Below are 69,881 nucleotides of genomic sequence, written 5' to 3'. Positions count from 1 at the left end.
AGGAGAGCAAGCTCAACAAAGGCTGAGGCAGCAGACGGTGTAGTACTGCAGAAGGAGTGGGCCCCTTCCCCCTTGGAGTTCTAAAGCCTCATGATGAGAGGAATCTAGCAAGAGTGGAGGAACAGATTGTCCTGCTGCCCCCCCCCTTGATTGAAGGCCGTGCTGCATCTTAAATCCAGCTCAACAGAAATGCACATTCTATTGTGAATAAACTGTGTCTCCCCTTTTATTCCAACTTGTGTCTTGTTATTTTAACTCAACGTGGTTCCCAACCAATCCAAGTTCTAGAACCTTTTAAACTTTTAAGCTTTTATTCTTAATTGTGTGGTGTGACAAACATAAATACAAACTTGTCAAAACAGCAAATGAAAACGTTAGATGTTGCTGTTGCCTATGGTGATGTTACGTGATAGGCTATGGGTAGGCCTTGGCACACACACACACACACACACACACACACACACACACACACACACACACACACACACACACACACACACACACACACACACACACACACACACAGACACACACACACACACACACACAGACACACAGACACACACACACACACACACACACACATACACACACACACACACACACACACACACACACACGTACACGTGTGACAACCCACCACACCTTCTTTGATTTATAGTTGGTAATGTACAAAAATTGTTATGGAATTCAAATCACATCAGTTCAGTCTGTGGACACCACAAGACTCATATTTTAGATTGGAAGACTGGATCAATCGATCATCTAACTCTCTATTAGAAAGTAAGTAGCCTATGCATTTTTACCCAAGTACTTCAGACTGTGGTAAAACATTACAGTTACCCATTTCTTTTGTTGAGCAGTTACATACAAACAGCAGCCAAGTTCAAATGACAGTATTTGACTTTTTGGTTATAATATATATATTTTGATACTTGGAGAAGTGGGATTATATAATGTAAAAGTAGACTGACTGTCGGCCATAATTTCACAGAAGCAAGAGAGAGCAAGAGATGGCAGCAATGGGTGGTGTGGACGTCCCCCTCAGCTCTCCGTACCCAGGTTAACCACCTCCTCGAGAAATGCACATCAAAAACTCCAGTCATGACTAACATGATAACCTCTCCCATGTTTCAAAAACGCTTTTTCACGGCAGAACTGTGGGCGTTTGCCCTCTGTGCCTGAAAGCAGCTGCCTGGGTGGTCATGGGACATGTTTGCTGTATTTCCGGTGCAAGAACACAACCAAGACATCAGCAGAGAAAAGATGTCTCTGAAGTCGTCAGACTTTGATGATGTGCACTTGCCGCTTATCACAAATGGTGCCCACTCATTCCCCCCCAACTCTTCATCCTATTTGTCTTGCCTCTCTTTTATGTGTCTGTCTGCCTTTCATATGCTGTCACTCAGTCTTTGTCTGAAACCCTATATCACTGCGGCTCTTCTCGCTGCCTGTCACACAGTCTCCCCTACATGGTTATCTTTGTCTTGGCCAAGCCTGCGTGTTGGCTCCAACGTGTCCATTTGTGTGTCTGCTGACGTTCACCTTCACACATGTCTCGTTTGCAGAGGACAAATGGAGACTCACAGCCTGACGTCAGAGACCTGCAGGAAGGAAATGAAGAGGCTGACGGAGACTTTCTGAAGGATGAAATGAACTCACTCACTGCCTCTGCATGTGGAGTGTTTACTCTGAGAGAAAACATAATAAACCAGCTTTCTTCTTTTGACGTGAACATAACAGGTTCACAACTAAAGTGCAGCATTGCAGTCAACATGACATCTGACCTTTCACATCCATAATTGATGAACATTATTTGTGCCATTGCTGCAACGACCAGCTCCCATTGTCCAGCACGTGGAAACATGAGCCTGCGAGACAGTGAACCTCTGGTCCTGATCGCACACCAAACAGAATAGGAAGGAAAGAAGACACAGCGAGGAGGAGATTTGTGACCTGTATGAATAAAATCATTTTGAGTGAGCAATTTCTCGAAGAATTAGTGAGATAGTTGCCATGAGTTCATCCTCGGAGCAACAATGAGTTCATCAAAAGGTTGAGAAGAGCATTAGTGTAGAAACTTCCAAAATATTTACAAAATGTAAAGGACAATCATTTAAAAGATTAACTTTTGGCTGTTTTTGATGCATATAATACAGTTTTTTAATCAATAAAAAAGCTGCACGCTCAAACCACAGAGGATCATGTAACTTCATATGCAACAAATTCTCCCAAAGTTTATTGTGATATAGAACATTGCAGCAAAGTTCACACTGAAAAATATGCAAAAATGAAGAAGAAACAGCTCTGTTAATCATCACTGAGCAGCCTCGTGCATGTAGGTGTTTGTGCAAACTCTGGAACAAAAGCAGCTCTTGCCACGTGAGGAAAATAAAAGCCTATGTAGCTAATTGTAACTGGAATATGGACAAAGTAACTCATGTGCTAGCTTTGAACCAATTATTCATGCATTTAACTCACTTTCAGGGCAGCGAAGGATGTATAATTAATTGAAGAGGGCAACAAGTTGAACATAGAGTCTTTACGTATAGGCTAATTGAACCTAAAGAATCAGGTGATAAGATGCTGCAGCTACAAACATACACAAAAAAGACTTAAATTTATGAATGGAAAATCTGCCTTCTGTTGTTGCCTCTCTCCTCACTGGTGTGTTGGCTACAGACGGAAATGTCTGAATGAGTGTTGGTGAGCATCAGTGTGTGCACTAATCATGGGACCACAGCCAGGCGCGGTACATCCGGTCTTGAGTCAGAAATAAAAGAGGAGAGCGGGGTGAAGACAGGGCACATCTGTCTGACGGTCTGTCCGCTCCTCTGAAGGTTTACGCACATGGCTAAAAATACACTGCAACAGAATGCAAAGGCAGATTGGGCTGGAAAAGAGATACTAGAGATTTGATGTGCGACACAGTGAATGAAAGATTTAATCATATGGCAACAAAAACATGAGTAAAACTGACTACACTGTCAAGATGAAGTGTGCGTCTTGAGTTTGCTGTTAACAAAAGAACAAAAGAACAGTGATTAAATGGGCGCTTATGAGTCAGTCACACCGCCTCGTTCTGGGATGTTGTATAGCCCATATTTGTTGGCATACACGCAACATGTGACGTCCTTTAGATCAGTTGTTTAAGTGCCCAAAAATGTGACTGCCACATCCTCTGTGGACACGAGGATTTGCGGTTCCTATTCCGGTAACGCCATATTTGCTCCAGACTTTGGAGTTCTCAAACAGATGGGTCTCTTGCTCTGCAGGGGTTTTCTCTCACTTTCCCCTTGTTTGTCTTGGATGCTGTCTTTCAGCCTTCTCCCACAATCATCTGTACCATTGTTTGCACAGGACATTGTAGAGATTTCACATTGGAAGTAGGCTACCAGAAGGGGGATTGATCCCAAGTGTACTTTGGGGTTTGGCTGGATGGGATGACATGAGACATGAGATGTCTGACCTCACAAATCTGTCAGATGTCTAAACACATATCCTGTGTAACAAAAGTTGTTTCTTTACTCTGAATACATCTTAAATGTGTTAGATAAATGGAGCATTTTATAGCATCAAATAAATTGAGATGCTATAATTTGTAAACATAAAAAAAACACACAATAGGCTACACTACTAGTCTGTTATCACGTTTTTCCACATCAGTCTGTGGATGTGATCAGCTGACCTGGCTTTATCTATCAGCAATCCCAAAAGATTTTTTAAGGAACTGTTACACTGAACAAGAATTAAATTGCTAGATTCTGGTAATTGGTAACAGCAAATTTTACTATGTGGCCTACAAGAAAGAAAAAATGGCTTGTTCCAGGCTGTACTCCTGGCTGCAACACAATATTTACAATATTCAGATTAACTTCAAATAAACATAACACATTATTCTTTCTTCCTCTTCTTCTTCTTCTTCTTCTTCTTCTTCTTCTTCTTCTTCTTCTTCTTCTTCTTCTTCTTCTTCTTTATTTAACCTTTAATTATCACATTAGGCTATTGAATTGAGAGTTTGGTTTTAGTCCGTCACATTTAAAACCCCTCCCCTAAACACACATTGGTACAGCCCACGTCCCACACGCGCGAAAGTTCTGTTGCAGCAATGGCGTCGAAAGCAGGTCAGTCTGAGCTGTGCATGTTCACTGTAAACACAAACAAGCCATGGACACTTGTTAGTGTATAGTTCAACAGCGTAGGCTAGATGCATAACGAATATGTGATGTGTTGTCTTTCCAGTTGATAAACGGGTTCTGTGAGCTGTCTCTTTTGTCATAGCGGCCTTCATGTCGTATTTTGGTCAGACTGCTGCCATGGGCTTAACATCAATTTAGCATCAGGGCTAATAGATTAACTGTTGGCATCGTGGTTTACAGATCCAAATGACCAAACCACGGCCTGGTGTCATGATGAAACATTCAGCACTGGAGACATGACTTCTTGCACGCGTTTGATAGTTTTGTGTGAGCTGAAATGAATGACTGTCTGTCGTCGTCTTCTACAAAATTCACTTAAATCCGTGCGTGATGTTGAAAGTTTTATCTATTTATTTATCCAGGTCGTCGAGGCACTAAGCGTAAAGCGGAGGTTGCGGTGGAGGAGGAGAAGCCGACCGTGGAGGAGGAGGAGGAGGAGAGTGGAGACGGAGAGACCGACCTGCAGGGCCAGAGGGTGGTCATTGAGCACTGGTGAATAACACACCACATCTTATGATGGAACAAGTACTCAGATTATTAACTTTAGTTCAACACTTAATCACAAATCAAAGTTATACATTCTCCATTTTTAAATCTGAGATTTTCCTCTTCTTTTGCAGTTATATAATTTATTATTCAACATACTTGAAAATGTATAAGCAGCCTTCCAATGTAGATAGCCAGGCTGATGCATTGCACACAGTTGTGTAGTTTGTGCTATCATCATAATGCATCATACTTAAAACAAGATTATATATTTTGTATGATAAATCTTTACTTTATAGGCTTTTGTGCAGCTTACAGGTTCAAACCTGCAGGGAGATGTGCTTTATTACAGCGAGTCCCCACTGTTTGAACTTTGAATATTCAAAATAGATGTGATACACTTGAGGTAGTTGATGACATGCAGCGTCCTTTGTAATGGAAAACAGGGAATATAGTTCATCTGCATAACATGTAACAGTTTCCCACCCAACCTCAGTCACATCTGAATGAATGTTTGAATTTTGATTACAATGTCACAGCCCTAATTGGTACCATAGTTCCTCTGACAGAACTGTGCAAGTACAAAAAGTGTAAACGACCTCACAACTACTTTAACACACTACTTGTATATGATAATCGTATGTAGACGCACGCCTCCTGGATAACATTAATACCCTGTCTTGATACCACCTGTTGGTTGATCTGCTATTTCTGGCAGTAAGAGCTGACGAGTGTATGGGCGTAATGCCGAGGAGGTCAAGTCTGCCCTCCTGGCTGCCCACCCTGAACTGACTGTGGTCCTCAACCCTGAGAAACCCCGCAGGAACAGCTTCGAGATCACTCTGCTGGACGGAGGCAAAGGTGAGGAGGACAAAAGGGGGAAATCCAAGAATAAGTCGGCCATGTGGTGTCCCTTAGGGAATGCTTGACGTCATTCTCAACCAAATGCCACTGTCGTCATGCTTGAAATTTTACCCATTTCTAGTGGCAGTTATCCAAATGAAACATTTTTCCCAACACTAACTGGCCATGCACCTCTAGTTTTATTTGCCATGGTTATGAATTATCCGCCTCTGAGAAGGATGAGTTCATTTGCCTTTCATAGCATTGAAAAATGTCAATTTACAGTGTATCTATCTGGAATCAATGCTACAGTTACTCAGGACTACAGCAGGCTTTGTTTTGGATAACTGTTAAATGGTAACTGTTCACAACGTTGTGACCCGTGTTATCTGTTATAACCCTGATTAAACTGGGGCATGGTGGGTTGAATGAACAGTCAGGACACAGAGTATTTCAGAGGGAAAGGTATATGAACTCAAACTACAGAATTAGCCAAATATGAATTAAACACATTCTCCGACCTTTCTGCATAATCCCAACAATACAAATTTGTTTTTCATCCAAAAGTTTATAAGGTTTCACACCCCTTATAAATCCCAGACGTTAACCAAAGAAGTGAAGAAAGACACTTTGCCAGAACTTGTACTTGGCCAGAGTCGGTGTTTCTTGTGGCTCATAAATCCCTCCTTGAACAGTAAACAGAGAGCTATGTTTACCAGTGGAAGCAGCGGAAGACAAAGTGCTAACAAACGATACCCCCTGGTCTAATTAGATGCAATGTTTGCCCAATATTTCCTATTTTAATATGCAGTGAATGATGTTGTTACATCATATTCTCCTCACTTTTAGTTTTTGAGACATTCAGCACATCTTAAAATGTCTTACAGGCTTTTGATTTCCCTGCTCCCTCTTGTAACACAAGTTTAATATCTGCGCTGTTCCTATGAATGACACTATCCTTTTATGTCTCGTCCCTAAAGAAACGACTCTCTGGACTGGAATAAAGAAGGGTCCGCCTCGTAAGCTGAAGTTTCCTCAGCCTGATGTTGTAGTTACTGCCCTACAGGAGGCAATGAAGACCGAGTAGACGCCCAGTGAAGGTGTGTTTCAAAGATGTCTGACACACAACACACACACATATTTTGCCGCCCTTACACTTTGTTTAAATTATCTGTAATACAGATAGAAATGCAGTCAAATTAAATTAAAGAGCTTTATAGTGGAGGTATTAAATTAATTCTCATTTTATTTATTTATTTTAAATTGTCTCAATATAAACTTATATATAGCATGCAAAAGTTTGGGCACCCCTGGTCAAAATTTCTGTTAATGTAATCATTTAAGCAAGTGGAAGATGAAATGATCTCCAAAAGACATAAAGTTACAGATGACACATTCCCTTTACATTTTAAACAATATATATATATTTTTTTCATCTTTTACGTTTTCAAAATGACAGAAAAGGAAAAGGGCCCGCTGCAAACATTTGGGCACCCTGCATAGTTAGTACCTAGTTAGCACCCACTTTGGAAATCACAGTGTGCAAATAGTAAATAGCTGATACCTTGGTCTACCTTGTAGAAAACAAAAATGATATACTGATATTGCTTAAAATATTGCAAAAGAGTGTTTCATGTTTAACTTTATGCCTTTTGGAGATCAGTTAATCTTCCACTTGCTTAACTGTTCACATTAGCAGAGATTTTGGCCATGGGTGCCCAGACTTTTGCATGCTGCTGTAGCTGGAAATGCTAAAATGACAGTCTCAAACATAAAAGAGTAAGCAGTTGTTGCTTCTGAGTATTTGTCTTGATTCACTGTTCCTTCATGCATATTTCAGTTTTTCCCCCAGGCCCATGTCATGTGCCATAACCTAAACTAAGATTTCCTTTCATATCTTAGCACTTTGAGTCACCAGCCTAGAGGAGCTGTTCACTGTTTGTTAGTCAAGCTTACAACACAGTTGGCCTTCAGCTATATCTAACAACATGCTTTATACTTTGACTTGCAAACTGATTGGTGTGGACCCCTCCTCTATAGTTAAACTTCCATAGTTGGCAAGTTGAATGTTAATTTTGCATATGACAAATAACATTATGGATTTTACTTAATTAAGTCAGAAATTCTATCCTCACCCCCTTACATACTGTGCCAACTGCTGCTGGGTAAGACTGATAGCCTCATTGGTAACTCAGGCTCTTTAGGATTATCTTTGTTTTTATTAAACAGTGCTTTGTTGGTAGTATTTATATGAGATTAACACATGTGATCTTGCCTTGGATGCAGCCAAGAGTTCAGAAGATGTGGCTGTGGGAGCAGAATGATGAAGAGCGACCAACGAGATGCACTCAGTCCCTCCTCTGATGATCCAAGCTCCAACAGCTCATCCTCTGGACACAGGGTGACACCTAGTGGAGACTCGACAACGTGTTTCTCAAACGCACAATTTTGCTGTTTGTTGTTCCCTCGGTCATTACTACTGTACTTTTAGGTCTGTTTTTGGTAAATAAAATCTTTCTTTTTTTTAATTGCTGTGTTTTCTGCTCTCGCATTTTAAACATTTCTTTCTTTTTTTTTTTTTCAATTTCTTTTTATTGAGCATCAATAATATTGTACATAGATAAACATACAGGAGGATCACAATGCTCCTATTTATATAATATAATAACCCCCCCCCCCTCCCCATGAACATGTTGGGACACCAGTCCAGAAAAAAGAATAAAAAAAAAAAATAAAAAAAATAAAAAAGAAATTTAAAAAAAAGCACATACATGAGTTCGCCAACACTGAGGCTGTGCACAAAACAAGAAGACAAGGTTCACATGGATTTGATCACAGTCACAAATACAAGATGGATGTTAAGTGGTCATTAAGTGGGTACAGTTTTAAGTTTACCTAAATGCTTCAACACCGGATCCCAGACAGCAAAGAACTTGTCCCTAGACCCCCTGAGAGTATATTTTATCTTCTCTAATTGTATGAATTGTGTCAGGTCACTAAACCATACAGACACTTTGGGTGGATTTTTTGATTTCCAATGTAATAATATTCTTCTACGTGCAAGCAGCGTCGTAAAAGCAATTATGTTTCTATAACTTTTCCTTAATGTTGTATGTCTTCTATCTGTGGTACCAAATATGGCCATAACTGCGTTGGGTTGAAGATCAATATTCAATGCTTCTGACAACGTTTTAAAGATGGTAGACCAGTAGGTTGCCACGGCTGGACATGACCAAAACATATGTGTTAAATCAGCAGGAGTGTTTCGACACCTGTCGCAGCTTGCATCTGTGTTTGGGTATATTTTAGCCAGTCTTGCTTTGGAGTAGTGGGTGCGATGTAGAATCTTGAATTGTATGATGCTTAATTTGGCACAGGAGGTACTGTCGTTTACTCTTAAAAGAGCGCTCTCCCATATCTCCTCTTCCAAGTCTTCCCCCAGCTCATCCACCCAATCCGCTCTAATCTTTGCCAGTGTCGTGTTTTTAAAAGAGGTTATACAATCACTAATTCTTGAGATAAGTCCTTTAGTCTTGAATGTGGATTTTAACAGATTGTCTAAACCAGAAGGTGATGCTATGTATGGAAAGTTGGGATCATGATGTTGAAGGAAGTGGCGGACTTGGAAATATCGAAATAAGCTAGACCGGGGGAGGCCAAATTTGTGCGACAAGTCATCAAAGCTTGCAAAAATAGAATCTATGTACATATCCTTAAAATTATGAATGCCTCGTCTCTGCCAGAGAATAAATTCAGAGTCTAACCTGGCTGGGGGGAAAAGGTGATTATTGTGTATGGGACTTAGATGGAGAAGGTTTTTAAACCCAAAGTTCCGTCTGAGTTGAGCCCATATTTTGAGGGTGTTTATGATGATAGGATTATTAGTGTATTGTAAGAAAGAGAGGGGTAGGCTGGAGGTGACCAGGGCTTTAAGAGAGGTGGAGATGCAAGATGCAGCTTCAAGTAGGCACCAGTCTGCGTCAGGAGTATGGAGCCAATACATGATTTTTTGAACATTTGAGGCCCAATAATAATGACAAAAATTCGGAAGAGCTAAGCCACCTTGGTTTTTAGGCCTCTGTAACAGTTCTAACCGAATTCTAGGCTTTTTCCCGTCCCATATAAATGAAATTAAGGCCTTATCAATAGATTTAAAGAAAGATTTAGGAAGATAAAGTGGGATACATTGAAACAGGTAAAGAAACTTGGGGAGCACATTCTAAACATTTCTTTCTGTAGTTTCAGGAATCATGTTGTTGATGTTCGGAGACCTCAGCATCTGACAATTTATGCTGTATTGAGTTGGATTGATTGCAACCAAGAATGTATTCATTTAAGTCAGGAATTAAATTCAGGTTATTTCTTCAGACTCTCATTACATTAAGAAGTGAATGCCTTGAGAGAGAACCATGTTTGGTCTGTATGTATTTCAGACCCAATATGTTGGAGTCAAAGTATTATTTTTTGTTTGAAACATGAACATTTTATAGTAATGCTAAATAGGGGGTTGCAGAAAATCTAAGTATTAACCTGATATTATCTTGTCTAGTCTGACTAAAAATTGTATTGTAGTTTGTAGAGCAATATCCACTATTGTATGCTGCTGTTGATATTTATCTCAACATTAAAACAGATGTAGCCCAACAATTATTAGATCTGACGCACCAGATTGGTTGTGGTAAGGTCCAGCACAGATAAGAAGGATTTGCTGAAGCTTCATAGTTGATAATCAAGCAGCTTGTCTGGGCCTGACCGTTCCATTTAGACTGATTTAGGCAGGGTTGGTGAAATGTACACTGCCCTGGCTGGTAAATGTTGGAAAAGAAAACTGTCCATCCAGGGGCAGACATTTGGTAGAATATTTTACCATAATTTATTACACAACCTCATTTTAATTTCCCACCCCCCATCAGATTAAACTGCATTTTCATGCAACTTGACAAGTATTTATTACTTTTTAATCAATCCACTTGTTTGATGTTTGAATGGTCAGTAAATGGCAACAAAAATAGGTTTTAATTGAATATATAATACTTGTTTTAAATTATTGTGTTACTTTGATTGAACCATAGATGTAGAAACTATTTCTACCGTATATCTATGCTTTGAACCTCAAATTAATTTTCTTTTCAACTGAAGCAGAGCGATAGATATAACCGTTGCTACGATTGGTTGCCAAGGAAGTGGCGTCATCGTCACGTGGTCTGTCACAGTAACACGGTTGTTCATGATTCAAGTCGAGAGGCTACTTTTTCTACAGCCAAACTGGATTTAGCACGTAAGTACAAGATATAAAAATATATAAACTCACAAAAACACTGACTTGATAATACGGGAGTCGTTTATAGTTACAGATGGAGCTTCTGTAGTTTGGCGCTCCGCCTTTGCTGCTAATATTAGTGAGGCTAAGTTAGCCCCGGCCTGCTAACTGCTAGCATGCTGGTGTGTTTCGTCCTTTGAAATTGTAAATAGAGAAAGATACCTCATTTAATTTCAATGAGGTCTATTAAAAAAAGGTTTTTCCCCATTTGACTAACTGTTCAAAAGACAACTATATTCAAGAGAAGTTGGGATCAGCAAGTGGTTTGCAGTTTTGCTTAACTAAAGTTAAGCTAGTTAAGTTACCGTTTAATTTTCCACGAAGCCATCTTTTATTTGCTTATGAGTATAAGAGTCACCAGCCTGGAGGAGACGTGTATGTTAGTCAGTTAGTCAAACTAATGGCAAACTTTCAACCCTCAGCCATGAGACTGTCTTTTATTGGCTTCTTGCTTTGATTGGCAGCCTGCGTGGTGTAGGACTTTCTGTCAATCTGTTAGATTGTTATCTGTAGACTTCAACTTCATTTCATACCAAGCCAGAAGAAAAATAAGCAGTGACTGACACTGACTGAACACTTTTCTCTGACAGTAATAATAATACATAATATGTAAAAAGTGCCTGTAAAGCCACTCAAGGACACTTTACAAAAGAGTGCATCCAAATAAAATCATCAATAAACGGCAGTGGGATGCATGCATGTAACTTTTTCCTTTCAGTGGGTTGCTATTGTTGGGTATTTGTAACCCAGACTTTCTTTTCTCTCACCAGTCTTGACAGCGGAGGGAGGGGAGAAGCCGAGTGAAGATGCTCCGGCGGCTGGAAAGGTCAGCACCAGGTTTGACCTGGAGAAGGAGACTGAGCTTCGGTTTGAGGTGGAGGCAGGAGAGGCAGCAGAGCAAGTTGAGCTGGAGCTCCTCACGGGGATGGCTGAGGTGTTTGGTTCAGAGCTGAACCGCAACAAGAAGTACACATTTGGACCAGGCGCTAAAATTGCTGTTTTCACCTGGCAAGGTTGCAGTGTCAATCTTTATGGGAAACCAGAGGTGAGCACCGGGAGGAGAGTCTGTATCATTTTGTGAAAGTTTCCACGAGGGTTTCTGCTTTGTATACCACAGTATTTTAATTAGCCTATGGTATATTTGGGGGCATAAAAAAAAATTGAATATCATGGACGCTTTTTTCCTCATAATTTAATTCTAAAAGTGAAAAATGTATATACAGTCATTACACAGTGACATTTCAATAACACCTGCTTAGAGCTCATGAAAACCTGTATCACATTTAACCTGGTGCCACTTGTCTAGAGGCTCAAATAACCAGTTTTCTCCCCTACACAGGTGGCTTATGTGTCCAAGGACACTCCCATGCTGCTCTACCTGAACACACACGCTGCCCTGGAACAGATGAGAAAACAAGCAGAGCGGGACAATGAGAGGGGGCCGAGGGTATGTTTGAAATTAAGAACTACTCTTTTCAGCGGGCCTCTTTATAAGAATCCAGTAATTGAATTTTGCATTAGTATTAACCAATAAACTCATCCCTCAGGTGATGGTGGTGGGACCAACAGATGTGGGGAAGTCCACAGTGTGCCGGCTGTTATTAAGCTATGCTGTAAGGGTGGGCAGAAGGCCGACCCTGGTGGAACTGGATGTTGGACAGAGTGGGGTAAGTTGAACCCAAGTATTGGACAATAGTGGATTATCACTGGCTGATATTTCAACTGTCTTGCATCACAATTGACTTAAATTCATACAATATTAAAACTTCAACCTGGATCTGTTTTATAGAATGATTCTGATGTCCCACCTTTTGGCCTAGAAATATGGAGCAGACTTGGATCATTGATCATCCTCCTTACTTATTACAACGAATGAAACACAGCATAAAGACTCAACATTAAAAAAAAAAAAGTGAAAGTGCGCAGTGTACTGGAAGAGAGTAATTTTTCACTTCTCTTGTTCATGTGAAGCAGCAGTACTACCTCAATGAATTGGAAGTTATGCTTAGAATAAAATAGCATTATAGTGGTATGTTTTTACCTGCATCATTGAATTTCAGATTTGGTTTAAGTCATAAGGATCATTTTGCTCCTTTAGGTGTCTGTACCTGGGACAGTATCCGCACTATGCATTGAACGTCCAGCAGACGTGGAGGAGGGTTTCTCAGTTCAGGCTCCTTTGGTCTACCACTTTGGTTCTACTACCCCAGGGACCAACATCAAACTTTACAACAAGGTGAGAAGACGGAGTTTAGACATTTTGTAACACAACAATATGAAATCACTGTCACAGTTATTCTGCGTTGTAATTTTTCTTGCACCTACTCAACTTACTCTTTCCTCATGACTTGTAGCTGACGTCATGCTTGGCGGAGGTGTTCTCCCAGCGCTGCGAGTCGAACAGGAAGGCCAGCGTGGGCGGCTGTATCATCAACACGTGTGGCTGGGTGAAGGGCTCTGGGTATCAGGCTCTGGTCCACTGCGCCTCTGCATTTCAAGTGGATGTTGTGCTGGTTCTAGACCACGAGAGGCTCTACAACGAACTCAAACGAGACCTCCCTCACTTTGTGCGGGTAGTGCTCCTCCCCAAGTCCGGCGGGGTGGTGGAACGCTCCAAGGAGTGCCGGCGGGACACCCGGGACGAGAAGATCCGCGAGTATTTCTATGGCTTCCGTGGACTGTCCTTCTACCCTTTTTCCTACGAAGTGCGTTTCTCAGACGTTCGCATCTATAAGATCGGAGCACCGTCCATCCCAGATTCATGCCTGCCGCTGGGAATGTCTCAGGACGACACGCAGCTGAAGCTGGTGCCGGTGACACCAGGGAGAGACCTCACGTATCATGTGCTGAGTGTGAGCAGCGCTGAGGACGGAGAGGAAGGTGCCAGAAAGGGCATCGTGGAGAGCCCTGTGTGTGGCTTCATCGTGGTGACTAATGTGGACACACAAACACAGGTGATGAAAGTACTGTCTCCAGCACCCAGACCGCTGCCCAGACACACTCTGCTTATCATGGACATCCGCTTCATGGACATGAAATGAAGTAACACTTCAGGAAAGAGGACTCAATCTAAAAGGAAGTGGGGCTCATGTTAGGGAAGAGTTGTGCTGAGAAGATATTTGCATCGGGGGAGCTGGATTTTGTTTTCAAGTTGTCTTGTTTGTATAAACTTCAGCGGGCAAAACGAGAAATGTATAAACAGAATTAATTTCTGCTGTAAATGATGCCGTATTTTATAGATTATTCTGTACAGATGTTTGGGCATTTTGTGGCAAAGGTTTTTTTTTTATCAGTGGATGAATTATTTTCTTGATAATCTGTTTTATAAACATTGATTTTTTCATAATTAATAAATGTTTTTAATGTGAAAAGTTCTGTGTTTTCTATCAGCCACTATGTTCCATGGTCAGCATCTTTTCCTATCCTACTTTCGTAAACTACAAAGCAAATCAGTTTACATTTATTTGCATTAAACCAGTATCTAATGGATTGGTTATGAAAAACAGAAAAGCATTTGTGTGTCTGTATTTAAGACATTATTTTCACAAAGCCTCATGTAGGGCAAAATCAAGTGGGTAAATAGAATTGAATATATTTATTTTAATGTATTTGCACAGTATGCTCACACAACACAAAAGCACAGAAAAGGCTAGAATTGTTTTTTTTTGTTTTTTTGCATTAATTGTTCATAGGATGTGGTGTGATGTTCATCTAGGACTGAAAACTGAAGATGAACAGTGTACCTAAGATAAAATCACATGAACAATTATAATATTTTGTGCCTTTACTGAACCACATTGGAAATTTACAGTACTGTTGGAAAAATGTTAGTGTCTTTTTGGTCAGTGTAACTCACAACACACAAGCGTCAAGTCTTATTTATTGATTAGACTCCCAGGTTGATAACTCCTGATTCCCCATAGTTTACAAATGTATACCTAAATGCAGGCAACTGCAAGTCCAAAGACTGTACTTAATGTTTCTTGCAATTCAGTTTGGAGACACTTCACATGAGTATTTCCAGCTACTAACTGCTATGCCATATTTACAAGTTATTTTACAAATCCAAATTTTACATACAAAGCTTATAAAGTATGATGCATTGTTAGATACAATTGTTAAAAGCCGGCCCAGTTAAAATAATAAAATGCTGCTCAATACATGAGTATTAAAAATCCAATAATATGATAGATACTGTATGATCCCATTCTGTACACTGACTTTTTGATACCTTAGCTGCTTCAAATTGACAGTAATCTTGAATGCAGGCCTTTTACTGAATAGAGCATTTTCATACTTTGACACTGGTGCTTGTTCTTGAGTTAGTTATTCTCAAAATATCCTTCATCACTACAAACAACACTAAACAGACACCATTATGTCAGTAAATGTTAAAGAGCACAACAAGGTGAACTCTTTTGTTTGTTCTGTCAACACCTGCCAGCTCATACAGGAGCTCATCCAATCTATATTAAGTCTAAGTGTTTCACTGTCACATCATTGAAATTGTATGTAACTTTTCTAAATATGAACATTTTAAGTAGACACATGTTATCTAGACTTAGACATAGACTTAGAGATACTTTATTAATCCCAAAGGAAATTCAAGTATCTAGTAGCGCAGACATACATAAGGGCATAGTAGAGCAAAAAATAAAACAGATAAGAAACGTAAGAAAAAAATATACACTACATACATCCATATAAAATTATGTACATCTACAGGCGTATGTGGTGAAAGTAGGCCCTAAGTATATTTTCTGCTTGGTTTCTGCTTTTTTTTCAGCTTTAGGCTACTTCTTTGTGTTTGTCTCATTATATGTATTTTTCTTTTCAATTGAAGCTAGTCTATTAGGTAAATGTGTCTGATAGATTGTCATATTTAAGCATTTTCTGTGCCTCTCTAGACATAAGCTTCACATAGCAGGATGTTGCTCAGTGTAGGTGGATCTGTTGTGGGAGTTTTAAGTTGACCATCTGTGATCTGTGGAGAGAACTTCACAAAAAAACAAACCAAAGCAGTTTTTTTGTTTTGTTTTTTTAAACAAACGAATGTACTATTACCAATGCCAATATGTAATGCTTAACACAGTGACTGTCGGTTAGAGTTGTTCTTTTGGGAATTGAAAATTATTAAGTGTGATTGCCAGTTTAATGGTGTGCCATGTGATCCAATTTGTAGATTCATATATAGTTTCCTATGACCTGCAGAACTGAAAGATTTAAGAGATCATTTGTTCCTGCTGCAATTGTTTTATATAACACTTGTTAAAATGTATTTTTGTGTTCATCTTTTTTGTCATTGTTGTGTGAGCTACTGGACTATCTTGAATTTCCCTGCTAGGGATGAATAAAGTATTCTCTATCTATCTATCTATCTATCTATCTATCTATCTATCTATCTATCTATCTATCTATCTATCTATCTATCTATCTATCTATCTATCTATCTATCTATCTATCTATCTATCTATCTATCTATCTATCTATCTATCTATCTATCTATCTATCTATCTATCTATCTATCTATCTATCTATCTATCTATCTATGTTTTCACTGTTTTTCCTTACCGGTCTACTGAAAGGACACACAGGGGTAATTTGAGTAATTCATTTGTTGAACAGTGATGCAAAAATGTTTCAGATTTGAGGTACCAGTGCCTTGAATGAGTACTGTATGTCCAAGTTATGTTATTTAATTTTTCACTCCGCTGCATTTCATGGAAGGAAGAGAAATGTTTTACTCTTAGTCTTTACCCCTATACATGACATCTGTAGTTAAATGTGCTACAGTTAAATGTGCAACAAGGATATTTGTACATTGTATTAAGATTTGGTCTTTTAATTGTATGTGATAATAAAAGCTACTGTGCGTGACAACTTTAGACTGTATGTGTATATATAAAGTTTTTATATTACAAGGTTTATGAACTGTATATCCTGTTCATAATGTGTACATACTGCTACATAAAGCTTTTATATTTTACATTCTGTATAAGGTTCAAACATTACATTCAACATGAAAAATTCACATGCTGTATGTTGTGAATATATATATATATGATTTACACAGTCTGTGGGCACAACATGGGTCACAAACTCACAACCTAGAGTCACAACAGACATTTTCCTTGCAGCCAATCACCATCTACGGTGTTTGAGCTGCTTCCACAGGCCACGCCCCCCTCGCTCTCTGATTGGCTGTTCCTCCCACCTGAGGGACGATGGACCAGTTCCGGGATTCCGACGTCGGCCTAGCCAGCGAGCTAACTACATTGCTAGCGGCGGCTAACTCAAGGAGGACCTAAAGCAAGCGACCCACACCCCACAGGCAAGAGAGCTCGCATGTTCGGCTTTAGGTGCTCGTTTTTCCTTCCTTTTTTCTTTTTTTTTACGGTGACAGTTTCGCTTAACGTGGCCACGCTTGTGTTGTCAGTGAAAGCTGTCCGTGTGAGCGAGTGTAAAGCTGCCATGCTAGCCAGGTAATGGTAGCTAACTCTTTTAGCAGTGGTAAAGGATTGAACTGAGTCGCAAAAAAACTTTCGAGGCTAGGTAAGAGCCAAGTGATTATTAAGTATGGTTAGCTATTACATCTCCCGTTATTTCTCGTTTTTTAGGTTAAACATCGCAGGGCTCTGTTAGCTAGTCATAAAGAAGTGTAGTGTAATTTAAAGGGGTTCATACTGTGGCAGTGCTGTCTTGACTGAATCCTAGCTCTGCCCTGGCCTGTTGTCTAACGCCTAATTTGTTTGAACCTATGGCTCAAAGATGAAGTGATAGCCAGGCAAATGTTACAGGTGAAAACGAGACATCAGATAGAAAACTGTCTGAGTGTCACTGTTCCTCCAACACATTGATTATTATAATTACTCGACCGGCCACTTAATAACGATGAAGCTTTTGCGAGCTGCAGATTGTTGCGGTGACATGACAGGCAGAACTCGACACGGAGATTTTAGGATTAACATCCATTATAGTCGAGGGGGATTTGTTGTGTGGCAGATGAGATGATTAACAACAGGCACACTGACACTCTGGCTTGCCCACAGCTCAGTATTTGTTAGCACCGATGATTGCTGAAAAGAGGGGTGTGTCCAAACTATCAGATTACATGGTTAGTCCGGGTTCGTTTTCAGTGTTTTCACACACTGGCCCGACTAGTTTTTTCATTTGGTGATTGGGTATATTAGCATGATATGTGTGTCACAGCTCGTTGTCTCCGTGGTGTTTTGAATTTCCAGTAATGGGAGGTGTTTCAGTCGACCACCTGGGGGCATTGAGGTGACAGCTGTCTGTGTAACAACAGCAGGCTGTTGGACAACTTTATGAGTAATGGTGAGAACTGTGCACTCCCATAAAATAAGGCAAGTTTTTTTTTCTGGGACACTACGAGGTTGATTAGTCAGTCTGATTGTTGTGAAATCAGAGTGAAACCTCTGTGTATAACCCCGCCTTGCAATCCAGCATGAAACCTAACCAAGATTTTTAACCTATTAACACATGGGTTAACAGAAACAGAAACTAGCTATCAGCTTAGTTGCTATGTGATCTAACAAAGTACTAATTATAGCTTCAATATCTGTAACGTCCCCCCTTTTGTCTCCTTGTGTTTTGGCTACCACTGACAAATTGTGTAATTTGTTTTCAACAGGAACAGAGACATCCAACAGCGTACCCACGGAGCAAGTGGGTGAGAGAAGACAGGTGGATAAAGAGGAAAGAAAAGGACTAAAAATGCATGCGACTACATAACATCGCTGCTGCACATGGCTTTAAGAGATACAAAATGGGAAAGGAGGTCTATCTGCAGAGAGTCTGGAGGTGGGAGAGGTCTCTACGTGCTGCCCCGGCCAAACGCAGCGACACCTCGGTGACATACACGGGGCTCCTCTTTGGAATGAGTTGATTTTGTCCCCATATTAAAACAAAGACTGGAGGCAGTGGTCCCACAAGATCCAGACGACTCTGCTTGGATATTTGAGTTATTTTACGTGGAAAGACAAGGCTAGACATCATTTAAAAAAAACATTTTGTTTGTTTTTTAGCAGCTTTTTAAAAACAAATTCCAGCTGGACTTTTTGTTTTGATGTTGAGCCACTTCCCACAAGCGGGTTAAAAGTGAGTTTGTTTTTTTTAGTTGTTTTTCCCTGCTGACTTAGTTTGAAACGCTGGAACTGTCCCTCCTGCCGCCACCCTCCGTTTCTTCAACCCACCCAGTGCCTCGACAAGCCCTCTTGGGACAATCACAGAAGTCATCAGCAGCTGCTACGCTCAGTCTTCTGCCTGCTCTCCTCCATGTGCTTCGGCTCTCAGCGTGCTGGCTATTCACTCACTACCTCTTTAAGTTTTCTGCTCTTTTCTTTTCTTTATTCGTTTTCTCCGAGAGGCATAATCTGAACTCGAGGACTGATGTAAACACTGAGTTTGGGGAGCGGGAAGAGAAACCTAGGTTTCTCCAAATGTAGTTGCGTATGGGAGTGTCTGCGCTTTTGTGCACATGCACAGCATTGTTAGGGTTGCAGGTGCCAGGGAGCAGCTTAAGATTACATTTATTTATATTGTTGCACCAAATACGGTTACATTAAAGCCATACGAAAATATTTATGAATTACCTACACATATTTTTGTATCACATTTCTCTTGTATAATTTTGCTTTTATATGCCTCTATTAAGATTATGCACACAAATTAAATATTTACAACAAACTTCACACATGCAAGAATAGCTGTATAAAGCTATATAAGAAAAAAAAAACTTTTTGAGTGAGTATTTTAGTGCTGGGAGACATTTTGCGTGTGGACACAGAGAATCCCTCATGTCCCTGTTGAGACGCTGCTTTGCATAGTGTTGGTTTTCTTTTCCAGTCTGTAGTCATGGCCCCTCCTCCCAAACCGACACCATATTTGCCATTTTGACCTGCAGAACACCCTTTACAGTAGGTAGACAGTAGATATCTACCTCTCTGTCTTCCTTCCCTCTCTCTCTGTCTCTGATGCCGGGCTTCAGTGGTGGGGGGGTTGGGGGAGGAGTAGGTGGCCCCGCTTCTGCTCCTCCCCGTCCGTTTCGTCCCAGCCGATACGTCCCGGTGTCGGCAGCCACCACTTTCCTCGTTGGATCCACCACGCTGTTCTTCTGTTTCACGTAAGTGTCTCTTGGTCCATCCCTTTCATCTATATGCAAACACTGACAATGCAATGCAAACATGGTGCCAGAGGCTCAAAGTATTTACACACAGTTGTGTCACAAACTGATCCTTGCGTATATTTGTGTTTGCTAAAGGCATGTGTAAATATCACTGTCACTGTGTTGCACCTTAAGGTGTCCCGTTGTTTATTTAACCACATAGTGCATCTAGAAAGTATTCAGACCTTTCCTACTCTTTTACTCTTTATTATGTTGCAGCTGTATACTGGAAAACAAATGAAAGTATTCAGCCTCTTTTCTACCATTGCCATTATGAGTTATAAATCTAGATTGTGTATTTTTTTTATATGGCTGCAATATAGAAAAATGAAGTGGTCTCTAAATACTGAGTGTACTCTACTTCAGAGAAAGTTTACTGAGCGCACTTTCCCTCCTTTGAGCAACTTGCACACACTTCCTTACCCTAAAGCCAGTCTTCTATTTCTGGCCACTGAAAAGCTTTTTTTTTTTTTGGGGGGGGGGGGGGTTGTCTGGTAACAAAACTTATCAGCAGCTGTTGATGGAGCATGGAGCGTTGCTTGCTAACAATACAAGGACCACGGGCATGCTTGTTTAGTATCCATTTACTGCTGTTTCTGTCTTGAATAGAAAATACATCAGGCTTTGAAGGACAAGCCGCTGTGGCAGTAGTATTCTAAACTCTTGTTGTGTTTTCTTCCTCTTTCCTGCTGTCCAGGTGCCCGTGGTTGTCAGAGTATTTCTCCTCTGTCATTCCCATCTACAATGCCGTGATCTTCCTCTTCACCCTCGCCAACTTCTGCATGGCCACTTTCATGGACCCTGGAGTCTTCCCCAGAGGTGAGCAAACATGAAGAGTGTGGATGTGCGATTAATGTCCGTAGTTTATCGGTAGAGTAGATAATAAATGACTTTTTTAGGGCATTTTAGATAAATTTAGACTAAGGAGACAAAGAATCATCAATAATAGGCAAACTAGTGATCATGTATTGTGATGTGTCTGCAGCGGAGGAGGATGAGGATAAAGAGGATGATTTCCGCGCTCCACTCTATAAGACAGTGGAGATCAAAGGCATCCAGGTGCGCATGAAATGGTGCTCAACCTGTCGCTTCTACCGCCCGCCGCGCTGCTCACACTGCTCAGTCTGCGACAACTGTGTGGAGGTACAAGACACACACACACACACACACACACACACACACACACACACACACACACACACACACACACACACACACACACCAAGCATGACTTGGTTTTCTCTATATGTAATAATTCATTTCGCAATTTCATGCAAGTATGAGTTCTACAGTGAAACAGTTTGTGATGATCTGGGCTCCTTCTGGGTTTTAAATCTTAGATTGTATTGTTGTTTAGTATATCAGTGGAACTTTTATTCAATTATTGAAATATTAATGTCTATAAGTCTGGTTAATGCTGCTTTGTGAGTTTTCATTACACAGATCTCTCTGTGTTAGGAGTCTTAGTTTTAATAGCAAGTCCTACTTTCACAGCGAGCTTTTATAAACTCCTGTGTGACTCGACTCTTCAGCCTAGATCCGTCCTATTCTTAGTTTTTCCATGTGTGAGTGTGGGAGGTTGAGAATTGTGTGGAGATCTTATCATTTTTTTCTGCTCTCTGTCATATAATCTGTCACATATTGACTCGTGCTTGCACCTCTGTGTCCTTTGACCCTGTGCTCGCTCAGGATTTCGACCACCACTGTCCTTGGGTGAACAACTGCATCGGCCGGAGGAATTATCGCCATTTCTTCCTCTTCCTGCTGTCACTTACCACCCACATCATGAACGTGTTTGGGTTCGGCTTGGTTTACGTCCTGCACCACCGCCAGCGGCTGGACACGCCACACGCTGCTGTCACGTATCCTTCACTTGGCCCACAGTCATAAAAAATACAAAACACTTAAAGAAACTGTCTTTTTCCCCCCATTTTTCTGACTTTTCCCACTTGTGTAAGATTTTTTTTTTGTAATCTCCTTGACCCTCTCTTGCTAGTATGGCTGTAATGTGTGTGGCTGGTCTGTTTTTTGTCCCAGTCGCTGGCCTGACTGGGTTCCACATGGTGCTGGTGGCCCGCGGTCGGACCACAAATGAACAGGTACATTAAAGCGCTTGATTGAGCGTTTCACATCTTGCACCGTTGACTTCACTGAGACAGTTCTAACAGATTTGTCTCTCCAGTATTAAATCATTAATGTTGGTGTCGGTGTGTGAACAGGATCATTATTCTCTCCGCTTCTTGCAGGTGACAGGAAAGTTTCGGGGTGGCGTTAACCCTTTCACCAATGGCTGCATGAGGAATATTTCACATGTGCTCTGCAGCTCCCAGGCGCCCAGGTCAGCCTTTCCTCTGCCATCTGAACCCATCTGTTTACTCCAGTCCTTTAACACTCTGCTCCACAATTATCCCCTTTTCCACTGCCTCTTTCTTTCCACTGCTCTCTCTCTCTCTCTCTCTCTCTCTCCGTTCCACTTTTCCGCCCTTCTCTTTTATTGTTCTCACTCGTCCGTTCAGTTCATGGAATAAATGAGCTCAAGTTTTCAGCATGAGTTGGTGTTACATTGTGTTTGTCCCTAGAGCAAAATAACGCTGGTTAACGCTCGTATCGTTTTAATTGGAATTTAATCATTCGAGTGTGTTCCTCTTGCAGATATATGGGTCGGTGGCGCAGCCCTCAATCTGTGGAGGTACAGCCACCGTTTCTCAGACCGCCTCTCACTGAGGCCCAGCTAGAAGCCAAGGTTCTGGACAACGGCATCCAGAACGATCGACACAGCACCAGGGTGAGCTGCATCTGCATGTGGAAGTTTCAGATGGAAGAAACTGAGTGGTAGACATTGTGTTAATGCAAAACAGATGAACCATGAGTATTAACTTCACATGTATAATAGAGAGACCCCTACCTTTTTAGATGTATACCAAAAGATTGTTTGTGTTGGAAGTATGTAATTTAAAAAAATAAACAGGATACACAGGAAGTGGGCTAAACAAGTACTAAGTGGAGAAGGGGTAGGACTAAATAAGCTGTTGCTTCTTCCTACTCCTCTTCAAACATGCTAATTGTTGTATGGACCGAAGTGCTTGAAATGTGTTCATTCATTCATTCATTCATTCAATCATTCAATCATTCATTCAAGTTTATCTGTGTCTTAACCAGTCCAAGAGCAGCCTTGACCAGATGGAGAGCCAGTCAGCTGATGCAGAGCCTCCACCTCCTCCGAAGCCAGAGCTGCGTTACCCCGGCCTTCCCCGTGCTGACACAGAGGGTGAGACGTTCACAAACAACGAGGGAGCCTAGATAGTTGCAGGTGTATCACCTGACACGTCATCCTGAGTGTTGGTTGTTTGACTGTTTCTTTCCCGTCATCAGAGAGCAGTTTGTTGACTGAAGCTCCACCTACGCCATCGATGTACAAGTATCGACCAGCTTACAACAGCCCGGGAAGGAACCACACGGCCCTCACACACCCCAACAAGGTACATGTCAATTTACATAAGCGTAGACCTCAAAGTGTTAGATATAACTTAATAACATAACCTTATGTAGGTCCCTCGACTCATATCATTTTTAAGCAAAGAGCCAAACAAACAATGTCCCATAGATGACTGTAACAGATGGTCTGGTGGCTGTTATGCCCTCCCCTTCTAATTTCCTTTGTGGTTAATACCGTGCCCCTCTTTTTGTTTTTACTTTAAATTGATCATTCAGTGGCCATCGGTCTATCAGTAAGTCTCAGCTAGTGTCATCTGTGTGTGTATCCCTCTGGCTGTCTCTGTGTGTTTTGAGTGAATCTATCCTTCCCCCCCCCCCGAGACTGCATTGACTGGAATGTGTAGTCCATGTACTGTATGTATTTGTATTTCCATTTCTATGTTGATACACACAGTCTTTGATATGCAACGTCAGTGCTTGTTCAAGCCAGTCAATGTTTCCAATCCAGTAGTGTGATGATGGAGTAGAGCACCGGTCAAGCATCCAGTTTCTCCCTACCACTATTTCTTTTTTTTATCTGGTAGAATTAACAGAAAACTGGGCGACACTTTATTTTAAGTCCCTTTTTTATTCAGCCTTTATAAGCAGTATACAAACAATTTATTTAATATATCTTTAACTGATAATTAGAATAACAAGTTAACACACTATAATGCAGTTGTCAACAGATGTGTTGTGTGTGTGAAGTGTTTATTAATTTATTAGTCTACAGCTACAGCTCCTAAACACAATAATAAATGTCAGTGTAGAAAGAACAGAATTAATACAAGATTATTGACAAATAGTATTATGTTAATAAACACTTGAAGATCTTCTTAAAACTGCTTTAAACTACACTATAATGTGTTATAAACCTTTTTTTGATTGTTGATACTGCTTATAAATGCTAATTACCGTGACTGAAAGTAAAGTGTTAAATAATTGATTAGTGCTGTGTTGTCTGTTCCTGAGGTAACATGGTGGTGTTTTCCTCCCCCTCTCCCCCACTCTGCCTCCCGCCTGTGTCTCCTCCTCTCTCCTGTCCTCAGATGATCCGCGGTGAGAGTCTCGACTCTCCGTCACCCTCCATCCTCCAGTCCAGCCGCCAGCCCAGCTACCGCTCGGAGCCGAGCAGCCTGGACGGGGCCACGGTGGTGGGGGGAGGTGTAGGGGCGCGCAGGGGGGGAGGGGAGAGGGGCGAGGGCCCCGGAGGCCCCGGCGGGCCCGCTGGGGGGGTGTCAGGGGGCATGTCAGGTTACTCCCTGACCGGGCGCTCCTACACCTCCTACCCGTCCTCTCTCGTTCTGTCCGCCGGGGGCTCGCGCTCCTCCAGCCTGCGCTCGGCGCACGCGGCCCACAACCCGCTGGCCACGCTCCAATCAGAAGGCACCACAGACACCAGCTACAAGAGCCTGGCCAATCAGACGCCTCGGAACGGCAGCCTGTCCTACGACAGTCTGCTGACGCCGTCCGAGAGCCCAGAGTTCGAGTCGGCGGCCCACGAGCTGTCGCCGCAGAAGCCTCGCGCCCCGTTTCCCGCGGCGACTTTCACGGGCCAGCCTGAGGTGGGGTCGCCCGGCGCCCCCCTGCAGGGCTACATGTCGCCCTTCCTCTCGGCTCAGATCGCCCAGCAGAGGGAGGGGCAGCTGCTCCAGGGCTCTGCCACTTTCTCCTCCCCCCACAGGGCCTACCTGCGTGCCGTCAGTCCACCCCCTCCCTCCTCCGCCGCCCCCCCCGAGACCCACCACCACCTCCTCCACCACAACCAGGACTCCTCTTATCGAAGCCCCCGTAACCCCTCCTCCTCGTCCTCGTCCCCCGGGGCGCGTTCACTAGAGCCCCCCGTCTCCCCGCCGCCCCGCGGCCTCTCCCTGGGAAAGTCCCACTCGTACACCGGGGAGGCGGGACCTCAGCACAAGCCTCGGCCCGCAGGAGGAGGCGCTGTGCTGGGAGGGGGAGGGGCCGGAGGAGGGCAACAGGCTCCACAGTGAGTAGTGATCCGTCGCCAGACCCGTCCAGCCTGCTGCTCTTCCTCCTCCTTTTCCTCCTAATGCTCCTCTTCTTCCTCCCTGGTTTGTGTCAGCCTTCCTCTTCCTCTCTGATCTGTGTGAGTCTTCCTTTTCCTCCTCCACGGTTTACAGTCTGTCGTTGCTTGTTTAGCGATCAGGGTGTGTGTGTGTGTGTGTGTGTGTACGAAAGCTTTATTGATTCAGGTGTTGGTATGTGTGGGCTAGTGTTATTGTGAGCATGCCAGTATGTGTTCAGCTCAGAGAGCATGTCTAACCACGCTGCTATTCTCCCCTGTAGCCTTTTTTCTGTCCTTGTCCTGTTCTTCCTCACTCACCATAGTTACCAAATGCCTTACACCATCACTGGTAGAGAAAACCTTTTGCTGTTTGCACTTGTTTGTCATTATTTTTGAAGTAGAACCACTCACCTCCACATCCCTTTTTGTCTCCCCCTCCCTCCCCCCATACACTCCTCCCCTCCCCTTCCTGATGGCTGTCCAATCAGATCCGCCTCTCGCCCAGTCCTGGCCAATCACACCACATCCAAACCAGGGGGCGGGGTGAAGAAGGTGACGGGCGTCGGGGGGACCACTTACGAGATATCGGTTTGAGTGACAGGTTTCCATCACAAGGAGGGGGGACAAAGACACTGGACTACTTCCACTAGTCTCTTCATGGAGCTATGGATGCTCTCCGCAACTGCAGGCTCCTCGAAAAATGACGGTTTTTCCACTGCGACGGGACTGACGGAGCAAATCCTGTCTGGTACTCACTTTGTTATCTTTGTAACACCACTGGCCAGTCTCTGCCAGCCTTTCAGATTTGAACAAAGAGGAACTGGGGACACCGGTTCATTTTTCACAGGATCAATTTGAGTCCATTTAGTCACTTTGTGAGCCATAGACTGACGGGACTGTATCACCACGACTGGGTACAGATATGTCTATAGAACACGCATAGCTACTCGATGATTTTGCTGTTTAACTTTGGTACATTAGCACAGTACGGAGTACTGACAGCGATGTCCGACACTTAAGGAGAGAATGGCCTTTATCCGGTGGATGTAAAGAGGGAAGATTTAGGACTGTTGACCAATAGAAAACGTCTTCTTTTCCACTGTGTGAACGGACCACACAGCCTGTTTATTGGTAAGAGTTGTGGAGAAAAGAGTCCAACCTAAAAAACACAGTATCATTTTAGTTTTATAAATCTTTTTTTAAATATTGTTTTATATACATGTATAAAATCTTACAGATTGTTATTGGGTCAAATTGTCAGGTATTGAAGGTGACTATTGATGAGGGTGGCAGACGTACCGTGTGTAATTATTCATGAAAGCGGTTTTCAAATCAGTTGCCTGTTTATATTTGATGGCTGCATCAGCCACTCGTGAGCTCTCGCTGGAAATTTTCATCGTCCAAAGAGAAAGATCATCCTTTGGTGGACAGCTGAAGTGGCAAATCATTGAGCTTAATTTTTTTTTTGGAAGCCACAAAGAAATTTTGAATCACGATTGCAGCACAAGCATCTTTGTGGAATGTACGCTTGTAATGTTTATGCTAGAGACATTATGCAAAATCTGTTTGTAGCTTTAAGATCATTGTATGTCTTTTTGTTTTGTTTTTTCTTCTTCTTTTCTGTAATGTTTTGTCCGTCAGTCAGTCGAGACGCTAGCATAACCTTGTACCTTTAACGGATGGCCAGCCAAATAGGGGCAGCGAGGGAAGGGCTTATTTATTTTCACCAGACAAGACAACCTTGTAGTTCTGGACACATTTTCAAACCAGTCTCTACCAGTTTTTTTATTTTCATTCTTGTTTTCTGAGAGAAAGTATGAAAGTTTTTTTTTTTTCTGAAAAAAAGTTTATAAAAAGGAACTTTTAAATGCAATATGCCACTGAGTAGATTTTTAAGGAGGGACTGGTTTGTAACTGGAGACTGTTTTGATCGTTGTTTTGCCTTGAGACCATTCATAGTGAAGCAAGCGGATTTTAATTTTTTTCTATTGGTTTTTATTTTTTACACTTTTCTGAGGAGAAAAAAAAAGATCTTTTTGTTGATCGACTTGCTCATTTAAAAAAATAATTCTGTAAAGGTACAGTCCTTTTGTTTTTCCCACAGCCATGTCGAGAAAGGAAAAATAACAGGGAGGGAGGAGTGTATGTGGGTTTGTCTTTCGGGATTGGGCATTACAGCAAAGGATGTATTTAATTTTATGTTTTTTTTTTCCTCTGTCAAGACCCGCAGCGGTGTTTGCAGCAGAATGTCAAAGCTAGCTTTTAAGGTAGCACATATTTCGGGAGAAAGTACACGCTTGAAGCACACGAGTACCATCGCTCAACCCAAACGACTGTGTTACGAGTTTTCGACCCTCCCAGGCTCTGTCTTCAGTGTGCATGTGATTTTTTTTGTTTGTTTGTCGTGCTGAATGCTTCACTGGCGTGCATACTTGTGAGAATATTGTCAAATGCCAACCTGGTTCATGTGTGGGTGGTGAACAAGAAAAGAGGCATCATTATGGCACAAGCAGCCAGCGTAAAGAGAACCTGTGTTACTTTTCTTCCTTCTCTGGTCACGGACAGTGGCCATTGAACAATTTGACACCATGTGAGTATAGTAAGTATACTTCTATGTGAGATAAAATATCGCTATTGTGGGCTGTGATGAATGGAACGAGTTTCACAGATATCTGTAATGAGTACATTAAGACATTTCCAAAATGGCCTTATCAAGAATTTTTAAAAAGATGTCTTATCAGAATAAAAAGGTCAAACTGATGAAAAAAAGAAAACTTAACGTGTCATGAATCTTAACTGTGTACATATTTTTATTTCAGTTTCACCTCTTCCCTTTTCTTTTTGTTGAAATATGAAACATCAGTAAACACTGTAGTTGCAAAATACAGACAGCAAAAGTTTAGACAGAGTGGATGGGATGTAGCCAAAAATAAACATTACAAAAAAAAGGCATTTGTTCTCAAATAACTTAAGGTCTGTAATAAAATGTCCCCAAATCATTGTTTGATCTTTTGCGGAGCTGCAGTCAAGCACTGCATCACACCCAGTCAGACCAGAGAAATGTGGTCCAACTTCTTTGGATTTGTCGCAGTATAGACTTAAAGGGATAGTTCAACATTTTGGAAAATTCACCTATTGCCATCATCCCCATAGTCATAGGAGTAGGTTAATTACCTTTAATTATCAGTGCATGTTGTTTTGAGATCCACGGGGCGGAGATGCCAGCTACTCAGCGAACACAATGGAGGTGAATGGTACTGGACTCCTGTACCTCAAAAATCATTTAATATACAGTCCAACAACTCCAAAAGTCTCTTGTCGACAAGTTGTGACCTGCACATTCACCACGCTATGAAATAATCATGTATAATTATGTAACATTACGACACATGAAGCAAATACTCGGATCTACTTGCACTTTTGAAATCACTCCGCCCAGCAGCCGTGTCTGGCATGTAGTTTCAGCTGCATTTGCCTCGAAAACACTTCTGTCTCATAATGTTACACTATTTTTTCATAGCGTTGTGAATGTGCAGGTCAAAACTTCTCCACAAGAGACTTTTGGAGTTGTTGGACTGTATATTAAATGATTTTTGAGGTACAGGAGTCCAGTACTCAAAACAACATGCACCAATAATTAAAGGTAATGAACCTACTCCTATGACTATAGGGATTATGGCAATGGATGAATTTGCTAAAATGTTGAACTATCCCTTTAATGTAGAGATGACATCGAGTAGTGGTTGAACTCCACTTCTTTATATTTTGGACTTAAGCAATAACGTAAGGCTGGGGAAACGGAGACTCCATGCAGCTCCGCCCTCCCCTCCCCTCGGTGTCGTCTTCATCACCTCACTGGTCTTTCTTGCTCTCTGTGGGCTGCTCCTGGCTGTCGGCGTCGTCGTGGAGCTCGTTGCTGCCCTCTCCTGGCTGAGAGCCGCTGTGTTCCTCTCCCTTCGCCCCACGGCCTTTGTTGAGTTTCTTGGCTTTCTGGAAGAGCTCGTTGAGGTTGAACTCCCGGATGATGTTTTCCTACGGATGAGTAAGCTTCATATTAGAACAGCTGTGGGCATGTGAAGGCAAGCAGCACCTGCCTGCACACCGCTGCGCAGCTTATCCAACAGACAAGACAAGACGCACCTCACTGAAAGTCCAAGATACCGCTCTCGCTTTGTTGTCCACCATTGGACGTCTCATAATTTCCCGTCCTCCTTGGAAAAGCACCAGTGAAGGCAGCTGCTTGGCCAGAGGGGAGGTACTGACCCGGTACCTGTTCAGAAATGAGTCACGGGAGCAGTCAATGCCTGTGCTCGGAGAAAATGTCAAAAATATAGTTGTGTTAATTTAACTACACCTGCTCACCTCTCTGAAACCTCGCCGTAGCGTCCGATGTCCACTTTCCCAAACCTCAGTCCAGTGCAGTTGTACCTGCAGCACAAAGGGGAGGGTATTTACATTTCTCTTGCAGAACCAAAGCATAATTTAACAATGTGTACAGTATGTCATTACAGAAGATAACATTAAATGCACCTGACAGCTTATTTTTGTTTAAAATCTGAAGTACGTTATATCAGTAAGACCTAAACATGTTTCATTAACGGTGACTGATAAACTGCAGTGGTCGCAGGCAGCTGAGAAACTAACTGGAATATAACCTGTAAACCTCACTATCTTGATTACTGGGAGGCTCATTATTTACACAATACATTAGCTTAAGAGGCAGCGAGAGTGAAAGTGGGGGTGGGGGGGTCTCACTTGAGAGAGAGGTCGGCAAAGACGGGAGCGAAGGACTGGCAGTCAGACGACCAGTTGGCGTAGAATTCAACAATCCAGGTGATGCGGCTGTCCATCTGCAGCTCCTCCTAATGACTCAATAACACACAATTAGACCAGAGGTGTAGAGCTCTAAAAAAAAAAATTGCCTCTAAAAATATTTTTTTATAATTTAAAAAACCTGTCATCTAATCACACTATTATAATACTGACAGATTTACTGTAGGCATTGCAGTTGTTCATTTTAGTGGAAAATGTGTCTTTTCTACTTATACTCTGCTAAGTTGGTCTGACAGCTTCTCTCATTAAGTTTTCAACTAATTAAATCAACAGTTTTTGTTGTGACAAATTATAAAGACAACAATTGCACCTTCATACATGATAAGAGATTTACAATCATAATCACAACTCTGCAGTTCTTCATAATCACAGAATAGTGTGAGACTCACATCTATGGTCTTGTCGCTGAAGTACTTGATGTACTCTGGGCCCATGTAGAGAGGAGGCTTACAGGTCATGACGAACGCTGGAGACAAGGCAGAGATAAACAGGCTCAAGATATGAGGTCAAAGAGGTTTCCACTGAAACAGCAAAAACACTGTGTGAGCCTTTCTGTCATCTATCTATCTATCTATCTATCTATCTATCTATCTATCTATCTATCTATCTATCTATCTATCTATCTATCTATCTATCTATCTATCTATGATTTACATTCTGTGTTTGCCTGTTGGTTACAAAGACTATGATGAGGCCACTGACCGACACACAGTGCCAGGTAAAGGATGCCGAGCCGGATGTCCAGTCTGAAGAAGAGGATGGTGTTGGCCACTTTACTGAACAGGAATAAGTTTCCTATGTGCTGCTCCAGTGTGACTGAGAAAGAGAGAAGAGAAGAGGAGAAGAAGAAGAAGAACAGGCAGCAGAGAGAAGGAACAATGAATGAACCAGACAAATAACCTTCAGCCTGTTGCTACAAGGTCGGAGATTACACTGCCACTGCAATGTTTACACAGCACAGCCAAGTCTTTATTATAGCACTTCATGGCTGTGACTCATAAAAACAGATAGTATGAAGCCACAATCACCTATTTGACTTAATAGTTTAACAGTTACATGTGATAGGAAACAAATACCCAGTGTCTTTGTCATTGGTTGTGATGTGAAACACAGTGGTGGTAGTGGTGGGGGGATGGGGTCTTTCTATGTAAACACTATGGAATAAAGGAGTTAAGAGAAGTTTCTCGTAGGTTTCCAGCTCCTAAACTGAGCATCACTGACAAGTCGCAGCTAAGCGTCTTTAACAATGAGGCTGTTGATGGTGTAAACAAAACACTCGCCAGGTGGTTTACACATAAATAATAGTGTGTGTATGTGTGTAAGGAGGTGGGGTAGGGGCAATACCCTCCTACAAGGCTTGTTGTTGGGGCCTCTTGATCCCCCATTGAGTAGTGGTGAATCAGCAGCAATTGAAATATGTTAAATTATTTGAAAAATAATGCCCATTTTGAACTATTCTCTATAATTTGTACATTGAAAAATAAACTGATTTATTTAATTTTTAAACTGTTAGGCCCAATAATGATGATAAATAGCTGGTGGTTATAGACTTACAGTCCTCTAATGATGGAATATTAATATTTGACACTTGGCAAATCAAATAAATAAATAAAATCAGTTTGATACAAAACATTACAATAAATGAGCATAGTATAAACTAAAACAGTGGGGTCCGATCATACATGTGATGTAAATATCTCATGTTTTAGCTTTTCATCACAATATCTGACATTGTAATCATGAGGTTTCTGGGCCCCTGGGGGTCATGAGGTGGGGGTGAGGGTGGGTTTACTTACTGGCTCTCCTGTTCTTCATCATCACTATTGCACTGAGGAACATGAGGATCTCCAGCTCTCTCTGTAAAAACACAAGCACAAAAACAAAACAAAAAACATGCAACAACTTTTATGAGTAACCCGTGTGAGAGCAGCAGCAGCCGACTGGAGGCCACCACCAGCCCACCACCATATTTAGCCCAATAGCCCCGCAGCGCACCGCAGCGCAGCGCGTGCTCACCCAGTCAAAGTCGCAGGAGTTGCCGTCCTCGCGCTGGGTCGCCAGGTGCTCGCACAGACCCGGAGCCTTTCGCACCAGCAGGAAGGCGATGGTCATGAAGAACGACGTGAGATAATAAGGTCTCAGCAGCCATTTGTAAATCTGAGGCAAATGGTACAAGAAAGTACAGAGTCCTGTGAGCAGACCCATGTTGGCACCGCCGACAGTCCACAGCACAGTCACCGCGGGGGCAGAGGAGCAGTGACAGCTGAAGGAGTCAGTGGAGGTGCAGCTGCCGGGGCCAGCTGCGCCTGCGCCTGCGCCAAGAAAACTGTTTTTTTTTTTTAGTACCTAGTAGTATTTGGACACAGGCGTTTGCCGTAGATCTGACACACGTTTATTTACATCATGATAGTATAATAGGCTACATCCATGATGTTATCCAGGAGAGGTCTGAGATTATTAGGCTATACAGGAGCAGAACTGCTCCTGTATAGCCTAATAATCTCTTTGTGTTACAAAGGACTGTTAAAAAAGAGATAGTCAAACACAAAGTATTGTAAAATAACTTCAAACAGCCTCAAACCAGTGAAGAATAAAAGTTAATATCGCCATAGGACATAATACCACAATCCACAAAGTGCGTCAGCATGACTACAAAGCAATGCAAAAGGATCTGCAAAGTGACTGGGGACATAATAGGACTACAAAGTAAATACACAACTAAGCAAAACAATGACAAACTTAACAGTGTTTTGCGTCTCAGTCTTGGTGTCCTGCTCATTTGTACAGGAGGGCCGAGAAGGCTTTTTACATGCTCACTGCGGGGCTTATGTTCTCATAATGCATCTGTGAGAAAACACCAAAGGTAAATTTTGACATTGTTCCATAAAACCTATTTATGTAGCCTATTTGTTTTTTTGTTTTTTTTATTTCGTGTTTTTTTCTTCCTTTTCATTCTAATATTTTACTCTATTATCTTACTCTACTTTAATTAATTAGCCTACTTTATTTTTCTATGTAACTTACTGTGGCCACATCAGGAGATATAGTAGGATTCATGTTGCGGTTTTCTTTCACTAACGCAGACGCTCTGATGTCATGTGAAGCTGATATGTACCTTTCTGTAGGCTACTGTCTGGTCTGCAGAAGCTGAATTAAGAGATTTGGACAAAAACAAAAGGTAGACTATTATCCAGGAGACTGCCGGAGTTACTTCTCACCAGGAGGCGGCAGCAGCAGCAGCAGCAGCAGTGAGGCGGCGAAGAGCCCAGTCGCCATTAAACCACGACGAAGAAGTCGAATTGGCGGGTAGTGCAAAACGTAAACAGAGGAAGATTTTTAAAAAATGGAGGAAGGCGACGTAGGAAAAGAGAAAGAGACTGTAAGTAATAACTCCTCTGAGAAACAGCCAAATGAAGCCACGGGAGAGGTTTCAAAGCCCGGGTCCGTCCACAAGCCGCCGGAGGAGAGCGCAGCTCGGTACAACAGGCTGAAGCTGTTCGACAAGGTGATGCAGAAGAGTCTGGAGAAGTTCATTGAACACGCCAGGTAACATTACAGTCACAGTCTGTGGGGTTAAGAGACCAAACTCTGTCGAAAAGACCATACACCGATCAAACTGTAGTCCCAGTTTGTGCCATGTAAATGTCACTACATTTAAAAACGCGACTTACTTACACAGCAGTGGTGGAAAACGTATTCAGACCCCTTTCCTCCTCAGTCGGCGAGGGTCTAAGGACAGAGGATGTTGTTATGATGCTATAGCCCTTTGAGACAAACTGTTTGTAAAAACGGGCTATACAAATAAAATTGCCTCGCCTTGCTTTGCCTTAACGTGCAGTAAATCACTACAAGCCCTGACTCGAAAATGTCACTTGAAATGCTACTTCAGCTATCTATCACTGAGGTGGAGTTCATGTTTAAACTATATCCTCAAACAAATGATAGATTAGCCTGGTTATTGTCTAAATTGATTGATTGGTTGATACATTCCTAAATAATGAAACAAAATATTAAAATAAAATATATTAGTATATAGTATATACCTACATATTTTTGGTTCCAGAGGTTGTGGGTTCAATCCTCAACTGATGCAAATTGAACATTATAAGGTCAACTGCCCTGTCTGTACCAATATTAAAAAGACAAATAAATCTGATTGACAAGAGCTGTGACACTGTTTACGCAGAGAAGGTGGTAAACTTTTTTTCTCCTGTTTGTTGCTCAGAATTGCCTAAATTTGCCCAAAAGTAGCCCGGACCCGACCCATCGCTGCGCAGCAGCTATAATATTTATAATATATTTTCTAAACAGAAATAACATTAAGTAAAAACAGAAGCAAATCTTCATATTTCAGAGGCTGAGTCATGAAATGTTTGACAATTGGCTTTATGCACAGCCCCACTACTACACTGACCTCACAACAACGGTCAGACACACCTGGATTAATCAGTTTGTCCAATAATGTAAGACAGGAAATAAAGGAGCTGGCTAAAGTTCAGGAAGTAGTGGGGCTGTGCATAAAGCCTATTCTGTGTGAAAAATTACTTGACATTTGCCAATTGCTTTTCATTTAATTTTCCCCTTTTGATCAATAATATCACCTGTAGTTTTCATATACAGTGAGTATTGCATAGTTAAATGCAAAACCTCTTGTGAGAAAAACACAACACAGTGCCTTGCAACTTTTCCACATTTTGTCACGTTACAGTCACAAACTTAAATGTATTTTATTGGGATTTTATGTAATAGACCAGCACAAATTAGCGCATAATTGTGAAGTGGAAGGATAATGATACATGGTGTTCTATATGTGGCGGAAACCTAACACTGCATATCAACCTGAACACACCATCCCCACGGTGAAACATGGTGGTGGCAGTGTCATGTTGTGGGGATGTTTTTTCTTCAGCAGGGACAGGGAAGCTGCTCAGAGTTGATGGAAAGACGGATGGAGCTAAAAACAGGGCAATCCTGGAAGAAACCCGGTTAAAGGCAGCAAAAGACTTGAGACTGGGACGGAGGTTCACCTTCCATCAGAACAACGAGCCTGAACATACAGCCAGATCTACAATGGACTGGTTTACATCAAAGCATATCCATGTGTTCGAATGGCCCAGTCAAAGTCTAGACCTGAATCCTACTGAGAATCTGTGGCAAGACTGTTCACAGATGCTCTCCATTCAATCTGACTCAATTTGAGCTATTTTGCAAAGAAGAATGGGCAAAAACTGCAGTTTGTAGATGTGCAAAGCTGGTAGAGAGAGACATACCTCAAAAGACTTGCAGCTGTAATTGCAGAGAAAGGTGGTTCAACAAAGGATTGACTCAGGGGGACTGAATACATATGCATGCCACACAGATTTTTATTTGTAAAAAAAAACTTCACAATTATGCACTACTTTGTGTTGGTCTATACCATTACAATAAAACACATTTGAGTTTGTGGATGTAACGTGACAAAATGTGGAAAAGTTCAAGGGGTATAAATATTTTTGCAAGGCGCTCTATTTAGCAATAGAACAATAACAATATAAGATATTTGAGAGAACTACAAGTAGTCCAGCACCTGTGTGTATTTATATAATTATAAGTTATCCAGTATTAAAGTAGTAGTAAATTGTTGTTATAAATTATTTTTCTTTGTTTTAAATTATTAAATAACCAAACATTTTAGTTCTCGATGTAGTTATCTAAGAAAAGGTCTGGTGATGACTTTTGCTTGACACTGCTTTCTCTCACAGTTTTAACAGATTTGCGAGCACGTTTCGTCCACTGTACAAGAAAAACCCTCAGAGGATGGAGAGCATTCACAAACAGTTCACAGAGGAGCTGCGGAGGACAATACAGGTGTGTAGCATAATACATTAACGCTATGTTTGAAAATCAGCAACAAATAAGAAGGTATATTGTCTTTGTGTTTGTGTTGCAGGAGGACATCACCAGACTGATTGAAGAAGGTCGGCTAGAGGTCAAACTGAATGAGCTGGACAAACTGGAGCGCGCTGCCAAGAACAACCCAGAGCCTGCATGGTTAGTATACACTTAAACATTAAAAACTGTTGCGCTTATAGCACTATGATAACAAATTATCATTTAGGCACTGTTTACGCTTAGTTTCTCCTATAAAACACCCTTTTCTCTCGACATCTTACTTATTTGAATAACCAAATTAATTGTATGGAAACTGTTGTTGGTCAAATGTGTAATTGTAAGTACTGAAAGTACTCAAATAATGTATAATTTGCACTGTAATTCAGATAGATAGATAAAAATGGACAAAGAGGGTAACTTTTGGGCAGCAATAATTTGCTGGTGCATTGTTGTATTAAACTCTAAGCAATGTTATTGTTCAAACACTGTATTTTACATTGTTACATATACATTATATGTTGCATTACTGGAATATCTAAATTTTTCTATATGATTAAAAGACAAGACATTTGAAACCATTACAATGTCACTTTCTGTTAGGAGGCCCAGTGGAGTTCCTGAGCAGGACTTTTGCAGCTTCTTGATGCCCTACTATAAAAAGCAGGAAGCTTACATGCGACTGGAGCTCAAAAAGATCCAAGCGGAGAATGCTGCACTGGCACAGAAGGCTCTGGCTGGCAGAGAGAGTATCGCTCAGACGGAAAACCGCATTTCAGCCGCTGTTGATGAGTGGAAGGTAAGAGGGGAAAGACCTAATATCAGTAACAGAGCAATTTGGAGCTGGCAAAGAAAGTATTCACAAAAAAAATGCATTTAAGATGTTTATTTTTTCACTTCCTAAGAAGATTCACATGTAAGCAAGTTTAAAATTGTGTATTTGTTCTCATAAATTACGGATAACAATTAATGGAATATACCAAAGCCCTTTTGCATAATACAAAGAAAATACAGTGTTATACTTTTATTTGCCTGAATACTTTAACAGGTGTTTCATGTGACAGGATTTCTCATAACCTGTGTTTTCCTGTAGAGCAGATTGTGTGAGGCACCCAGATGTGAATCATTGAGTCAACATTTCAGTATTTTACTTTTTACTTTAGTGTTTTAAATTTAACACACTCGAGACTCAAAGCTTTTAGCAAGAGGGTTGAATATATCATGAAATCTAATAAGGGACTCATAAAATTAATCTGGGGTTCTACTGTTTTGCACGTCAAAATGTTTGATATATTGCTGAGGGACAAATTTATATACTGTATATTACCATTACAACATAACCATAGGTAGATTTGCATTGAGTGAGTTTTATTGTCTTTTCCCCCCAACCTCAGGCCTCAGTCACAGAGTTTGAAAGGTTGGCGTCGTCTCTCTCCCCCGCTGACGTCTTCGATGTGTGATCTTCAAATGTATCTACTCATCAAATAATTTAACTGTACATATTGATTTTGTTTATTCTGTCTGTTTGTCTTAAAATAAACTTAAAAGTCCCTATAAAATACGTTCTGTTGTGTTTCTGTGACCTTATGGTGTGGTCCATCATCATACACCAATCATTACGGTAATAATGTGCGTGTTACTGCCAGTATTTACGGTACGTGGGACATGAAAATAAATGCCACAAAGAAGTCGAGTAGTTGAGAGACTCGGAAGGATTCACGGTGGATCACGACTGTACAGAAAACAACCTGAAGAAAAAACCACCACCCGGCTTCCCACATCAATGTATTACTCACGATAAGATAAGATATGACGGAAATGTTTACAACTATGTTCGGGCAAAACGAAGCTCAGGGACCGTCTCTGGCTTTCGGACCGGGGAAACCTCCGCCGCCTCTCCCGCAGAACCAGGTCTCCATGTCGGGGCAGATGCCACCGCAGCTCGGGGATGAAGGGCCTGCTCTGCGGAAACCCGGAGCCATGAATGAACCTTTCTACTTACTGCGGGAGCTACCAGGTAATTTACTGTCTCTGACTCTTATTGCTGCTTTGTGTTATTTCTCTGTTTTATTTTAAGAGTGTAGTTTCCGTGAAGGGTTGCTAGGCAGTTTGTAAACAGTGCTGCTAGGCTAGCCGATGTTATCCAATAAGATAAAGTGTTAGCAGAGCTAGCTGCCGGTATGAGCTCACCTGTTTTCTCTAGGTAACAACACTGCTGCTTGGTGAAGTTACTTACTATGTTGTTAACTGTGTGTGACACCATAAACATGAACAAGTGTTTCATGTTTTAAGGTTGGTGCGTGTTTAATGTTAGATGTTATGTAACTGCTACTACAACCACCACAGCAATGGGCATCCCTGAACTAACATTATTATTATAGAAGATCCCCATTAGTGGGACTGTACTTCCTGGGGTCCACAGTATATTAAAGTTCATATACTCAATCTGAATATACACATACATATACATGTACACATACATGCTCAAATATTTAACAAAAACAGTTATTCTGAATCAAGCAGGCCACATAATGCATTAATAAAGCAACAACCACAAACAACACACCAAACTAAACTTGGAAGAAAGAAAAAAAGAAAAAGGACAAATGGAGCAGACATATGGCAACTCATTACAGAATAGTCCAAATGCAGTCCAAACGTCTCTTTCTGTATCTCAGTCTTCCTGAAACCATCAAACATAACTCTAGTCACACCCAGCAATGTTTTTTTGCTATCTAATCTGAGGTGGTTACTATACTATATTCAAATTCCACCTTAAAACCTCTTCTCCCAAGCCTATGTCCTCCCGTACCCCTGACCACCTTCACCCCACTGGCTTCTCCCCTTGACGTTTCCCTCTATACTCTCCTCTCAACCCGTTGTACCTGTTTGTGTTGTCTTTTGCTTGTCCTATGTAAGCGTCTTTGGATCTTTGAAAAGCGCTACACAAATTAAATTTATTATTATTATTATGTGACAAGGACTTTCAGAGAGTGCTTGAGAAATTGTATGGACTAACATGAACCTGTGTGTTCAGTGGGAAACGAGTTGACGGGCAACACCAACCTCATCACGCACTACAACCTGGAGCACGCCTACAACAAGTTCTGTGGGAAGAAGGTGAAGGAGAAGCTCAGCAACTTCCTACCAGAGTTACCAGGTGGGTTTATAATATAGTGGCAGAGGTGTTAATGATGAGGACTGGACTGCACACTTGAGACATTAGTGTACAAGCTAATTAATCTTTGATAGATGTTGATTCTACTTTGTTTGTCATCATTGTGGGAGCCTCACTCTGGAAATTGAGTTCTCAAAGGTTCAAAACATTTTACTGGCATTTTCAGTAGGAACACTTTAACCTCCTGCAGAGATGTTTATATACGTAAATGTAAGTTATTTCATTTCCTATCTAGCTACCGGTACAGGGTACCTGTATTTTGTTGTCTGTCACTTTCACCACTCATTCAAACTTGCTGCTTTTCCTTCTTCTTGCTGCAGGTATGATCGACTGCCCGGGCACTCAGGACGGCAGCTCTTTGCGCTCGTTGATTGATAAGCCTCCAGTGTGTGGGAACTCCTTCAGCCCACTGACCGGTGCCCTGCTCACAGGCTTCAGACTACACACAGGACCGGTACTAACTGAACACAATGCACAACACGTTTACCCACGAGACGTAAAAAAGTGTCACATTTTTTAGAAACGAATCGCATCAGTTATGATGGTATGGTATTTGTTGTTAGTTAGAATATTAAGACCTGCTTGAAACCAGTTATACTTTTTAATTAGGTTGTTTAGTTAAATACTTACACGCATATAATTGTATTTTTTTCCTCAGCTCCCAGAACAGTACAGACTGATGCACATACAGCCTCCAAAGAAGAAGAGCAAACACAAGCACAAACACCATCGACCACAGGACCCACTACCACAAGGTATAACATGAACTGTGCATGTGCTCAAACACAAAGGAATGTAAAAATATATATATATATTTTCAGGCTACTGACCTGCTTCTTTTCAACATCACAGAAACTCCATCAGACTCTGATCCCAAGAAGAAGAAGAAAAAGAGGGACGATGATCCTGACCGCAAGAAAAAGAAGAAAGACAAGAAAAAGAAGAAGGTAAGTAAATGCGTTTGCAAAACCTCAGTGAGCCACAGAGTTGCCAGGTGTAGATGTCATTATGGATCCTACTGCAGTCATGGACAAAGATAAAGCTCCATCCAAAACCCTAATCCTGACTTAAAAACCACAAAGGTAGACCAAATACAAAACATCCAGTTTTAGGTCATTTATAATTTATGCACAAGCTTTAGCTTGTTGCGAGTGAAGATGTCTCAGTCAAAAACACATTGTACCTCACTCTTTACTGCACACTTGTGGTCAAACTACAGCAAAGCAGGTTTGCAAAGTCTTCAAGTGGCTTAGCGTAATGCCATGAGGATATAATGTGAGTAAGTAAAATGAAACAAACCTCATCACAGTACAAACTTCAGAAATTTTGCATCACTCAAAGACATTTGAATTAAGGCCGGAACTTTAACGCATTAATTACGATTAATTAATTACACAAAAATTAACGCATTTTAATCGCACTTACCGGTATTTAAATTTTTTATTTTTTTTTCCTCACGTGTGTCTACGTGCGGTGCGCCCGCACACGAGAGAGGCGGCAGTTTGAGAGGCTGACTGGCAGAGAAGAGAGCTGGTGAAACGCTAGCATGGTTATTTAAAACACCATCTCTGATCTCTGCCTGCACATAGATACACAGACACGGGCGCACGCTAAATGCGCTATATAGCGCTAATTGCTCAGCTGCAGCGCTATATCTATGACCTGTCACTGTCACAGGTGCAGCTCATCTCATTATGATAGGACTTCACCCTCAGAGCTGTCTGTCTTCAGACTGTCCTGACCTGTCCCTGAACATCACACAGGGACAACATGGAGCTGCCTGGTTACTGAGTTTTATTAATGTTTACATCAGACTGAGTTCAACAAATCAGTTTATGCTACTGTGATTTAAGTAGCCTAGTTAAATACTACAGTAATCATCATAGTGTATTGGAAGGAAAGACCATTTAATCTGTATCAAATATCGATTAATGAATTAATCGATAATTTGCATCCCTAGTCTGTTGGTCTTGGTTAAGTACCACCTTGAATGCTTAAGCTTATGTTTTCAGTCATTCAATGGTATACTAAAATCCATGTGAAAAAAAAATGCTTCTCACTGTTCTCAGGTTGAATATTTATATGCGATTAATTAATTACAAAGCCTCTAATTAATTCGATTAATTTTTTTAATCAAGTCCCGGCCCTAATTTCAATATCAAAATATTAATTAATCTGGTTTAAACAATTTGGTTTGGTCTACTGTGAGACTGTGATCCCTGGACGTTCATTAATCAGCTTGTGATTGACCAGAAGAGGCTGAATATCAGTGGCATTTAGCCCAAATAATCTTAAATATGAATATCGAGGTTTTATCAATATTTAAAGGGATAGTTCAACATTTTGGCAAATTGGCCCATTGCCATAATCGCTACTCTGTCTCGTAACGTTCCGTTATTATCTCATAGTGTGATGAATGTGCAGGTCACAACTTGTCCACCAAAGTGTTTTGGAGTTTTTGGATTGTGTATTTGATGAGTTTGATGAGGGAAACCGAGAAATTCCCCTAGCCTCCGTAGCTTTGCTCTGAGCAAGCCTGCTGCTCCGCCGTTCTAAAAATAGCTTGCACTGACAAATAAAGGTAACGAACCTACTGCTAAAACTATAGGGAATATGGCAATGGGCCAATTTGCCAAAATGTTGAACTATCCCTTTAATGAGACTACGCTTACTATTACATCCTTACTTTGTGTCTGTTGCTTCAGCGTCTCAAATTAGATGCACATAACTGTACATACCAACTGTAAAGCAAAGTCTCATCTTTCATTATGAATGCAAACTTGAATGAACTTTATAAACGGTGTATTTTACTGCTGCTCTGTCCCCCTCCAGAACCGCCACAGTCCCGACCACCCCGGCCTCGCGGGATCACAACCCAACAGCAATAGCCTCAGATAGACAGGAGCCCACTGTGTGCATGCCTGTGTTTGAATGTTTGTGTGACTGTCCATTTTGTAAAAGGATGCGTGTGGGTGCGTATGTTTTACAGATCACTGTATTATTGAGCGTATGTTGAGAGATGAGAGAGGGGAAGATTGAAAGGATGAAAGCGGTTGTTTGTTGAGTGAGAGTGAGAGGAGCAGCAACACAGTGGATGTGGATGATTTCAGGACGACATGTTACAGAGCAGTGTAAAAGGCAGAAAGCTGGTGTTGATAAGCTGTGTGGTTTTGTGGATGACTGAGCAGGCGCAGTATGTATGTCCCTCTTTAATTTTGTTGTGATATCTTTTGACCATAATGCCAAAATCAAATAAACATTGGTTATTATAGTTTGGTTGTTTCTCCTTTTTTTTTTTTTTTTTAAGACTTCCTTTTTGAATTTTGATTTTTGGCTTCTTTTTTTTTTAAACAATGTGACCCACTGACTCTGGGGCACCTTGCTGCTCCATTTAAAAGGATGATAAAAGAAAAATGCTACTCTAATAATACATTTACATTCATACATTTATTTTTCAAATGCACAAGCTGGATATATTGATTGAAGGTGGTAAAGAAATGCGTACATTTAGCAAAAACATACAAACACCTTGGTGTATCTGATACAATATTAAGATACAGCTACAGTAAATCTATGTTTATTTTGTTGTGGAGACAGTAAAGGCAATGATTGAACTTCACACAATTTAGGTAACAAGTACAATACAGTAAATCTCAGTTACAAAGGCGTAAGCAGAGCGGAGTGACATTAAGGCCCTTTGGCAGTATTTGTCAGCTTCAACAGGGACGTTTAAGGTGTCTTACAGAGGTACGAAGAGGTCAGATAGTTGTTGGAACTGCTGGTAAAATAGTTTAAAATATAAAACACTGACATGAGGGAAGACAGAGTAACGGAAATTGGAAAACCTTCCCAACAGTGATTGAAATACACCTAACAGTTGTTATAACGAAGAGCACAAACCACAGCCTCTAAAATGACCACCAAGCTGAATTAACACCTGGAAAAAAATCAATGAAAATCAAAATAGTGTAGCCAATTTGGTGATGAAACATTTTGTCGTAAGGCAGTTGTGTTATTTTGCCTCTGTATGTCCTCCTGAGGAAATGTACTGTACTATCAACTACCTTTACAGTCCCTAATCATGGCTTTGGTTTACAAAGATAACATTTGGCAGAGGCATAAGCTGACACTCAGGATGGCAGCAAAGGCACAGAAAGGAAACAAAGCACAGAGTCTCGATCATCCACAGTGTGATAGATGAACACGTGTAGAAAAGAATGCACCCTAGAAGGAGGGAAAAGTCGTCTAATGCTCAAAACCTAAAGCTGTCTCACTGAAATTGACCTACTGAAAAATGAAAACCTATACATTACAACTGATTTCTAAAATCTACATGACACTACTGCTGTGTGCAGAACAAACATGTACAGAACAGATACATTTTGTTGTCACTTTGGAAGAAATGTACACTTTTCTGTTTTCATGTGCGGCTGGCTACAACAAGGGGATCAACAGCTGCAGCTACATCTGTCTTTTCACTGCAACTTCATAACATCACAACAGACAAATCAACAAGTTCAACTGCAGCCATTGACTCCTCAGCCATTGGTTCATATTCTGTAATATACTGTACACACCAATATATAGTAAAGCAAGCAGAATATATAATAAAATAAAAGACACACCTCAGTTTCTATTTACAAAATACAATTTTGCTGGAGGTTTGTTTGCTTCAAATCGATACATGACAAAAAAAGCAAAAGCAGACAACACAGTAAATCATATGATCAGCACACTACAAAATAACATACAGAAACAAACGCTTCCCTTTTGAATGCTACTGCAGCTAAAGTATAAAAAATACACTTAAATACATATTTTATACACACACTAGTTCATTTCTGTGCATAAAGCAGTACAAAGTGTTTAACAACACTGACACACACTGTGGGTCAGAATTTAAAAAAAAATCAGTCATATTTTTCCTTGTGAAATTTCCTTTAAAAAATGTTTTTCTATGTATAAAAACTCCAGAAACGCAAAGGCTGAATCAGCATTACGCCGCAACAGGTATAAGTACACAAGGAGAAAATCCTGCACTGATTAAATCTGTTCATTTGGGATGTTGTTTGACATTTAAGGGATTCATATTTACTAATTTAAAAAAGAAAACATATGATGGACAGACATAGGAGTCGGTTGCAGAGAGACAGTACAAGACAAGGAAACAGAGGAGGTAGATATGTGTCTCTACAACCAGCCTATCTGTGTGTGTGTGTGTGTGTGTGTGTGTGTGTGAATGACAGTGAAAATAGCCCCCAAAACCTTCTCTATCTGTACCAAAGCTTTGGTGTTCAGACGTTCACATGCTTTTAATAGTGTATTGATATATGTTTATAGCTTTAAACGAGGGGATCAGAGTGGAAACAAATACTTAATATTTGCCCCGTTAGCAAAACTTGTGGTACGATAACGAACTATCGAGTGAAATGCTGCTAATGTCACTAAGCTGTTCTTTGGTGTTAGCGAGGATGGGGATGGTTGTCAGAGGGCTGTGAAAACTACACAACAGTGTTTCAAGTACCGTGACGTATGCAGTCTGACACAGAGAGGCACGTGTGTCGTGCGGCTGTGCGTGTTCATGTGAGTGAAATCTATGGCTTTAACAACATCACGCTAATTTGGTTCGTTGATCTAAACCAAAAAAAATAAATAGACAGAAACAAGTGATGATGACACATCTTCTCCTGGGGGAGGGTGGGGGGAGGGCGAGGGTCCTGTTTACTCTGTGATATGGTTTGTGGTGAGCAAAATTTGCACCAGCAATGAAAAAAAACTAAAGCCATATCAAGATATACATAGTTTGACATGGACTTTGTTTTTGTATTGCTTGCGGATGCTCCTTTTGAAGGCACATACAAAAATAAATCCTACAATTTCCCCCAACTCTCGGTTCCTGCGGCGCTGTCTAAGCCTCCACAGCAGCGACGCCGTTGCTGTGGGGCTTGTGCCCGTTGGCCTCGGCGTGGTTGAGCGCCTGCATCTCCTGCTCGCCGGCCCGCTTGTCTCTGGCGTCCTTTTCCCTTTGCAGGCGTGAGCGGTGGTAGAGCAGGTAACCCGGCAACAGGAAACCACTGAGTGAGAAGATGAGCAGGCCTAGGTTGATCTGCAGGACGGAGGAGGAGGAAAAGTATGAGTCAGAGTTTACTTTCTCTGTGTGAGGTGTGTGTATGTGCAGAAATAAAGGCAGGGCAAGGCATCTTTATTTATATAGCGCATTTCATACCAAGGCAACTCAATGTGCTTTACATAAAGACAAAACATTTAAAAAAAAGAAAAGAAACATAAAACACAGCATAAAACAACATAAAAACAAAAAACACAGAGTTAAAAACAGGAGCAAAGAAGAATAAAAAAAAAGTAAAATAAAAGAAAATAGAAAATATTAAAAGTGGGTCCTCACATAGTAGGGGTCTCCGTTCAGTGGGCCGACCATGGCGATGAAGAGCGGCTGCTGCAGCAGGGCCACCACGGCGCTGATCATGGACTGGAGGCCGGTCAGGGTGCCGAAGTGGTTCGACGGGTAGCTGTGGGACAGATACTGGAAAGTTACCAAGAGTCCCAACCAACACTTCTCAGCTTGTTATTCATCAAAGGTTACTTCTCACAGATTGTATTATAATTCAATTAATGCAGATACTTTATGTCTGCTGTATATAGCTGTTTACATATGAGATAATGGATGTACTTGTCGACATACAGTATACTGGAAATGACATACAGAGGCCTTGTTAAAAGTATTTTGCAGTAATATAGCTGCCTGGTTTGGCAACCTGAAGGTGCAGCAAAAAGAAGCTTTCCTCTATAGTAAATATTGCTGGGAAGCTGGTCGGGAAGCAACAACGTCAACTCGGTGAGCTGTTCAGGAGTTGTCAGGATGGCCAGACAGATATCTGAGGATGTTACACATCCGTTAAACCCAGAGTTCGAACTGCTCCCATCCGGCTGAAGATTCCCAGGATGAGCCGGGAAGTTTTTAAGAAATCCTTTATTCCACAGGCCATACAAGCTCTGAATATGTTATGATTGTTGCACCTGGCAACCCCCTTAGAGGGCTGTTGTATCTGCTGTTGTTGTTGTCTATGCCTGTTTTGCACAACATTTCAGTTTGTTTCTTGTTTCTATGTCTTTTATGTGTATGATGTGGAGTGCTTTGATTGTTTTATGCTTTGCTGTCTTGGAGAGGCCGAAGACAAATTTCCACTACGGTGGACAATAAAGTCTTTCTATTCTATTCTATTCTCCAAGAAACAACAGTTAGAAATTACACGTGTAATATTATATAGCCTAACAATGTTCTGCATGGTTCAAGATCAGATGAATACTGATTTGAAACAGTCAGAGAAAGACTTTGCAGAAATTGTTAGAGTGGCTGTTGAACACACATAAAACATCCCCTGGTCCTGTCACCACATCTGGTTGCTTTTATCACACTGTAAACTGCTGCTTTATGTTCTGTGATAATATGGTGCTGTGGAACGACTCTAAATGGGCCAGAAAAGAGTCTGCTGTCTCCTCTCCAGGTCTTAAATATTGTAAAGGTGTTTGGCTGAATGTCTAATTAATGAAGTGGAAACTAAAAGCACTTTTCTTACTCTGTTTTTCTACATTGTTATAAGCACATTCACTCATAGCACCACCAGGACAGCTGCTTTGTGGTTTAAATGGGAAACTTTTCACCCCTAAGATAATGTATCCAGTTTCCTCTTAAATGTAATGGTGTGTTTCAGAGCTTCAGCTTTGGTGTGTGTTTGATGAAGCAGCAGCAGTGCAGCACTCACACAGCAGCGTAGAGGCCTCCGCAGCAGGAGTGGATGAAGCCTCGCACCATAGTGTGGAGAATGAAGGTCAAAATCTAAAGAGAAAATAAGAAAAGTTTAATATATGTGAGAGTTGTGACCATTTATTTCTTGTTCCCTTGCTGCTATAATGCGTGTTCAGGTGTGTGTGTGTGTGTGCTACCTGTAGAGGCAGGTTGTCTATGAGGCAGCAGCAGCCGAAGGCGAGCAGCAGCAGGTTGGTGAGGACGAAGGCTCTCATGGCATTGGTCACTTTCTGGATCTTACGGTCTCTCCCACCGGGCTTCCTGATGGGGCACAGACAGAGAGACGTTAACATGAAAAGCGATGGGCCATGTTAACATTTGAGTTCACCACATGGAAAGACCATGACCAGGTCCACTGACTGTGACCCATCTGCCCCCGGCGGCCTTGTTCAGTCACATATTACATGAAAGCAAAGTTTGCTTCTGGAAGGTGACCTTTGTCCATTATATTTTTCCCTATAATTAATGGGGAAAAAACAGCAAAAACAACTTTATTTTTACACAACTAAGTCTGAATGTACCTCTGCTCTTTGCCTGTGGGGACAACCTTTTCGTCGTCACACTCCTTCATCCTCCAGTCCATGATGTATCCAATCAGAGGACACGTGACCAGACACAGCAGCTGCAGCGTGCCGAAGATGGAGGAGTAGAAACTCACTGAAGGAGCGAGGAAGTAGGAAGAAGAAGAAGAAGAAGAAGAAGAATCGTAAAGATACATCCAATAAGTTATGTTAAGCACCTAAGTCTGAAGTCACGTTATTACACCACTCACCTTTTTCTTTTGCCTCAATCACCAGCTCATCAGAAGCTGAAACACAAACAAAAAGTCAGTGATGCTTACAAGTTTCATAACAACATGCAATAAATAAAAAAACAGTCTTCATCCGTGAAGGTCGGACACTGTGAGGGTGGGACACTCACGATGCTCTTTGCCGTGCGTGACCATGAACTCCAGCATTTTGTTCATCGCGCCCATGAAGAAGATGATCCTCAACTGCGTCATCCCCATGGTAACCAAACTCCACAAGAAGATGGGAGAGAAGACGGAGCGGCGGAAAGGGACGGTATCTAAGGACGGAAGGATAGTTCTGTTTTGTATGTTTGTTTTTACATGAGGGCTGATTATCAGGATTGATTCTTTTTTCTCATTAGGGATTAACCATTCAAATCATATGGGGCATGCAGATGATCCTAAATGTAGAAAACAAATGAAGACTTTCTCTTGTAATTTACTCCTTTTGAGCGTTTTCAAAAACTACAAAACAATATAAGGAGAAAGAATAATTTGGTTTGACTCAGTGACACTTTGTTGGCATACGTGACCTGTGGTTAGGAACACAGAAAAAAAAAACTTTGGGAACTGCCAGAAGCAAATATTTGCCGTGTGTGTTTGTTGACTCACTGGGTGCAGCGTCATGACCATTAGGAAGCTTCTCAGTGGAGTGTCGGACGGCTCCGTTTTTCTGCCTCAAGCTCTCCTCCAGCGTCTTCGCGTCCGTTGAGGGCGGCTCTTTCACAGTGGTGAGGATCTTACTGTTGTACACACACAAACACACAAACACAATAAGTCTGGAGGCTCAGGATGAGGATCCTGATGAATATTTCTCTGCGTTAGTGTCACTGAAAGTCGGACCGGCTCCACACTGACCTGTAGTCCACCTCGTCGGGTGTTGGGAAGCCTTCTTTAGGCCAGTTGAGGAAGCAGTTAAAGAAGACGGACCCAGCGAGACCCGACCACACCCACATGATCACCTGGAAGGACACGCCTGCGTCGTAGATCAGCTGTGAAGACGAAGAACAGGGTGACAATGAGCATTATTATGTTTTTGTAAATAGCAGATGGTTTTTTAAGATGTTGACTTGGACTTGTGGGCAACAGCAGAAGCTGTAAACGCAACACTGACCTATTATCACCTTGTAAAGTTTTTACGTGAATGTGTCAGAAAACAGTTGATTGTTTACACGTTCAGCGGACACAGAGCAGCACTAAACCCTGAGGGAAATATCTGGCTCTTAAACCGCTACTTGCTCCATTACGTTCACCAGATGTGTTCCTGATCAGGTAGTGAACAGCAAACAGGGTTGATGAGTGGGCATCAATCACAGATCATCCTCTGTCACATTAGATTATGGTAATTTGATAAAAAAAAAAAAAAAAAGATTTAGCACATCTTTCAGGTTTGACTATAGAGTGACTGATATGGTGAATGATACATCAACCTCTAGATCCCACTTTTTAACTCCAGTTTCTCTCAGACTTGAACACGATTATTTTGAAATGTCAACACAAGATCACAAAATTGTTTTATTAATAAAATAAAAATGATAAAATCTTACTTTTCCAAGCTCTCCTATGTAAAAAGAAGTTCAACTATGGTTTTGGATTTTACCCAAACACTGACCAAAAGGCACCATACATTACATGCCTGTATGGTTTATTAGAGAATAACATGTAGATGGTCACAGTTATTTTGTTAATGTAATCTTTGTAAGTTACCTTGACCCCGGGGAAGGTGACAGCAGAGGAGGCGTAGGAGCCGATCATCAGAGACATGACGGTGGAGCTCAGAGCACCAAACATGTTGGGGAGCTGCAAGGACAGAGGAGAGGAGACATAAGAAACACATGATATAAATAGACACAGCATGTGGAATTCATCACTGATACAACAGGTTCAGTTTGACCTGACCGATGTGAAATCGATTAAGCCTCTGTGCTGTGAACATGTGTGGTGGAGGTGCGGTGTGTTACTTTGGCCAGCAGAGGGCAGCCAGCTGCTTTGTGTCAGCAGGATGAACCAGACTCAGAGAGTTGAGCTGCTCCTACCTACAGAGTCTGCACTCAGTAACACCTTCATCTCCCTGCACAGCAGACTCATTAAAAAAATATTAGTTTCCATGTCATGGGAAACAAGAAACAAAGTCATGGCCCAGTTTGGGCCTTGACCCCATTGTTCAAACACAGACTAAGCTATACTTAGACACACATTCATGGTCTTTATTCTTGCAATTTCAACAGATTCTTTGAATTAGGATTAAAAATGTCGAAGCCGATCTATAGCCACTGCTTGATGAACTTCCCTTGGCTCTTTGGACCCAGCGTGGGGGCACGCATGACACACGGCGGAGGGGACAAGTTAGCGGGCACCAGGCACTAACACATCATACATTAGGTCGACCTATTTACAGTAGTAAGTAGCTTAGTGAACATAACAATGACCTATTGTGCTGGCAGCACACTCAGTGTCCTTTGATTAGAGTTTTAAATGGGTCAATCATGATTAAAGAATCACATGTGTGGGATTTTAGGCGTGTTGCATGACAAGCTCGCTATTCTCTTTCAACATTAACCGTGGTTGTCCAAACTTCTGCTGGCGTCACCTAATCTTTCCGCTGGGTCAGAGTTCACCAGCAAGTGTCTGTGTCCCTTTAGTGCACTTTTTACACGGTTACACAGCGCTCTCTGAGGCCCAACCAAGTGACGTCAAGTCAGGGTTGGAAAATGGTTAATATGCTGAGTCAAAAAAAAAACTTGGAATGACAAAATATATAATTTTGAGTACACCTGGTCCATGGGGAGAATAATGACTGAAGGGCGGAGAAATTGACTTCCATGTCAGAATATGATCAAATATTACTGACATAACATCAACTCAAAGAGTTTACATGGCTAACTTGTTAAGCAGCAGCACCTGTTAACTATTCACTCTGTTTTAGCTCTGTTTTGGGTCTCCACCATCTCCTGAGGGAAATATCTGGGTCTCTAGCTGCTAACTGCTCTACTGATGCACTTCACCAGCAAATCAAAAACTAAAACCCTCCAAAAAAATGTAAAACAGTTTGTTAAAGGTTGATATAAAGGTCTGTAGAGTGGCATTGGACGTCAGTTCAAGGTGATATGGGTCTATTTCCCTGAGTGACCCCATACACATGGCAGCTTTAAGTAACGCTGATATCACAGTAGCTGTTTCTAATCATCATGATGTTTATCGCTTTGGCTTCTCAAGACTGAATTACCCCACATGAGCACATCTAGAGCTGCTTATGGCCGCTGAGTCCAACAAGAAAATGTAGGTGAACATTTACATGGAAGGTGTGGGGAGAGGGTTTTAAAAAAGGAGGTGATAGGGGCCGTGGTGATGCCAGACGCCCCTGAAGGTCACTGTGAGTGACACAACAATGAGGTTGACAGGCAAACAGGAAAAAAGAAGCTTTCCTGTGGATGTTTGAGAGAGCCCCACTGTCTGTGTGAGAGGAGAAAAACATCTTAGAGAACACCCGTCCTCATTCAGCGCTTCTGAGAACTGAAATACTTCACGGCCCGTCTGTGGCCACGAGATGTGCAACGCCGGACTCTCTTGGACTGCGGAGGTCTGAGGAATGCAGGCGAGAGGGCCCTCTGAGCACACAGGGGAGAGTTTAGCATCTCTCGCTTGAGTTAAAGCAAAGATATTCCTGCGGTGCGAGATGTCAGCTAACCGATGTTTGCTCTCTGAGGTGTACGAGCTGCAACCTGAGTCCCTGTCTGGGAGGATTGTGTGCACGGTAGAGGGCAAGAGTGTGAAATGTGTGTGCATGTGGCAGAGGCACGTGTGATTTCCTGTCACTGCATCCTGTGCAGTTCTTCAGAAGTATACAATACATATTTTCACACAGGGGCCCTTGCAGCAAATGTGTCCTGCGTGCTAAGAGTGCCAGGAGGAGGAGAAACACGTGACCACATGAGGGTCAACTGGTTTCAAGAAGTCACACACAGATGGAGCCTTGGCCGTCCACTTGTCCCGACTAATCAGTCCAGGCTCTACTCGTGCTGTGCTCACTCACTTGGGTGTAGTGAGTCTTTGGCACCGAGTTTAATTAAGCCCTCAACTGCTGAGAGAGCGGGCCAAATAGTAGCTTAATGAGCAGAGAGATTTTGATGCAGCTTTGAGAGGTAGATTGAAGGAGAGGAAATTGAATAGAATGGGATGGGAAAGGAAGGAGAGAGGTATATGGAAGATAAGGAAGGACAGAAAGGATGAGTAGGAGAGAGACAGTGGGAGTAAGTTTTTTTTTTGGGCGGTGGGGATTTGACTGATCTCTCCAAGCCACAGCTGCAGCTCCCTCTCTCTCTCTCTGAGGAGCTCCCAGCAGGAAACCACAGCTGATTAGCACCGGCTTCTCCTCTCCACCTCAGCTCTCCGGCTCCCTTTGTCACTGAACATCAAACCCTTTACTCCTCACAGCGTTGGCACAGCACTCTTGTCCAGCTGCAGTCAACTTACATAACTCAAAAAAAGTGGCCACATGTAAAGACGTTGGTTCAACTGCCCTTCAAGGAGGGTGTAGATCTCAGTCTATGGCCGCTGCTGCTTTTGAGGTTTCCTTGTATTTGACCCTAAGCATGTTTCTAAGAATCAACCCCCCGTGTAACCCTCTAATGTCTTTTTATGTGTTGAGCAATTTTTAAAAGCAGCTCTGCCTCTGACCCTGAAGGCAGCACGTGGAAGAGTGACAGCTCTACGAGGAACAGGCGGAAGCACTTGTCTCACTATGATGTGAACAGACAGGCCCCTGCACTGAGCCAATGCTGTTGAAGGGCAACCGCCGCCTGATAGGGTACAAATTCAAGGAGAGCGGCTTTATTCCTCTTCAATGGTGATAGGTGACACACAAGTTAATGTCACGAGTGATTCTCCTCTATATTATGCAACCATGCCCTTGTATGAACCTCAGAACGCAATGGGTGTGTTCACACAGGTTAATGAGGCTAGAGATCAGCCCAAACTAATGATTTGAAGAAATAGTTGAGTAATGAGATTTGGACATTTTTCAAAGCTTATGCTTTTTTTTTTTTTTTTTTGGCCAATCAGTTTTAAATTGTACAAGGGAAGAGATGCAGCCACAATGAGCTGCAGAGCACATACCTCAACCCTAAGTTAACCAACATCCTTTATAGAACTGTTCCTGTTACATTTACACTGTGCAAACTTGAACCTGCAACATAGTCTTTAAAGATGGCTGCATTATCTCTTTTGTCTTATCTCTCCACTCTACTGTTTAAATTTACATTATCTTTTTACTCCCATATAAACAAACCAAATACGTGCACAGACACACCTACAAACCAGGTACACTACCAGCTGTTATCATCCAGACTGATACGTAACCATATTCATTTACATACTGAACCCACTGAAACAGCCGCGTCTCTCTGTTATTTAATGCACCTTATGAGTAGTTTACCCGTTCACACTCTGCTACCTATTTATGTTAACATAGAACTATTTTTAAAATAGAAAACATATTGAGATAAATTTCTCCACTAAGGTCATATAAACACTTGAATCTGGTTTAATTAAACAACTGTTGACAAAAAGCAAACACCTACATTGGAGTTATCTTACACACATTCTTTGATGTAGATGACAATCCGATTGTGCAGATTTAATGTAAGTTTTTGTTGACTTGTCTTGTCTTTTTCATGTTGTGATTTCAGATGTATGTTTAAATGTACTGGTTTTAAATGTGGACCCCAGGAAGACTAGCGGTGCTCTAGAGCGTAGCTAATGGGGATCCGAACAAATAAAACAAAAAAAACCTACATCCTGAACTCCTCTAATCAGTGACTACACATTTACAAGTTGTTTAAACAGGGTGTTTGGCTCGGATGAACTGGTTCTGTATGACTCCAGTTGTCATTCTTCTTAAAGTTAAACCCATAATCCTCTGACCTCTATGATTTATATGCTCCTCATGAGGATGTATCATCATTTCCAGGCACGTACAGAGACCTCTGGGGGGACAGGTGCTCAAATATATACATATATATATATATATATATATATATATATATATATATATATATATATATATATATATATAAAATTACAGTTGGAATTTAGTAGACCTAGTAGTAAGAGATATACAAAAACATACAGAAACAAGAAGCCTGACATACTTTTTTCCCTTGCGGTTAGCTGGCGTCTATAACTTATAGGCTGCAGGTGGATGACAGTCACACACACACAGGATGTTCACTTCGTCACGTTACCATACACCTGATAATGTTCACTCATACCAGCACTCCCATTTTGCAGCGAAAATGCAATTAGCATCATTTTTGTATTTTTATAATGTTTGACGACGTGTGCTGCTGCCCTCTTGGCCAGGTCACCCTTGAAAATGAGATCTCGATCTCAACGGGTCTTTTTACCTGGTTAAATAAAGGCTAAATAAAATTTTCGTGCAGTTTGTCTATTGGGTTTTCAGCCGTGACCGTCTCTCGCAGCGGCAGGGTCACGTCTAGGTGGATCATGTGACCAAGGGTAGCCTGGTCATTTCATTTATCTAAATTATTATTTGTTAAATAGTTAAGGGCCACAGGCAGGCTTTCATGCACAAACACGCAAAAAAGGGGGTGCAGCAGCAAAAGGGCACTTTGGGCATCAAGGGGCAAAGAGGCAGGTGCTGTAGCACCCACCGCTCCCCCTTCTGCACGAGCCTGATCATTTCTCTGCCAGTTTTATGCCCTTGTTTGCAGCATGACTTCATGTATTAGTAGTATACACAGTAAATGTGCACACAACACTAATGCAAATAACATCTGTACAGTGAGGGCACTGGGACATGATTTCTCATAGTGTTCAAATGGGCCTTGAATTAAAATTTCCTCACCTCAACAAATAATATATTATTTTCTTATTGTATATTAACTGTAAACATCAACTGTATCAAATTTTATGGCAGACCCTACGTTATGTCCCTTCGTTAACTGACTATACAAGGACACATGTTCTTTCCATATAACTCATAATAACATTTATACTTGTTTTATAATCCAATTTGAGCTGAAGCACATGGTTTAAATCAGGACATGATGTGTGTGTGTGCGTAAGACTCTCTATCTTCGTGCCCAGGCGTCATTTGCTCTTCAGAACAACAACAACAACAACAACAACAACAACAGTGTGGAGGTCAGACAGTGTGGTACACCCAATCCAAACTGGACAGAGAGTGAGGGAGGGGGACACAGATGTCACACAAGGACAAAAAGGAGGTGTGTTTGTGTGTGTGTGTGTGTGTGTGTGTGTGTTTGTGTGTGTGTGTGTGTGTGTGTGTGTGTGTGTGTGTGTGTGTGTGTGTGTGTGTGTGTGTGTGTGTGTGTGTGTGTGTTATATTCATTAAAATATTGTGTGTTAGTGTAGTGACACAATACAAAAGAGTGCAGTGTGAGATACCAAAGCTTTAATTACTGGTAATTGTTCCTAAAATCATATGAATCTATGTATATACTTGTGTATTAATTGCACTCCATAAGGTTTATGAGTCAGCATCAATAAAGATACAAATTTAGGGGGAAATATTGTAAAATACAGTCTAATAAAAAGATGCTCAAAATTGAAAACCTAAAATCCATCAAATATTTTGATTTTTTTTTTTTTGCATAAAGTTTAATCTGTATTTGGCAACTTGTGTGTACTAAATTTACAATACAGGGGCGTTCCAGTGACTCTTTGCTGCACATTATCCCCGTCTCTCTCTCTCTTGTTTTTGAACAACTTTTCGACCATGTGAGTAATTTATTTTTATTTTAGCTTTCAGTGAGCTATATGCACTGTGCTAATGAATATCTATTCAACCGGAGTAAGTCCACTATAAGACACACAGAAACACACTTGTCTTCTAACAGTCGGCTCACAGAGGAGAGGGTCATATGTCCATACTCAGCTTGGGCCTTCATTATCAAAACATCTGTTTCATGTTCGTCTCCCTGTGTGTACATAAGCATGCACACACATTTGTACATCCACACGTGTCATGTGGAGTTGAAACGGCTCTGTAGTGATTTTCTGCTGACTGCTGGGCAGAACAAAGAAACAGGAGAGCAGGGAGACGGGGGAGACAAGAAGAGAAAAAAAGAGAAAGGAGGACAGAAGTGAGGGAGCAGAGAAAAGACGAGACTCAGTGTGGCCTTGAGTGTTTTGAACAGAGGTGAGTGGGCTGAGCTTCGGGGAGGGTGTGTGGTTAACCGCAGGCCGTCATTGGTGGGAACACAAATGGGAGACTTTCCATCTGGGACAAGTCATGTGCAGCTCTGAGAGAAACGCTGTTAATACGCACATGCACATATCCAAACAAACACACTCACACATACGCACACAGTGTAGCAGCAACACACAGCGCAACCTAAATACTTCCCAGGACACAGGAGGCAGCGGCAACAATAAAACACTTGATAATATTGGCACCAGCTGACACATCACACGCAAAAGCACATGCCTGATGTGAAGGTAAATAAACACAGCTCCCAGTCACAACACGCACTGTTTCATCAGCTGAGACAAATAGAGGACCCGGCCACGCTGAGACTCTCAGCTACCTACTCCTTTGTACCAAAAACACAGTCTCACATCAGCACGTCCTCCCAGTATCACTTATGTAACCATGTTTGCAGTTTGCAGCTCTATTGGACATATTGTACACTGCAGGAAATACATATATTGTATGATTTGAATTGTATGAATTTTCTCTTTGTTTTATTTCTTCACCTTCTTGGAGCCAATCCTATCTTTAACGACTGGTCTGTTCACATTACAGTAAATATTACATTTTGTCCTCAGTGTCCTCATCCGATTTAGACGGCTTTACATACACTATAAATAAGAGCCTTATCAAGTTAACTTTACTGTAATATGTCACATACTGTGCATGTGTGAAAGCTCTCATTGTGAAATTCAATCTAATCCAATTTGTGGTTTGTATTTAGATCAACAGACAGCCAGAGGTGAGTTATCGTTTTTCTTTTTTTTTCTCAGATCCAATCAATGATCTATCAAAACCAGGAGAAACCAGGGGCTGCCTTTCCCTGACCTTTTCCTTGGGAAACAACTGAACTGGGTCTGTTAGGAGCCAAAGCCTACCAGTCCTACTTTAAGAGGGACAAGAGGTGTATTTGTCCACAGACGTCTGAGTGTAAACTCATCACAATGTCCACCTGTAAAACACTGATGATAAGTGAGTGATGTGTCTCACCGTTAGGGAGGTGAAGGTCAGGCAGATGCCTCCAAAGCCGTTTAGAGACAGAGCCAAGAAGATGAGCGCTGACAGAACTGCAGAGCAACAGAGAAACACATGAGAAGAGTTCAACGTTTGACAGACAATATCTCCACCACAAGTCAAGTTCTCCGTTTTTATTCACTGATGACACTTGAGGATGAGACAGGAAGTTGGTTGTGACAAAGTGGCAAAAGAAATATCCTTATGTCCACCAGTTACTTTTTCATTCTTACTGCAGCCACATCTCTAAGTTAATTCTTTTAAACTCCTATGGGCAATTAGGACAATATAAATATTATAATAATTTATAATATAAATAATAATGCGGAAGAAGCAGCTGGTGGACGAGCTCAATAATTAAAAGGATTAAAATATTGCATTTACAAGAGGGTGTTATTATCTAAAATTGAAGTCACACCTTTTTTCTGAAAGTACAAGTACGTGACTGCCATGGCTGTGAGAGGCGATGCCATTCAGTAGGCAGAAGGGTGAATGTGAACAATGTGCCGACAGTGTTGCGTCTGCCCTCTATACATTTTTGCACACCTGCGCAAGTGCACCTGGTGCAACAGCTCAACTGTCTGTGTCGAAAAGCAGCGACACAGACCACAATGTCCTAAAATTAGCTTTTAGCAGTTCTTCTGAGAGAGTATTCATACTTTAATGTAGTCATGTCATGTGTTATACATTTGAATATACGTAGTACACATATATACGTGTTAACATAATAGAGCAACATTTGAAAAATGTCAGTGTACGTCTGACAGATCACCAGGAAATTCCAGCCTGGGATTTAAAAGAAGCCGCAGATGTGCGTTGTTACGTGTGGGAAGAGCATTGTGTCTGAGCTGTGTACAGTGTGTTATATAATATAAAGTAACGTAAAGCACAGTATGTTAAAATGGAGAATGTTGTTCTTCTGGCTTTGCAATCTGAAAGTAAATCATGACCTCAGGTGGAGGACATCCACCTGTCAGTCAACATTCAAACCAACCAAAGCTTCTCGCAGTGTGTGATACTGACAACATTTGTTCAGAAACATATCTTTGTCACAGCTTACATTTCTTACGTCACACTGTGCAGTTGATTTAATTGATATGGAGCGTTACGTGTTGGTGCTTATGTTTATGTTTGCTCTCACCTTCAGGGTTGTAGGCAGACCCAGCCATCATAACACAGGACATCCCGAAACAAAAGCTGCAACGAGACATTGAGGACATTTTAAACCCTTGCTGACTTGTATTATAACATTATTATAGTGAGCTGAAAGTCACACATTTACAGTTTGTGTGTGAATAAACAATTGCAGCACAGAAACTCCTGCAGGGCCGTGATGGAAACAACTGATATGCAAATGAGCCCAGAAAACTGTGAGTGTGTGTGAGAGCAGCACAGGTGCATGCATGTGTGATTACTCACATCCCTGCCCATTGTCACAGCTTGTAAGAACGTAGAATTGTGTTGACATTTCCACACCCAGAGGAATTCACTACTATACGCTCAGTAGTGCCACACCTCCGCTCAGTAAGTCTCTCCTCCTACTCTGGGAATGTGATCGGTCAGCTTTTTTCCCCCCTTAAATACTGTATATCCTGTGGTTGACTTTTGAGTCACACAGCTTTCATTCCTCATTCTCAGCGTAGCATTAATAATTAAGTTGTTAATTACGTTTAGACAAGTCAACACAACACAATTTAATCTGTATCGAAGAAAAAAAGGTTTATGTGTCTGTGAACGTTGTATGTTGTAATGTTGTACTGAACATTCAACATTAAAACATGTCAGCCACGCTAAAATGCAAATTTCCCTACACATTTGACACATCTGTGACGATGCCGACGAGGCTTACCTGCCCACCAGGCGTAAAGGTCGGGGCCCAAACTTGTCCATCAGGATCCCGAGTGGCAGGGTGGTGGCGCTGAGCAGGAAGGAGCCGATGGTGAAGCCCAGATTGAGCATCTCCTCCTGGTCCACGCAGCTGAACCAGACCTCCGCCTCGCCGTCAGAGGAGTTCCCCGAAGATACAACTATGGAGTCATTCTCTGTAGAAACGAGTGGTAAGAATGTGTAAAGAGAAAGTCCAGTCAGTGCAGGTGTCAACAGGACCTCAACAATGGATTAGGAGCTCAATCTGGTGCAAAGTGAAGATGATTAGGAAAATAACCAACAGAAAAGAGACATTTCATTGTTGCTGTTCATTTTACCCTTTACACATTTGAAAAGAGCTTACATTGATTTGAGTCAAATGCCAAACAGGATAAAGACTCTGCCTTAATAATGATGCATGTTATTCCACTCCCCTTATACATGATACGGACTGTGTATGGACAAATACATTAACAGTTTGTTATCCATTGGTGTAGCATTATCAGTGTTTCCTACTTGAGGAATTGAATTTGGTTCATTTCCTGTTGCAGATTTCTGTTACATGTTATCAATTAAAATCAGGTTTAAGATGTTCATTAAACTAGGCGAATTGAAGATGCACGAGATGATAAAGCAAAGTTGAGTATGATTTTTGATCGCTGTGGTCTTTGTGTCTTGACATGCACAAACAGCAGATACAAATTCATCGATGCTGATTTTACCTGTGCACAGGTGGGAGTAGAAGCCCTCCCTCTTCAGCATGATGAGCAGGGAGCCCCAGCCAAGCAGGACGGCAGAACACAGCAGGTTTTCAATAACCGCCGTCACTGCCATCCACCAGCGCCTCCTGTAGGCCTGGAGGAGAGAGGGCGACATCGCTGCTGCTCTGTGAAGGAGAGGGGGGGCAGAGAGAGGGTCAGAAAGAGGTGAATTACCAGGATAAACATCTATGAAATAAACAGCCAAACAAATATTCTCATGCCAAATGAATCCAAATAGTTGCCTCTTAGATTTGAAGATTTTTTGCTTCGCTCTGTTCTACTTCTTCTGTTGGTAACACGTTCATATTATTCATCTTCCAATCAGAGAGGAACGTGTTAAAGGTTGCCAATGTTGCCTATTATATCTATTGATTCCACTAAACAGAAAAGTGTGATATTTCATCACAAGGATAGAAGTAAAAAACAGCACGCATGCACATCCTCGTTGCCCAATGTTGGGTGGGTGCTGGACCAAAAGACGTAATATAAAGATAAAGAAAAGTCCGCAACACCAAAGGAGCTCCAATGCAATTTATTAAAGCTACGTCACGTTTCGAGCACCAACGGCTCTTCCTCAGATGTTAGACTGGTTTACTGTAATAGCTCCTTTGGTGTTGCAGACTTTTCTTTACCTTTATATTTCATCACAGGGACACATCACCTTTTCCTCTCAACCTAGAGACAATGCACATGTGACAAGTCATTGTTCTGTAAATTGTTTCCTAAAGCCCAGTTGGGTACCTGACACCTCAGCAGCTCACACACTGTGCTGTCAGCAGAGCAGCTCTCTGCTTTTGTTTTGGAAATAGGGTTTGCATTTTACGATAGGACAACATTTCCTTCTGAAAGCAGCACAGAGATGAATTGACGGGTCTTTAAACAGCATGAAAACGCAGTTAAGTGCTGGGGTTTATCTGTCTAGGTCAAGTAAGGTAAGAGGTGATTCCGGCTTTATGTAAACATCACACAAATAAAACGGGAAACTGATGACATGACTCATCAAATAAACTCAGGTTAGTCATGAGTCATGACCACCTCAAAGGTACACAACTCAGGCACAGACACACACAGGACATGTCACAGTCATTTTAACCTGATATGAGTAACCAACAGTCATGGCCACCCTATGGTGATCTCTCTCTCTCTCTCTCTCTCTCTCTCTCTCTCTCTCTCTCACACACACACACACACACATACACATCTGGCAACAAAACAGAAAAGACCCCAAAATGAACCAGCTTTTCCATTCAGCGTTGAGCCAGAGGAGAAGGAAGGAGCAGAGGGCGGAAAAATCGCAGCCACTGGCGGTGGAGGTCTCCAATAGGAAACACTTTCAGTAGTTCCTAATGAGGGCATCTCCTGTGCGTGTGTGTGTGCGTGTGTCGGGGTGTGTGTTGGTGTGTATGCATGTGACTGGAGACAGAGACAGGATCTAATGGGGACAGATTTGTCTCTGTGTGTGCCCATGAGTCTTCGTATGTGCTCAGGAGCCGTGCGTGTAATGCGATTATCTACGGCCCAGTGAACCGGCTTTGTGCCGAGAAGAAAGTCTGAAAAGGGGGATTTCTTTGTAATTGACACCCCACAAAGAAAAACCCACTGAGTGCGCACTCACACAAAAAAAATGAGGTAACAGAGTGAGAGGGTGCTCATTGACCCTTCTCTGTGAATGTATAACACACCAATTAACCCGTTAATTAAGAACACACACTTAACGGTGCACAGAGTACAATGTGTACAAAAGTACACAGAGTCAAGGGGGTTTGGATATGGGTGTCTCTCATCAGAGGTGACAGTAAAAACTTGACAGGAAAACGAGGGCAGCAACCAGGCCTACTGACTGTTTCTGAATCAGATAATCTGCCAGTTATTTTCTCCATTAATTATTTAACCTATGACACATCAGTGAATAGTCAAATAAAATGGCCGTCACAACAAGCTTCAGCAAGTCCCCGAAGATGACTTGGTTGAATGTCTTGTTTTGTCAGTCCTAAGGGCCAAATCTTCAATTTAATGCAAGTGAAAACAGATGATTTAAACTATCATCTCAACAGTCATGCAATTGTTTTATTTTACTCTCAATCATCTAACAATTAGATTTACATTTAGGCTACTCATTTGACAGACGCTTCTACTAAAACAACTAATAAGTACTCTTCAGTAGAGAACGAGACCTTGAGTGAGTGCAGGGAGATCAGGGGACAGGTGCACCAAAGTGATAAGAAAGCACGAGTTATGGCAATATCAGACTCTTAAAGTATAAGAGTTCAAGATAGATGGGTGCAGACCCAGAACTGACTCTCAAGGTGTCATTGGTGATTTAGACTAAGATGGTGACGTAGACTTTTTCAACTTGCTATCAACTAAATCTAACTATTAGCTCTAATAAACACTAATGAAGTAAAAAGAAAAGAAAAGAAAAAGCCATGTAGATTTTAATCTGCTCTTTACACCCAGGTGTTAATCTAGGTTTTTAGGCTGAATGCCAACTTCTGCCCGTGGTCGTCTGAGCTTCATTAATCCTGTCTACACTTTCAGAACCAACACACTCAAAGACACGGGGTCTTGTGACTCTGTTTAACATATGAGCCTCAGTATGTAGTGTGCATACTCTAAAAATCATGAAGTATTTCTTCATGAGCGGATGCAGCAGAGTGGACAGACAGAGCAGCATTTCAGACTCAACTGGACACAGTCCATTAAAGACCTAAGTATAGAGGCTGCTGTCACATGGATTGGATTTTCCCAGTGTCGCGGTCGCACCATGAGCATCAACACACAATAAATGCTTCACATTGCATCCAGGCTCATGACGGACATTGCCCAGGAGAACACAATGTTGTAAATACAACTGGGAGTCTGTCACGAAAACAGAGTGCGTGTCTGTAAGAAAGGCCGCGGTATCGGTTGCTCGTCTTGTGCTCATATGACCACGTGGACTGATGCAAGACACACTAGTGTTGCAAATCCAACACAACAGCAGCCTGGCCCGATGCCACCACCTCCACCTTTGCTTGTTGTTGTTGCCACACATTCTTGTGTTGCTTGGAAACCTCTTATGGACAGTGGACTGACAACTATTAACTACAGGTTGTGGTTAACACAGTCAGGAGTGTCCTGGTGCTGCGAGTGAGCGCGGGAAAGTCAACCCACCACAACAACGACCTGCAAACAAGCCAAAACATGACACCTTTAAAGTTGGCAGGCAGCTGTGATCCACTGAAGGATCACTGCTAAGTGTGTGTGCGTGTGTGCGTGTGTGTGCAGTAAGGAGAGCAGGTGAAGTCTGCTTTGGGAAGAAAACCATATAAGGAGGCTGTTTCCTGAAATACCTGAATGATGCAATAATTAAAAGTGTTTAGTGTTCAAGACCATGGATAAGTCTTGTGCTCATCATTAGGCTATGACATTTGGATCAGTGTTATCCAAACAAACCGTCCCAGCTCACACTTGAGGATGGTTATAGGCCTACATGTTTAATTCATCACGTGTCTTGTTCTCTTTCAAGTCTAGCTGCTGCTGCTCCCATCCAACCATCTTTTTTTTCTCTGGCGTTGATGTTTCTGACCTTGACCAGCCGTGTTTACCGACCTCTGCGGGACACAAAGGGCCGCAGGGCAAACTCTTTATTCTCACAGGTTTCCAAGAAAATAAACTACGCGCCCTAGGAGCCTCTGCTCCCCGAGGAGTCCAGAAAACGCAACCCGCCCCGGAGCCGCCCGGCCGGCCAGCAGCTGTCCCTCTCTCCCCGCGGCGAGCATGACCTCAGCCCCCGGCCGGCCGGGTCCGGTTACCGGCTGGAAGAGGCCCATTCACGTGCCGTGCGAAATGTCGGAATTCACCCCATTCCCCCTCTCAGTGATGCCTGCTCAGAGGGGACAATAAGGGCTGAGGAGATGAGGCTGCTCGATAAGCTTATTGGTGGTAAAATTGCTGATTGATAGCCTACTGTACATTTGAGAAGCAAAGAAAGCTGAAACTACAACAACAGAAAATTAATCCACATAAGCCTCTTTGATGATTGATTGACCTTTTAACATCATTTCTTACATAGGCCTACATGAATATGAATATTTGCTTTACTAGTGTTTTATAGTGAATTGCAGATGAAAATATTTGAAAAACTCTACTTTGAGGCCAATAAATTAGGATGAAATAAAACATTTCTGACTCAGTAGCTACCAGCTCCTCAGGATCTGCTGCATAGCCTACTGGGAATTTGGATGAATGGATGGATGAATGAACGAATGAATGAATAATGAATAATGAATAATGAATGAATGAATGAATGAATGAATGAATGAATGAATGAATGAATGAATTGGTCAGACAAAATTAACCAGGTGATTGCCCCCTGATCTACTTCACAGACTGACATGAACCAACTAATCAATATGACATATTGACAGGTAAACTAGCCTACAACTTTAGGCTAATCCGTGAATCTGTCATTGTGGTGGTTCTAGTCTCAATTGCACAGTTTCTCGTGCAAAGAAAATCCACTTAACCGCGTTTGCAAACTTTTTTAATATATAGATATTAGCCTATTGTTAGGCTATCGGTCTTGAAATCAGCCTTTAACGGTTTTGGAGCATCTAACTTTAACGGGTGCACGTGAAGGCGCCATTCGCATGTTATCTTCCTGATGGTTGCCCGCCTGCGTCCGGCTCAAAATGACTTAAAAAAAAAAGAAAAGAAAAAAGAAACAAGCGACAGAAAAGGGTGTTTGAAATAAAGTTAAATGTTATATGCGTAGTTGTGTCTGTAGACGACCACAGACCCCGTTAGTCAGTTCACAGCAGCAGCAGCAGCAGTTTACTATTTAGTCGTCGAGAAGATTAGCTAAGAAAATACAGTAAAAGCCGCATTCATACTTCCTACAAAGCCTCGACATCCACTCGCTGCTAAATACCGACACTTCCTACTCTTCGTGACACTTTCATACCTTTTCTAATACAAACAACACACACACACATCCGCGTACACACACATACTGTACATAGAAACACACACACATCGCATACACAAGGAGCCATTTGTGGAGTTTGAGTCTGACTTTTTGTTGATAAAGTTGTGTTGTTTCATCCATGAGACGAGATGCCACGTGTGACTATGAGCAGCCGGTCAGCCTCATGCCGCCAATAGCTACACACACTTTATTACAGTTAATACTACACTTATTAACACAGCAGCAGCAACACAGTGGAGATTTAAGGTGGAAATGCTCATTTACTTACTTCAGTTGTTCTCAGAGAGGAGAAATGCTGGAAATGTGTCTTTTTTTAACAGCTTTTGTTGCTCACTAAGTGAAAGTCAGATTATTAAAAAAAAAAAAAAAAAGGATCTACTCTCACAGCTGATTTCTGTTTGGCTTGATTAATAAACAGCGTGAGCCTCAAGCCCCTGAATTAAATCTCTTCCTCTCTGCTTCCTTTCTTCCTTGTGGCGCTCTCGTGGTAGTTTCCTGAGAGGCTCCACACTTCTTTTCTCTCTCTGGTTTCATTACACACTCCCCTTCTCCTCCTAATTTGACTTCCCTCTCTCTCTGGCCAAGGGGTGGAGAGAGAAGTCACCACCCTCCATTCATGCTGTGCAGAGGGACAAATGTCTTTACTCCACTCACTTCAATGCAAATGTCTCACTCAATGCCTACAGCTGTGAACTATTAGGAGCTCCTAAGACAAAAATGTGGCGAATTCAAATGAGCTATGCATCAAAAATTAAGGTTTAGCCAGACATAAGGCATGATTGCTCATTGTTAAATAGATGTTGAGCTATAAAAACTAAAATTAGACAGTATAGGCGCAGATTTGCAGTACTTTATAGCCTACCTCACACTTCCCTGACAGTTACAGGGTACGTATGTTAATGGACATTTGTTTACACACCTACAGAAGGAAAACTGAGGCTAAAGTCTCTGCTCCCTGTGTAAATAACACTCAGAAGCTACTAAGCAGGAAAAACACACATTTCAGTTCACCAAAGCAAATTAGTTCAGTGACGCATCCAATTGAGCAATAACACAACAAGATGTTTAAAATACCCTGCTACTTTTACCACTAGTTTCATAATTTTACGTTTAATCGAGAGTGTAGTCTTTATTACACAACATATAAAGGTCTCAACCATTATTGACACTCAAAGACATGGCAATGTCTTGTAATCTTTTGTATTTAGGTGTAAACTAAATTAACAAGTGAATATGTTTTTGTTATATTTTCCAGTTTATTTATGACCTTGAGCCAACAGATTTAAAGTTTTCAATGTTCAACGTGTTTACATGTAAAACTAAAAGGTGCTGTGAGGAGTTTACCTGTACAACAACAAACAGGGTCTCTGTTTACATTCAGTATTTCTCTTCCCAGCAAACTGTCTATATCCTTGAGGCCTAACAACTAAACTTTCCAGTAAACCAGTTTTCTTAACATCCATGTTAACTTGCTAAACAGTCCTTTATTTATTGTGTTATTTATTCATAAGTTATTCATTTGCCTCTTGCATTATTTTCATGTTATCTGTTAAAGTACCAGTAGCCTACCACAAAAAGTTGTTTATAATTACTATTACTATTATTAAACCACTGGTGGGGATGAGTTATTCCTTAAATAAATAACAATAATATCAATAACAATTAACTCTTAAGATTTGATTGAGCTAATAATTCTGACAGAATGTGAAGGGATTTCTAGAGACGGTAGGTTATTAGCCTACTGCATGTGAATGTATTGGAAAGACAAACGTGTCCAAGGCTAAAATGAAATGAACACACTCTTGTTAAATAAGAAGGCCTCAGCTGAAATCAGAATATACATATACACTGTAAAATAAAATGCCATGTTGGTGCCTTTCCAAGCTGTGGGTCTCTGCTGCATTTAGGCCTTCAGATTTATTGGGGTATCACAGGAGGTCTCTGGCCCCCAAGAGGTAAAGGTTGGGAACCTTTGGCCCCCGAACGACACTTCAAACACGTAGATCCTGCTAATTTAAGACACAAATGAGGCCTATTGGTAATAAATCTTAAAATATCTGAGAGTGCAAATTATATTCTTCAAAGAGGAGGAGTGGCGTGGATCATCAGCTTATATCAGCTTAATTTTTCCTGTATGTGTAGAACATTCAGCCTCCATCTCTTTTGCTTCCTTGGATCCACAACTGAGCACTAATAATTCTCAACTAATTCAGGTTTCCATACAAAAGCATTAGTCCTTCATGCTCTGTACTCACACCACAAAAGAAAAATCTGCTCCCTGCTGGGCTCACCGGGGAAGTGTCCAGCTTTCCATTTCAAGCCTATAGCAATTTGCCATAGTTTATGCTGCATATTCGCAGCTACACGCTTGGTCCGGAAAACATTTGTTCCAGCTGCAGGGGCAAATCAGGAAACTATGGGCCCCAATTTCTTAATAAAATAATCCTCTTGGAATTTGTGTGAGCTCCCTCCAGCTGTGGGCACCTGGAAATGTGACCTTTAACCTCACCTGCAAACCGCAGTGACCATGTTAACAAGTCCAAGTTGGGTCAGTTTAAACTCAGGTTGACCATAACATAATGTACTTTCCTCACAGTGGGGTAACCTACTGAAATATGTAGCTGAGCGACTGTGCAGAGAAAGACCAAGGCCTGACTTGATTCTGCAGAAACAGCCAGAAGCAGGGGGAGTTCATAAACTAGTGAAAAATAAAAATAAAATGGTGGATTCTTTTTGGAATAAGCTGTATCCAAAATACTAAACAATGTTTGAGCCATTGCAATGAATTAATGCATTTAACTAACTAACTAAGGCTCAAAGCAGCTTCAGGTCAGTATTCAACAAGTGCAACATTTTCTCCTGAAATAACACGACTGCACTAACTGGCTTCAAAACAAACCCCTCAGAAATATATAGGTCATGTTTCAGACGCTATGTCCACGTTTCCGTGATTTAGTTCGACAGTCATTTCTCAGGCCTCACTGTGATGTGTATATTGGATTATAATGTGTGCACGTTGTTGCTGTGGTGTAACTCCCCTACAAGTATAAGCGCCAAGACTAAGTTCTCTAAAATCAGAATCGAAGGCATTTTGTGAGGATTGTGAATCCTTCTCTTTAAAAAAAAAAAAAAAAATACAGATGTATATAGATTTTTTTTCTTTTTCTTTTTCTTTTTTTTTCGCTTTCATATCGGTCCAGTTTTCATCTTTCTGCAACATTTGTTTAAAGGTTTGTATTTTCAAAAATGGTCAGGAATATTTGTGAAGGTCTGATTTCTCTGTATTAACTGTCTGTGGACATGCAGGTCAAATATGGTGAGTTATGACCATTATCTATTATGAAACTGTGGACACCACCTCATTTGTAGAATCCAAAGTTTTCAATATTTTCAATTCTGGGTCTTTATCATCCAGATAAACTACTTTTGCAGTAAAATATTTTTATACAACCATCCATTTCATAAAATAGACATATTAAACATTATGACAAAACATAGTTTTGAAATATGTAAGGACGCACGTTTTATATTTGCACTTGTCACTTCAAATCAAATCAATATATGAATGAACGAATTAATGAATGAATTAATGAATTAATGAATAGTGGGGTAACATCTGCGGACCAGGGTGAGATCAAGTCCATAGCTCAGTCTATTTCTTCTGAGCAACTGAGCCTCGGAGGGACGAGTTGAACAGGGCCACAGACAGGAATGACTCCCTGTGGCCCTGTTCAACTCTGCAGTGCGTCATAACTGGATTTTTTTACATTTTAAATTTGGCAGTGCATCAAAAATTCCCACTGTTTCAACTTTTTCTATATGGAGTCAGACGCTTATTATAGTTCTCATCAAACTGAGCTGAGGAAAGGAAACATCTAAGGATAGAAACTGTTCCATAGCTGTCTGGACTCTTGATGGACTGCTCCACCTGGAGGACAAGCTGCAGTACTGATGAGGGATTCAGGCAACAGCTACAGGAAAGGATAAAATATTAAACAGAGCGGTCAGTGAACATGTGTTTACCATGCACACATATCCAGTTTCATGCAGGTCCCTGATCTCCTAAAAGCCAAAGGACTACATCACTCTAAATGCACCTTTTATTTTCATGAAATCTTCTTGTCTTATTCAAGAAGTTGGGCTTTCATTTGAATTACTTAAGAGAGAATCACATAATAACTTTGAATTATTAATATTATCAAAGCTCCCAGTAAGAATATCATATAGTGATGTTATCGTGATTATGGTTCTTTTTTTTAGACATATCACAGAGAGGTCAAAGTTTAGGTCAACTTCAAAACAGCACCTGAGTGGATGCAGTATGTCTCTGGAGGACGTTTCAGTCGGTCCACAGTCTGCCTGCTCACTGTACATCCCCCTTTCCCCAAAGCAAAACTGCACTTTTAATGATGTGCAGCATGTACACAATTAGTTAATGAGTGACACATCTGGAATAAACACAAGGAAATCAGGCAAAGGAAAAATGTATTAATGAGGTCTTTTCATGCAGCTAGAAGTCATTAACATGATCACAGTCTCAAGACGTTAGTGTGACCAACTGCTACAAATTACAGCCATCGTTGCTGCTTTCTGTGCATCTCATTCAGCTGACAGTGCACAGTAAAGTGAGGTATCAAAGCCAGTCATTTGAGGAAGTGTGCAGGGACACATTTAGTACACACTCTTTGATTCTTCTCCACAGATGTGTCAACACCAGAGATTGAAGAAATTGTTTTATCACCACGAGCGACGGGCAAACTTGGACAAACAGAGCAGCGTCTGGTGAGTTAAATGAGGACATCTGACTTCCACGATACGGCAGGAGCAAGTTTAGACTGATTCATGGGTGAAGTATATAAACCAGGCACAGACGGATCACATTCAGAAAGAAGTTCAGAGACTCTTGAATGGACGACAAAGGGAGCCTTGCGAAATATTCCAATTAACTGACTTTTAGGTGACCAATGTCAAGAGCATTGCAATTCACTATTAAAATAAATAAATGTTCAAAT

At 41.5% G+C, this 69,881-nt stretch overlaps 7 protein-coding genes across 9 annotated transcripts; 5 read left to right on the top strand and 2 right to left on the bottom strand.

Annotated features, from left to right (window-relative positions):
* Positions 1-4,108: 4,108 nt before the first annotated feature.
* Positions 4,109-7,980, top strand: selenoh (selenoprotein H; the record flags this gene model as incomplete). Its single annotated transcript, XM_083980484.1, has 5 exons — positions 4,109-4,124; positions 4,562-4,691; positions 5,404-5,546; positions 6,509-6,628; positions 7,815-7,980. 4 exons carry the CDS (start codon positions 4,109-4,111, stop codon positions 6,613-6,615), a joined length of 396 nt encoding a protein of 131 aa, XP_083836610.1. The 3' UTR covers positions 6,616-6,628; positions 7,815-7,980.
* A 2,783-nt stretch (positions 7,981-10,763) lies between these two features.
* On the top strand, positions 10,764-14,210 carry clp1 (cleavage factor polyribonucleotide kinase subunit 1). Its single transcript, XM_083980354.1, has 6 exons — positions 10,764-10,806; positions 11,619-11,893; positions 12,188-12,295; positions 12,396-12,515; positions 12,947-13,084; positions 13,203-14,210. Exons 2-6 carry the CDS (start codon positions 11,774-11,776, stop codon positions 13,887-13,889), a joined length of 1,173 nt encoding a protein of 390 aa, XP_083836480.1. The 5' UTR covers positions 10,764-10,806; positions 11,619-11,773; the 3' UTR covers positions 13,890-14,210.
* Positions 14,211-17,066: 2,856 nt separating this feature from the next.
* Positions 17,067-29,110, top strand: LOC310992679 (palmitoyltransferase ZDHHC5-B-like). Of its 3 annotated transcripts, none has more exons than XM_083980817.1 (12): positions 17,067-17,179; positions 18,500-19,990; positions 20,730-20,851; positions 21,018-21,175; positions 21,722-21,894; positions 22,029-22,131; positions 22,279-22,370; positions 22,685-22,817; positions 23,192-23,300; positions 23,405-23,511; positions 24,556-25,493; positions 26,021-29,110. In XM_083980817.1, the coding sequence occupies exons 2-12, from the start codon at positions 19,842-19,844 to the stop codon at positions 26,124-26,126; spliced, it is 2,190 nt and encodes a 729-aa protein (XP_083836943.1). In that variant the 5' UTR covers positions 17,067-17,179; positions 18,500-19,841; the 3' UTR covers positions 26,127-29,110. The 3 variants fall into 3 exon arrangements, with proteins under 3 accessions (XP_083836943.1, XP_083836944.1, XP_083836945.1); XM_083980818.1 differs by having other exon boundaries at positions 17,111-17,207; XM_083980819.1 differs by lacking the exon at positions 17,067-17,179 and adding an exon at positions 17,275-17,330.
* A 105-nt stretch (positions 29,111-29,215) lies between these two features.
* Positions 29,216-32,581, bottom strand: tmx2a (thioredoxin-related transmembrane protein 2a). Its single transcript, XM_083980825.1, has 8 exons — positions 32,382-32,581; positions 32,162-32,222; positions 31,068-31,181; positions 30,755-30,831; positions 30,288-30,394; positions 29,895-29,960; positions 29,673-29,802; positions 29,216-29,564 (listed from the first exon to the last, which is right to left on the bottom strand). The coding sequence occupies exons 1-8, from the start codon at positions 32,568-32,570 to the stop codon at positions 29,385-29,387; spliced, it is 924 nt and encodes a 307-aa protein (XP_083836951.1). The 5' UTR covers positions 32,571-32,581; the 3' UTR covers positions 29,216-29,384.
* Positions 32,582-33,658: 1,077 nt separating this feature from the next.
* Positions 33,659-37,693, top strand: pmf1 (polyamine modulated factor 1; the record flags this gene model as incomplete). Its single annotated transcript, XM_083980828.1, has 5 exons — positions 33,659-33,911; positions 36,107-36,212; positions 36,295-36,395; positions 36,837-37,032; positions 37,628-37,693. Exons 1-5 carry the CDS (start codon positions 33,709-33,711, stop codon positions 37,691-37,693), a joined length of 672 nt encoding a protein of 223 aa, XP_083836954.1. The 5' UTR covers positions 33,659-33,708.
* Positions 37,694-37,921: 228 nt separating this feature from the next.
* med19a (mediator complex subunit 19a) lies at positions 37,922-42,682 on the top strand. Its single transcript, XM_083980827.1, has 6 exons — positions 37,922-38,250; positions 39,271-39,393; positions 39,732-39,865; positions 40,070-40,166; positions 40,264-40,358; positions 42,244-42,682. The coding sequence occupies exons 1-6, from the start codon at positions 38,043-38,045 to the stop codon at positions 42,307-42,309; spliced, it is 723 nt and encodes a 240-aa protein (XP_083836953.1). The 5' UTR covers positions 37,922-38,042; the 3' UTR covers positions 42,310-42,682.
* Positions 42,683-44,443: 1,761 nt separating this feature from the next.
* On the bottom strand, positions 44,444-65,217 carry slc43a1a (solute carrier family 43 member 1a). Its single transcript, XM_083980823.1, has 15 exons — positions 65,138-65,217; positions 59,862-60,025; positions 59,123-59,315; positions 58,415-58,470; positions 57,250-57,326; positions 49,734-49,826; positions 48,885-49,018; positions 48,639-48,769; positions 48,158-48,304; positions 48,009-48,044; positions 47,758-47,893; positions 47,374-47,497; positions 47,193-47,266; positions 45,815-45,938; positions 44,444-45,517 (listed from the first exon to the last, which is right to left on the bottom strand). The coding sequence occupies exons 2-15, from the start codon at positions 60,013-60,015 to the stop codon at positions 45,320-45,322; spliced, it is 1,677 nt and encodes a 558-aa protein (XP_083836949.1). The 5' UTR covers positions 60,016-60,025; positions 65,138-65,217; the 3' UTR covers positions 44,444-45,319.
* Positions 65,218-69,881: the final 4,664 nt, after the last annotated feature.

The sequence above is a fragment of the Trachurus trachurus genome (genome assembly GCF_905171665.1).
Source record: "Trachurus trachurus genome assembly, chromosome: 10".
NCBI lineage: Eukaryota > Metazoa > Chordata > Actinopteri > Carangiformes > Carangidae > Trachurus > Trachurus trachurus.
The sequence above is the reverse complement of the archived record's forward strand: the minus strand, read 5'-3'. Positions and strand labels throughout refer to the sequence as shown.

Coding starts and splice junctions, on each gene's coding strand:
- med19a (XM_083980827.1), top strand. CDS start 38,043: ATGACGGAAATGTTTACAACTATGTTCGGGCAAAACGAAGCTCAGGGA. Junction 38,251..39,270: donor CTTACTGCGGGAGCTACCAG/GTAATTTACTGT, acceptor CTGTGTGTTCAG/TGGGAAACGAGTTGACGGGC. Junction 40,359..42,243: donor AAGACAAGAAAAAGAAGAAG/GTAAGTAAATGC, acceptor GTCCCCCTCCAG/AACCGCCACAGTCCCGACCA.
- slc43a1a (XM_083980823.1), bottom strand. CDS start 60,015: ATGTCGCCCTCTCTCCTCCAGGCCTACAGGAGGCGCTGGTGGATGGCA. Junction 49,827..57,249: donor TGACCTTCACCTCCCTAACG/GTGAGACACATC, acceptor CTGTCCTTGCAG/CTCCCCAACATGTTTGGTGC. Junction 47,894..48,008: donor GATTGAGGCAAAAGAAAAAG/GTGAGTGGTGTA, acceptor TCGCTCCTTCAG/TGAGTTTCTACTCCTCCATC.
- clp1 (XM_083980354.1), top strand. CDS start 11,774: ATGGCTGAGGTGTTTGGTTCAGAGCTGAACCGCAACAAGAAGTACACA. Junction 11,894..12,187: donor ATCTTTATGGGAAACCAGAG/GTGAGCACCGGG, acceptor TCCCCTACACAG/GTGGCTTATGTGTCCAAGGA. Junction 13,085..13,202: donor ACATCAAACTTTACAACAAG/GTGAGAAGACGG, acceptor CATGACTTGTAG/CTGACGTCATGCTTGGCGGA.
- LOC310992679 (XM_083980817.1), top strand. CDS start 19,842: ATGCCGGGCTTCAGTGGTGGGGGGGTTGGGGGAGGAGTAGGTGGCCCC. Junction 21,176..21,721: donor TCTGCGACAACTGTGTGGAG/GTACAAGACACA, acceptor GTGCTCGCTCAG/GATTTCGACCACCACTGTCC. Junction 23,512..24,555: donor CCCTCACACACCCCAACAAG/GTACATGTCAAT, acceptor TCCTGTCCTCAG/ATGATCCGCGGTGAGAGTCT.
- tmx2a (XM_083980825.1), bottom strand. CDS start 32,570: ATGGGTCTGCTCACAGGACTCTGTACTTTCTTGTACCATTTGCCTCAG. Junction 31,182..32,161: donor GATGAAGAACAGGAGAGCCA/GTAAGTAAACCC, acceptor TCTCTTTCTCAG/TCACACTGGAGCAGCACATA. Junction 29,803..29,894: donor TACGGCGAGGTTTCAGAGAG/GTGAGCAGGTGT, acceptor ATTTCTGAACAG/GTACCGGGTCAGTACCTCCC.